The sequence below is a fragment of the Chiloscyllium punctatum genome, chromosome 42 (assembly GCF_047496795.1).
Source record: "Chiloscyllium punctatum isolate Juve2018m chromosome 42, sChiPun1.3, whole genome shotgun sequence".
Lineage (NCBI taxonomy): Eukaryota > Metazoa > Chordata > Chondrichthyes > Orectolobiformes > Hemiscylliidae > Chiloscyllium > Chiloscyllium punctatum.
In genome coordinates this window covers 54823199-54895287 of record NC_092780.1, presented here as the reverse complement: position 1 = coordinate 54895287, position 72089 = coordinate 54823199, and positions in this window count along the sequence as shown.

Genomic DNA, 72089 nt, shown 5'->3' with positions numbered 1-72089 from the left:
GATAGGAAAGAGACGAGAATTGCATGCAATATTCCAACAGTGGCCTAACCAATGTCCTGAACAGCCGCAACATGATCTCCCAACTCCTGTACTCAATGCTTTGACCAATAAAGGAAAGCATAAAGCATACCAAACGTATACTTCACTATCCTATCTACCTGCGACTCCACTTTCAAGGAGCTATGAATCTGCACTCCAAGGTCTCTTTGTTCAGCAACACCCCCTTGGACCTTACCATTAAGTGTATAAGTGCTGCTAAGATTTGCTTTCCCAAAATGCAGCACCTCGCATTTATCTGAATTAAACTCCATCTGCCACTTCTCAGCCCATTGGCCCATCTGGTCCAGATCCTGTTGTAATCTGAGGTAACCCTCTTTGCTGTCCACTATACCTCCAAATTTGGTGTCATCTGCAAACTTACTAACTGTACCTCTTATGCTCACATCCAAATCATTTATGTAAATGACAAAAATTGAGGGCCCAGCACTGATCCTTTGTGGCGCTCCACTGGTCACAGGCCTCCAGTCTGAAAAACAACCCTCCACCACCACCCTCTGTCTTCTACCTTTGAGTCAGTTCTGTATCCAAATGATTAGTTCTCCCTGTATTCCATGAGATCTAACCTTGCTAATCAGTCTCCCATGTGGAACCTTGTCAAACGCCTTACTGAAGTCCATATAGATCACATCTACTGCTCTGCCCTCATCAATCTTCTTTGTTACTTCAAAAACCTCAATCAAGTTTGTGAGACATGATTTCCCACGCACAAAGCCATGTTGACTTTCCCGAATCAGTCCTTGCCTTTCCAAATACATGTACATCCTGTCCCTCAGGATTCCCTCCAACAACATGCCCACCACCGAGGTCAGGCTCACTGGTCTATAGTTCCCTGGCTTGTCTTTATCACCCTTCTTAAACAGTGGCACCACGTTAGCAAACCTCCAGTCTTCCGGCACCTCACCTGTAACTATCGATGATACAAATATCTCAGCCAGAGGCCCAGCAATCACTTCTCTAGCTTACCACAGAGTTCTTGGGTACACCTGATCAGGTCCTGGGGATTTATCCACCTTTAACCATTTCAAGACATCCAGTACTTCCTCCTCTGTAATCTGGACATTTTGCAAGGTGTCACCATCTATTTCCCTACAGTCAATATATTCCACATCATTTTCCACAGTAAATACTGATGCAAAGTATTCATTTAGTGTCTACTCCATTTTCTGTGGCTCCACACAAAGGCCGCCTTGCTGATCTTTGAGGGGCCCTATTCTCTCCCTCGTTACCTTTTTGTCCTTAATATATTTGTGAAAACTCTTTGGATTCTCCTTAATTCTATTTGCCAAAGCTATCTCATGCCCCCATTTTGCCTTCCTGATTTCCCTCTTAAGGATACTCCTACTGCCTTTATACTCTTCTAAGTTTTCACTCGATCTATCCTGTCGATACCTGATATATGCTTCCTTATTTTTCTTAACCAAACTCTCAATTTCTTTAGTCATCCAGCATTCCCTATACCTACCAGCCTGACAGGAATATACTTTCTCTGGATTCTTGCTATCTCATTTCTGAAGGCTTCCCATTTTCCAGCCGTCCCTTTACCTGTGCACATCTGCCCCCAATCAGCTTTCAAATGTTCTTGCCTAATATCGTCAAAATTGGCCTTTCTCCCATTTAGAACTTCAACTTTTAGATCTAGTCTATCCTTTTTCATCACTATTTTAAAACAAATAGAATTATGGTCGCTGGCCCCAAAGTGCTCCCCACTGACACCTCAGTCATCTGCCCTGCCTTATTTCCCAAGAGTAGGTCAAGTTTTGCACCTTTTGTAGTAGGTATATCCACAGACTGAATCAGAAAATTATCTAATACACACTTCAGAAATCCCTCTCCATCTAAACCTTTAACACTATGGCAGTCCCAGCCAATGTTTGGAAAGTTAAAATCCCCCACCATAACCACCCTATTATTCTTACAGATAGCTGAGATCTCCTTACAAGTTTGCTTCTCAATTTCCCTCTGACTATTGGGGGGTCTATAATACAATCCCAATAAGGTGATCATCCTTTTCTTATTTCTCAGTTCCACCCAAATAATGTCTCTGGACGTATTTCCGGGAATATCTTCCCTCAGCACAGCTGTAATGCTATCCCTTATCAAAAATGCCACTCCCCCTCCTCTCTTGCCTCCCTTTCTATCCTTCCTGCAGCATTTGTATCCTGGAACATTAAGCTGCCAGTCCTGCCCATCCCTGAGCCATGTTTCTGTAATTGTTATGATATCCCAGTCCCATGTTCCTAACCATGCCCTGAGTTCATCTGCCTTCTCTGTTCAGCTCCTTGCATTGAAATAAATGCAGTTTAATTTATTAGTCCTATGTTATAGAAACATAGAAACATAGAAAAATACAGCGCAGTACAGGCCCTTTGGTCCTCGATGTTGCGCCGATCCAAGCCCACCTAACCTACACTAGACCACTATCCTCCATATGCCTATCCAATGCCCGTTTAAATGCCCATAAAGAGGGAGAGTCCACCACTGCTACTGGCAGGGCATTCCATGAACTCACAACTCGCTGAGTAAAGAATCTACCCCTAACATCTGTCCTATACCTACCACCCCTTAATTTAACGCTATGCCCCCTCATAATAGCTGACTCCATACGTGGAAAAAGGTTCACATGGTCAACCCTATCTAAACCCCTAATCATCTTATACACCTCTATCAAGTCACCCCTAAACCTTCTTTTCTCCAATGAAAACAGCCCCAAGTGCCTCAGCCTTTCCTCATACGATCTTCCTACCATACCAGGCAACATCCTGGTAAACCTCCTCTGCACCCGTTCCAGTGCCTCCACATCCTTCCTATAGTATGGCGACCAAAACTGCACACAATACTCCAGATGCGGAACTACGAAAGCAACCACCCCAACACACACAAAAGAAGTTGCATCAAGACACTGTTCAAAAGGGCCACAACACACTGCAGTACACTAGAACTGCAAAAAGAGGAAGAAGAACATCTATACAATGTTTTCACCAAAAACGGGTACCCCCACAATTTCATCAACAGATGCCTAAGGGAAAGACAACGGAATGAGGACATGCTACAACCCAAAGGACTAGCCACACCACCATACATCAAGAGCATTTCCGAAATGACAGCCAGACTACTGCGACCACGAGGACTCATAACAGCACACAAACCAACAGCCACTCTCAGACAACAACTCACCAGGACGAAGGACCTGATACCCAGCATGAGCAAAACCAATGTAGTGTACAAAATCCCATGCAATGACTGCACAAAACACTACACAGGACAAACAGGAAGACAGCTAACGATCCGCATCCATGAACACCAACTAGCCACGAACCGACACGACCAGCTATCCTTAATAGCCACACGCTCAGATGACAAGTAACATGAGTTCGACTGGGACAACACTATTATTATAGGACAAGCCAAACAGAGAACAGGCAGGGAATTCCTAGAGGCATGGCACTCATCCACAGATTCAATCAATAAGCACATCGACCTGGACCCAATATACCGGCCACTGCAGCAGACAGCTGGAACTGACAACCGGAAGCGGCAGATACAAACCACTATAAATGACGGAGGAAAGATCACAGAAGTGTTTCACAGGAGGCTCCCAAGCACTGAGGATGTCACCTAGACAGGGGACGAAACGTCTGCAACACCAATTCCCAGCTCGGCGAACAAACCACAATAGTGAGAACAGGTTATGAATTTTCACAGAGAAAGAGAAGAGAAATTCCCACAAGGTGCAGGTTGTCAACTGAATTCTAAGACTTTGATTGGTTCATTTTTGTTAGTTAAGATTGTTAAGATATATGGTTCAAACACAAGGAAAGATAACTAAGATACACATTAACCACAAAGTAACTGAAAGGAGATGAAAGACAGCCTTCTGTAGCCACATGCTTCAATGAAAACCAGAGTCGAGACTATGGTGCTGGAAAAGCCCAACAAGTCAGGCAGCATCCGAGGAGCAGGAGAATTGACGTTTCAGGCATAAGCCCTTTATCAGGAATGAGGCTTGTGGGCCGGGAGGGATGAGAGATAAATGGGAATGGAGAGGAGGCTGGGAGGAAGGTAGCTGGGAATGTGATTGGAAGATGAAGGTGGGGGTGAAAGATATTAGGTCGGAGAGGAGGGTGGAGCGGATAGGTGGGAAGGAAGATGGACAGGTCTAGAGGGCGGTGCCGAGTTGGAAGCTTGAGACTGGGATAAGGTGGGGGAGGGGAAATGAAGAAACTAGTGAAATCCACATTAATCCCATGTGGTTGCAGGGTCCCAAGGTGGAAGGTGAGGAGTTCTTCCTCCAGGTGTTGTGTGGTTAGGGTTTGGCAATGGAGGAGGCCCAGGACCTACATGTCCTTGGTGGAGTGGTAGGGGGCGTTAAAGTGTTGGGTCACAGGGCAATGGGGGTGGTTTGGGTGTCCCAGAGATGTTCTCTGAAACGTTCCACAATTTGGCGGCTTGTTTTCCCGATGTAGAGGAGACCACATCAGATGCAATGGATACAGTAGATGGCGTATGTGGAAGTTCCAGGTAAATTTCTGTTAGATGTGGAAGGCTTCTTTGGGGCCTTGAATGGAGGTGAGGGGAGAGGTGTGGACGCAGGTTTTGTACTTCTTGCATTGGCAGGGAAAGGTGCTGGGAGTGGGTACATTCTTTTATGTCTGATATGGTGGAGAATGAGCATTTGTTGAGTGTGTGAATTCTCCTGAGGATGTAAAAGAGCAGAGGTCCTTTGCAGGTCTGGGAGAGTCTATAATATCCAAGGCTGCCCCTACTCCCCTTATTGAACAAGGGAACGACATTTGCTGTAATCCAGTCTTCTGGCACTATTCCTGTAGACAATGATGACATAAAGATCAGTGCCAATCTCCACCCTGGCTTCCCAGAGAATCCTAGGATTAATCCCATCCAGCTCAGGGGCCTTACCTATTTTTACACTTTCCAGAACTGCTGACACCTCCTCCTTGTTAACCTCAATCCCATCCAATCTAGTAGTTAGGTCAATGGTGTGCTCCCCCTGCCAGACGTGGGAGATCAGGAAGCAGTCCAGTGGCCCTGACGACTATGTTTGCAGGAAGTGTGACCGGCTGCAGCTCCTCACAGACCACATTGTTCAGTTGGAGCAGCAGTTGGACACACTGAGGAGCATACAGTGGGCAGAGTGTGTGGTAGACCCTACTAACAGGTACACCATTTTGGATATTGTTGAGGAGGCTGGCCTCAGAGGGGAGTATAACAGCAGCAGCCGGGTTTGTGGCACCACAACTGGCTCTGTTGTATATCAGGGTCAGTCAACATCCAGACAAGTGACAGTGATGGGAGACTCGCTAGTTGGGGCACACACACGGGCATTTCTGTGGTCCCATTTGAGATTCCAGGATGGTATGTTCCCTCCTTGGTTCCAGGATCAAGGACATCTCTGAATTGTTGCACAAAATTCTTACGGAGGAGGGTATGAAGCCAGAGGTCATTGTGCACATTGGTACCAATGACATAGGTAAAAAGAGGGATGAGGTCCTGCAGAGTGAGTGCAGGAAGTTAGGAAAGAGCTGAAAAGCGTTATGTAATCAGGGATAGGAGAGTGTAGTTGTGCGTGAGACAGGTTGAGGGATCCAGAAGGTAGAGTTGCAGGAGCCTCAGCCCCTGTCCTTGTCAACCAGGTTCAAGATGTTTGCTCCCTGTGTGTGGACGGGAATAGGGACTGCAGGGAGAATGAGCTGACTGCAGCACCACAGTGCAGGGAGCCATTCAAGTGGAGGAAGAGAAGAGAAATATTGTTGTAATTGGGGATAGTGTAGTTAAAGGCATAGACACTGTTCTCTGTGACCAGGATTGAGAGTCCCGATGGTTGTGTTCCCTGCCCAGAGCTTGGGTCCAGGATATCTCATCTGGGCTGCACAGTAAAGATCCAGTGGTTGTGGTCCATGTAGTATCAATGACATAGATAACACTAGGGCAGACAGTCTGCTAAGGGAGTATTAACAGCGAGGAGCGAAACTAAATAATAAGACCAAAAAGGTAGCAGTCTCTGGATTACTACCTGAGCCATGAGTTAATTAGCACAGGGTTGATAAGATTAAGCAGGTAGATGCATGGCTCAAAAATTGGTGTAGGAGAAATCTGGTTGAATTGAGACATTGACATCGGTATCGGGAAAGAAAGGACCTCGTCTGGAGGGATCAGAGACCAAGTGAATCACATAACTAGGGCTGTAGACAGGGTTTTAAACTCAACCATGAGGGCTGAAATGCTCTTTTCTTTAATCCTCAGCTGTTGTTTTCACCTTGTAGAATCTTGTCACAAGGTTATTCTGTCTGGTTCTCTAAAGTTCAGCTCTTTCAGTTGTGGTCTGTCTGCACCAGCAGCCTCCTTAAAGCTGAGCCTGAAGAAACCTTCAGCTCTCCACTACTGCCAGTGTGTAGGATTCCGCTAAATGGACTCCACACTGTTTGTCACCATGCTGTAAGTTAGTGGGGTGAGGTGGGGTGGGGGGTGGGAACTCAGTTATAGGGCAAATTAGAGAACCCGAATCAAAGGAAGAGAGAAGAGTGCAGAACTCAGGATAGGTTATTAAAATCTCCAGCACAGACACAAACAGGACATGGTCTGGAGGTCCCTGTGTTGGACTGGGGTGTACAAAGTTAAAAATCACACAACACCAGGTTCTCGTCCAACAGGTTTAATTGGAAGCACTAGCTTTCGGAGCGTCGCTCCTTCATCAGGTGATTGTTGAGGACACATTTGTAAGGCACAGAATTTATAGCAAATATTTACAGTGTGATGTATCTGAAATACATTGAAACACACCTGGATTGTCTGTTGAGTCTTTCATCTGTTCGAATACAGTGATAGTTTCACTCCTTTCATGTGTAAATCACAAAACCTTTTTTTACAAGTTGCATTCTCAGGTTAGCTGTTAGCAATGGTGATAGCTAGACAATATGTTGAAGGTGTTGGCCCCTTGTGTTCTCGGTCTATAACAGGATGTTTAGATTGCTTCTAATCTAAAAGGTGAGATAACAGAGTTTTACATAAATTCATGCAGTTTTTGAGCTCAGAGTTCTACATGAATTCATGCAGTTTTGAGCAAAGTACAATGTAACTCTGCAAGTACAAATTCACCCCACAAAATATATGTGTGCATGTGGGTCTTTGTGTCTGTCTGTGTGTGTGTCTGGGGTGGGGGTTGTGAGTGTGAGAGAGAGTGTATACGTGTGTGTAGTGAGTGTAGAGTGTCTTACGTCTGTGAGGGGGTGCATGTGTGGGTGTGGGAGTGTGTGTGTGCGTATCTGGGGTGGGAAGTTGTGAGTGTCTGTGAGGGAGTGTATATATGTGTGTGCATGAGTGTAGAGTGGTCTAAGTCTCTGACAGGATGCCTGTGGGAGTGTGTGTGTCTGTAAGAGTGTGTGTGAGTATCTGTGTGCATGTCTGTGTATATGTGTGTCCGTGTGTATGTGTGTGTATCGGAGTGCCTGTGTTTGTGTGTAGTGCAATGGTGGTCACCTGTAATGTGCCATGAACCCAAGTTCCCGGTTGATGCTCTCCCTATGGGTACCGAACTTAGCTATCAGTGTCTGCTCGGCCACTTTTCACTGCTGGCTGACCTGAAGTCCGCCTTGAAGGATTGTCATCCAAAGGTCTGAGGTCGAATGTCCTGGACCACTGAAGTGTTCCCCAACTGGGAGGGAACCCTCCTGTCTGTTGATTGTTGTGCGGTGCCCATTCATCCGTTGTCGTAGCCTTTGCTCGGTTTCCCCAATGTACCATGTCTCTGGGCATCCTTGCCCACAACGTATAAGATAGACAACGTTGGCTGAGTCACATGAATACCTGCCACATACAAGGTGGGAGGTGTCCCCACATGTTATGGTAGTATCTATGTCCACAATCTGACACGTCTTGCAGCGCCTACCGTGACAGGGTTGTATGGAGTTGTCCTGAGAGCCGGGCAGCTTGCTACGAACAACGATCTGTTTGAGGTGTGATGGTTGTTTAAAGGTGAGCATTGGAGGTGTGGGGAAGGTCTTGGTGAGGTGCTCATCCTCATTGATAATGTGTTGCAGGTCACGAAGAACATGGCGTAGTTTTTCAGCTCCTGGGAAGTACTGAACAACGAAGGGTACCCTGTCAGTTGCAGCACGTGTCTGTCTCCTGAGGAGGTCATTACGGTTCCTTGCTGTGGCACGTCGGAACTGGTGGTCAATGAGTTGGGCATCGTACCCCGTTCTTGTGAGGGCATCCTTGAGTACTTCCAGGTGTCCGTCATGTTCTTTCTCATCTGAGCAAATCCGATGTATGCGTAGGGCTTGTCCATAGGGGATAGCTTATTTTTAATATGTTTTGGGTGGAAGCTGGAGAAGTGTAGCATTGTGAGGTGGTCTATGGGTTTGCGGTAGAGTGTGGTGCTGAGGTGTCCATCCTTGATGGAGATGCATGTGTCCAAGAATGAGACAGATAGTCGAGAGTAGTCCATGATGAGTTTGATGGTGGGATGAAACTTGTTGATGTCACTGTGTAGTTTTATCAGTGACTCCTCACCATGGGTCCAGAGGAAGGAAATGTCATCAATGTACCTGGTGTACAATGTTGGTTGGAGATTCTGCGTAGAGAAGAAGTCTTGTTCGAAACTGTGCATGAAGATGTTGGCATATTGGGGTGCAAATATGGTCCCCATGGCTGTTCCGTGTGTCTGGATGAAGAATTGGTTGTCAAAGGTGAAGATGTTGCGATTGAGGATAAAGCAGATAAGTTAGTGGATGGTGCTCGGAGATGAGCAGTTGTTGGTGTTGAGTACTGAGGCTGTTGCCGCGATGCCATCATTGTGAGGGATGCTGGTGTAGAGTGCGGAAATGTCCATTGTGACGAGGAATGTTCCCGGTTCGACTGGTCCGTGGATGCTGAGTTTCCACAAAAATTCTGTGGTGTCGCGACAGGAGCTAGGGATCTCCTGTACAATAGGTTTCAAGATGCCTTCAACATAGCCGGAGAGATTCTCACACAGGGTTCCATTACCCGATACAATGGGACATCCTGGTGTGTTGGTTTTGTGCACCTTTGGAAGGCAGTATATTTTGAACCATTATAATGAAAAGATTGTTTCATTTTCCCCTGATTATTAACACAATTACAATGAAATACATATAATATATGTACAAAACATCAGTATTTGTTCAATCTTATCTATATCCATTAAATTCTCGATAATGTATCTGCTGTCACATTGTTACAACCTGCGACATGTACAATGTGGAAATTAAAAGTCTGCAACACAAGACCCCAATGAAATGGTCTCATTTGCTTGTCTTTAAATCATTCCAAGAATGTAAGAGGATTGTGATCTGTGTACCCAACCGTCTCCGACACATTGTCATGACATTAACATTAAAACGTTGTAAGGCCAGTACCAAACTCAATAGTTCCTTTTCAATCATAGAGTATTTTCTCTGGTGGGTGTTGTGTTTCTTTGAAAAGTAACTGACTGACAGTTCAATTCGATCATCACCTTCCTGTTGACATAGCCCATGTGGGGTAACAAACACAGAAATTTATTTCACTCTCACTGATAAAGATACCTCCAATACCACGCAGCAAGTCTAACTTTGTGATGTCACTGGTTTGCCCAACTTTCTCTATACTGTCCTCCAATCTTGGTTCTGGGTTTGAGTCTGATTTTGTTACGGCGTTGACCTTCCAATAATCCACATAGAATTGTTGAGTCCCGTCGGGTTTGGGAAGTTCGGCGATTGGTGAACTCCACTCACTCTGACTCAGTTCGATGATATCCTCATTGAGGATCACATGCACCTCCTTCTGGACCTGTGTGTCTTTGAAAGGATTAAGTCTGTAGGGGTGTTGTTTTATTGGAACAGCATTCCCTACATCTACCTCATGTACAATAGCATTAGTCCTCCCCATCTTATGCCTGCATGTGTCCTCATCCTGCAGCAACAAGCCTTTCAACTGGGTTCTTTGCTCCTGAGACACAGCTCACTAACCGATCCCACTCCTCAAGGACTCCCTCATTCTTTAATGTAATTTGAGACACATCAAACTCCACGACATCTGGATTGGATTCCGCACTCTGTGGGACAGTAACTAACACCTGTTCCTCCATTTCCTTCTCTCTATTATCATAAGGTTTCAACATCTTCACATGACAGACCCGATACAGATTTTTTTTTCCCGATCCGGCATCTTTCCCAGATAGTTTACCTGGCTCAGCTTTTGCTCAATTTGATCAGGATCGCGAAACCTTGCTTCGGAAGGATCTCTGATCACTCGTGACAATATTAATATGTCATCCCAATGGGAAAACATTCAAATTCCAGAATGTTCACTGACACCTGCTTCATTCTACACTGTGCCCTCTTCAGGTGATGTTTAGCTAACTCACCAACCTGATTTCCGCTCTCCCTCACCTCTGATATATAATCCAAGTGTGAGATCTCGACTTTGCTCCTGTCAGTTTCTCTTTAATTAATTTCAAAGACCCTGTCACATCACATCCAAATATAAACTCAAAGGGTTTAAACTGAGTAGATTCATTTGGGGCATCTCGAATGGAGAACAATCCAAATGGGATACCTTTATCGTAATCATTCAGGTCATCCTGACAGGATGGTCTTCCCATGATCTTCAGGGTGTGATGCCACCTTTCTACAGCTCCCTGGGATTCAGGAGGATACACACTTGATTTAAAGTGCTATCTGCTGAAGCTATCCATGACTTCCTTAAGCAGCCTGAGAGACAAAGAAACTCTGCAGTTGCTGGAATCCAAAACAGACAGGCAGGAGGCTGGAAGGACACAGCAAGCCAGGCAGCATCAGCAGGAGGAGAGTCAGTGTTCCAGATATAACTCTTCTTCAGGACTGGGGGTGGGTGTGGGAGGAGCTGCAGATAAAGGGTGTGGCAGGTGGGGACAGGTGAAGACAGGTAGAGGGTCGGACCTGGTTTGGTCAATGGGCGGAATGAATCCAGTTGGGGGCAGGGACCATTGGAAGGGAAGGGAGAGGCTGGGAAGGGAGTTGGGGATGGGAAGGGAGGTTAATTGAAATTAGGAGAATGGGATGGAGGACACTGGGTGGGAGGGGGGAGTACTCCAGGTAGTTATGGGAGTCTGTGGGTTTGTCACCGGAGTCTGTCACGGAAGATGGAAATGGTGAGGTGAAGAAAGGGGAGGGAGGTGTCTGAGATGGACCGAGTGAGTTTGAGGGTGGGGTGGAAGGTGTGGGTGAAGTCGATGAGCTGCTCCGGTTCAGCCTGGGTACAGGACACTGCACCGATGCAGTCACCGATGTAACGGTGGAAGAGTTGGGGCACAGTGCCTGTGTAGGTCCTGAAGAGGAACTGTTCGATATCACCAACAAAGAGGCAGGTGTAGGCGGGGCCCATTCAGGTGCCCATGGCCACTCCCTTGATTTGAAGGCAATGGGAGGAGGTGAAGGAAAGGGTTTTGAGGGTGGGGACCAGTTCAGCGAGGTGGAGGAGGGTCATGGTGGAGGGGGACTGGATGGGTTTGTTGGAGAGGAAAAAGCAGAGGAAGTGGAGGTCTTCCGTGTGGGGTCTGGATGCATGTACGGACTGTACGTCCATAATGAAGATAAAGCGCTGGGGGCCGGGCAACAGGAAGCTGCTGGAGAGAATAAGGACATGGTTGGAATCACGGATGTCAGTGGGAAGTGCCTGAACTAAGGGGGAGAGGATGGAGTCGAGGTCGGTGCCAAGACGACAGGTCAGGCAGGATCGTTGGGCTTGTGGATCAGCCCCTTGGTCTGACTGAATCTCTCTGGGTCATCCATACTGCACAAAGAAAGCTCCTAACTCCTCTCCCACCCTTTTTATGTTCATACTCCGTAATGGAATTGCCTCCGGAAATCTGGTGCACACATCCATTACGGTGAGCAAGTGCTGGTTCCCTCATCTCGTTCTCAGGAGGGGACCTACACAATCCACCATAACCCGGGTGAAAGGGTCTTCGGGATGGGGGAAATGGCAACAAAGTTGCTGGGTTTATTCCCGCCTGTGGCTTCCCTCCCATTTGCCGTGTATGACACGTACAGCAAAAGTTACCCACATCCTTGTGCATTCCAGGCCAATAGAAATGGTTTTGTACCTGAGCCTGAGTCTCCCATACACCTGGGTGACCTCCTCCTGGTCATTCATGTGCTACCCCTCCCCCCCTCCCCCCCACCCGTGTCACTTCCTGTCTGTATGCTCCTGGAAACACAATCTGGTGCACGCCGGCCCATTTCTCCTCGACACTAACCTGCCGTGGTCTCCATTTTCATCTTTAAGATAATTACCCTCAGGAATAGTCTCTGCCTCCTTTTCGGAGTGTGCATCATCTTTTATTGCCTTGTCTTTCTGCTGTAGGTCCATTATCCTTTCAGGACCAAACACTTCTGCCTGACCTTCTGTCTGTTCAGGTTTATCCTGCACCATTACATCAAACAGGGGGTCTGCGAACTGAACCTCAACTCCTTCATCTTGCTCTTTAGTTTCTGCTTCGTGCTGTGACTTATGACAGTGGGATATTGTTACTCCACAGTCTGGGAAAATTCCAGGATGTTTTTTCTTGTAATTCCTCAGTTCCCTGGTCTTCCTTGGGTTTCTCTACAACAAGGAATCTCACTCCCACCCTGGATCCTACTACATTGTTCCCAAAAACAAACTGGATTCCTGGAACTGACGCTCTGTCAATCACTCCCACTGTAACTTGCCCAGTCTAGAGTTGGCACTCCAACCTGATCTTACATCGGGGAAGGTATGGACATTATTCTGGCAGTTATGTAGTTACTTAGTGTTACAATGTATGCCCGGGACCATGTTCCAGGGCTCCAGTAACAGATAATGGTAGTGCATTGTGATCGGTTAGTTAAATCCCTGGGAGATGAGCTAACGCTGAAGGTGATGGTGTTAGAATGTGATCGGTTCAATGTGATGGAGGGAACTAGTGTGGCAGACCATGATCAGGTTAGAAAGGTGAAGCAAGGCAGTGTGATTGGGGATGGTAATGCTCTCAGATAGGCATGGGAAGGATAACTGTATGAATTGCAGGAGATCAAACAGATTGGGGGAAGTCAGGAAAACATTTTGCTGGCTCCCACAGCTTTGATTTTACAAGATTAAAGTTTAATTTTGTGAAGAACTTTCTGCATTTCCCAGAAATTTTTTTAATATAACATTGAGTGATTCTTCCACAACAAACGCTAAATTTCTGTCCATCTGTACCACAACTTAGCATTCTGTTGGGTAACAGGTCAGACAGAGTGCAAATAAGTTCATCTCTTAATATTAGGGACTGGTTAAATCCTGTATCTCTCAAAATTATAACTTCTTTCCTTTCTCCCCCGATCTTCCTGAGTAATCTTTACCCACTGAGGCGAATCCTTTATAGAGATCAGGTACAACCGCCATACCCAGCCCCTGCGTAGGCTGTGCACTCTCCTGCACTCCTCAATTGTTTTGAGTTTCCTTTACTCCTTTCACTAATGCCACTGCCTTAGCCTCTTTTCCCACAATGCCTTTCTTTACCGACCAGCACTGTGACTGGCTATGTCCCACGTTACCACAGTGGAAACACATGAGGCCTTTCACCTCCTTTCCACCCTCTTGGGCTTCTTTTTTAACCGGTGGTAAACGATTCCCAGTGTTCTCTCCTCTGTGTGTTGTAGTGTCGGACCTCCCCTTCTCCCAATTTCTCACTCTCACAGATGGAATTCCTGCTGGAAGCTAAACATTGCCTTATGCACCAATGTATATTCATCCGCCATCTCTGCTGCTCTCCTCAATTCTTGAACTTTCTGTTCATCCACGTGAATTATTATTAACTCAGGAGGGAGCTTTTAAACTCCTCATGCTGAATAATCTCTCTTACAGCCTCATAAGTCTTATCTATTTTCAAAAATTACCATGTTTAATGCTTTCAAAGTCAACATTGGTCAGACCTGGTTCTTTCTTTGTGTTCCTGAATCACTGTGTATTTGCTTCTGGTACCAATTCATAAGCATTCAAAACAGCTTGTTTGACATCTGTATAATCTCTTGACCCCTCAGCTGACCGTGCTGCAAGTACCTCACTCGCTCTGCCGACCAGCTCAGTCTGAACCAGCATTACCCACAAGTCCGCTGACCACTCCATCTGCCGAGCCAACTTTTCAAACGAAATGAAGGAAACATCGAGACCGTTCTCATCAAAATGTGACAGAGTTTTAACATATTTATATATATCACGACCTCCTCATTTCACCTCCATCCTGTTCACTTGACTTTCCCGACAAAGTCACAACTTCTGAAGTTCAAATTCTCTTTCCTTTTCTCTTCCTTTTCTTTCTGTTTTGTTTCTCACTTTCTTCTCTCTCTTTGCTCAGCTAAGAACTTCTTTCCCTTTTTTCCTGTCTCTCTTCCTTAACTCTCTCTTTTTACTCTGTCCCTCTTTCTTCTCTCTCTCTCTCTCTCTCCCTTTGTTTATTGTCGATCTACATTTTCTTCAATTGTGCGTTAGGTTTTTCTAACTGTACTGCACTTGTCTATTTCTCTGACACACCTACGTGCTTGAGTAACAAACTCTCAATTCCAGCTTTACTTTTGTCTTTTTAATTTGGAAACAAACCCAGAACCTCTTTAGTAATTTTAAGAGTCACTTCTCTCACTTTTAATTTAACCAGCCACAAGTAACTGACATTAAACTATTGTTTCACCTACATTTTATTTAAAGACCTCGGACACTGATCCGCATATGTTTAAATCTGATGGGATCTTTTACTCCAAATCTGTTCAAATCCATCCAATTCTCAGCCTGGATCTGGCTAAACCTCTCCAAATCATGGACCAGACCCCCAAAACCGATATGACATGGTGGGAAACCCTCCTGCCAATTCAACTCGATGCTCAGAAAAGCTCACCTCACACTGCTGCCTCACAGCGCCCGAGGCCCAGGTTCAATTCCCGCCTCAGGCGACTCTCTGTGTGGAGTTTGCACATTCTCCCCGTGTTGTGTGGGTTTCCTCGGGTGCTCCGGTTTCCTCCCACAATCCAAAAATGTGCAGGTTACGTGAATTAGCCATGCTAAATTGCCCGTAGTATTAGGTGTAGGGGTAAATGTAGGGGAATGGGTCTGGGTGGGTTACGCTTCAGTGGGTCAGTGCGGAACTGTTGGGCCGAAGGGCCTGATTCCACACTGTAAGTAATCTAAGAATCCTAATCCGGTAAAGGGGGAGTGTCAGAGAACTCCCCAAACTCCACAATTTAAAGAAAAATCTTTTCCATTCTATTCTTTGACTCCAAAAAAGAACATTAACCAACAACTATTTCCAACTCTGCTCCTCCTTCCTATTAAGCGCTTGTTATTTACCTCCCATCCTATAATAAAATACTGATCCACCTGTTAAAATCACAAGAAATTAATTTTCAAATCCAGACAGCAGCTGTGGTCTCCAGTGTCGGTCTTCCTCTGTTTGTAGATCACCCCTGGGTCGTCTTCAGTTTTCTGCTGCAAAGGTATTTCTTATGAAAGAAGTATCTTTGATATAATGTGTTTTTCAGGCAGTCTCTCAATAGCCATTGGTGCTCTCTCTCTCTCTCTGACTAACTTTCAAAATGCTACTTATTTATGTCACAAACATCATTGATTGGTGTCAAAACAGTAACATGGAAATTGGATTGAGTTTTAGTTTCCTGGAGCATAATTTAAACTGATTTGTTAAGTTGAAATGGTGGTCAAAACAACTGAATTATCCATTTCACAGCCAAATGTTACATATTTTCAAGTTTCTAATACACTGAGACTGCTCGTCAGTTACATGACAGTTCACTGTGCATTCTGACTGCCAAGCAAACGTCACTCTCTCTTAAAGGTACAGTACATACCTTCAACTCCACAACACTGAACTGCACGCAACATACGAATATTGTCCCAACATGATGAGTTTAGGGCCTAGAAATCTGCCAATGACACACAAATGATACCAATAATGATAGGAATGATGACAGTCATAACTGTGTTAATTATTACCATAATAATGGTAGTAAGAATGATACTAACAATGGTGAAAAAAGGATTGTCCCAAGAGGCTATCTGATAGCGAACAGAATTTGCTTTTGAAAGAATATGTTGTTCTTTCTGAATACAGATGAGGAGCTGACAAGTCAAACATTGCAGTTGGAGGATGGACTGTACACATGAATTCCCTCCCAGTGCTGCAGGGTCTGTCATTCCCACCTGCTGGACTCTTTCTGATCACTTCTTCAAAACTTAGCTTTTTTAAGACACTCACCATGTTTTGCGTGACTAATTTCTGCCATTCTCGTACCTGTAGGTCACAAGATTAAATGTATTTGATTGTCCTATTGATCTTTCTCCTCCTCACTGACTTGAGGTGCCCCGGGTGTCAGATTTCATAACGGGCTCTCTCCAACATCCAGCTAATGCTGTGAGTTTATTTCCAACTGTCCATTCCAACGTAACTGCTCACACAGTCAATAACTATACTTTTCTCGTTCCTCCTCCAGGCATTTTCTTTCCGTTTATAGCAATCAGCATTAGCCCCCCATTGCTCCCAATGGATTTTGCTGCAGGTCCCATTGAACAACTTAGGAGAAAAGAACTTTCACCGTGTTCCTAATTTTCTCCCAAAACTTGGACAGTGTCACTACGTAAATAATAGTATTTGTGCAGGAACCTAAATCCCGAAGCATGTATGCAATTTTTTCAAACCTATATTCAGCATCATCATCTAACAAATGCTCTAAAACTCCAAAATAATCTAAGAGGTACCACAGCCACAGAATGATGAAGCTGCCAGATATGGTGAACAGTAAAATCATACCCTTCCTCCTGCTCTCCATCTCAGTGTCAGAGTGATCCTGCCTCTGTTTCTGACCCATCAGTACTTTACGAACACGGCTGGCCATTACAATGTGTCTGATAGTTAGAGTGTTCAACAGCAAAATTAAAATGAATGGGAGCATTGGGGTAAGAACGATTTCAAATAGTTTAAATCCCCTCCATACAGGATCATGATAATAAGCTTGTGTGTTCACACATTCCCAGCGTAAATTGTTGAAAATCTTAGAATGCCGAAATCTAAAGTAGATTGGAATATTTTTCAGCGAGAGCAGAATGCCACTAGTTGAGAGAACCACAACTGCGGTTTTCTCATTGCAATATTTTGATGTCAGCTTCGAGCAACAAATGGCGATAAAACGGTCGAAAGTAAAGGCAACAGTAAACCAGACGGAGCAATCAGTAACCGCACGGCGGAGGGCAGAGTGAACAGCGCAAACAGGGGTAATGTCCAGGAAATTCAAAGGGAAATAGTACTTATTGTATCGGTACATTATAATCTCGAGTATAATGAACAGTAGATCTGTCGTTGCCATTGCCACCAAATAGCGTGTGGTACAAGTGGAAACACCGCATTTTCCCTTGGACAAGATCAGAATAGCCACTAAATTCACTATAAGAGAGAGAAAAGGGAAAAGAGATTAGAGATTATTGATCAAAGTTAATTCCATTTCTTAGTAATTGATGAATGTTTAGAAGGCGACACAAACTTTGAACAGAGCAGTATTTATTCAATCTGAAACGTGAACTCAACATTGCTACAAAGTGTGCAACTCTCAGTCTGACACATCTGACATGGGATATCCAATCAGCTGCTCCCAGGAGGCAGAGCTGCAGTGTGATGACGAAACCAAAGGCAGGTCACTGAGAGACACCTGCTGAGGTTGAACAAATTCCCTGGGTTGGGATGGTATCACCATCATCCTCTTGGATCATTTCTGGGATTAGGGAACCTTTCTTCCAATTTTGTACAACACAGTCAGGCTTCAGGCCCTCGGCTTTCTCAGACATTGCACGATGATTGGTGCATAACAGATAGAAGGGTGTAGACAATTAATGTTTAAGATTAAACTTCCAATACCTGTGAAGGTATGCTCCAAGAACTGGTTTTCAATGCGAGAGGACGATCAATAAACAGAATGAAATTTCACAATAACACAGAGTTTGGGGAGCCCAAACCTTGATTATATTATGCAATACTTGTCTTCACCTCATTACACTATCGACATTTGGAGCATGTATTCGGTATCATGATCACACCGTGCCTGAGACATTTAAAAAAATTGCTGGGAATCTTGAACTGGTTTGTGTCCATTGAATAGCTCCTCAAGCCAATGAAAGGTATGTCTGAAATCGCAATAGAGTAGATCACAGGAACTGGATCTATGGGCAACCACGGTGGAATTCTGAACAAATCCCAACTGTCTGCACATGCTCCATAACCCTCTGCCATCTGCCTGTCTCTGTGTCTGTGTAAATGCATCTTAAACATTGTTATCTTATCTATTTCTATCACCTCCCCAGCAGCACATTCCAGGCACCGAGCACCCTCTCTGTAAAAACAAGTGATTTAGTTCACTCAGATCCTTTCGAGATTCACCATTTCAGCGTAAAACTATGTGCTCGAGCATTTGACATTTCCACCCTGGAGACGATATTGTGACTATCCACCTCACATAAAATCACAAAATAATTTGTAATGGTGTCTCTCATAATATATACTTCCATCAGGTCACACCTCAGCCTTCAACAAACACAGTCCATTCATGAAGGAGGTTTCAAGATAGACAGAGCAGAGTTTTGCCGAATGAACAGTTTGTGTGCTGCAATTCCTTGGCTTGAATATTTAATCAGTATTTTCCCAATGTTTTTGTATCTGCTATCACATCAAATCCGATGATTATTGATGTGCTTCCACATAAGGATACTTGGTAAACCTGTGTCTACCCACGAATGAAAGGACTTCATGGCCTTGTTCAGGAAGGATTAGTATTCAATCCCAAATAGGTCTAAATCAAACTGAGTTTGCAGAGAAGGTACGATGATCGAGGAGGATGCCTATAATTATTCAATACCAATTACTGGAGTTAATACATCATCTCTAGGGCACAGAGGTGCGTTCTAATCCAGGGACTCTACTTCACTCCCGATATTGTTAGTGGGCAGTTAATGCCATGAACCCATGGACATTTGTTGACATGCCCTTACAATGATGATGACACACGATCAGTGATATTCTACACTGAAAGATGATTCCAGTCTTACTCTCCCTCACAGTGTCCTTTCACATTCAACAGGACAAAACCCTTCACTGTGATGACTCCCATAATCTTCCCAAGCTGCTGTGAAATAAGGAGGGTTGGAGCAAGAGTAAAACCACAGGCAATGTCTGACCCTCTCCAGCTAATAGAGGGGTGGATGGTCTCCTCGTGTGCAGTACCAGTTCTGCAATCCTGTGACAGCCTCCTATTGAAGTGCTGTGTCTGCACAGCCCACTCAAACGGGCAACCTCCCCTGATACCAATCCCCTGCTTCTTCTACAGAATGTGGCACACTATTTCAATCCAAATAGTGATCCCCTGCCCCTTTGAACGCTTTGATTTGTAAGACAAGCTTTTTCACACGGCCAGTAGTTAGGGTAAAGTGTCTGGAAATATAATGGAAACATGTTCAATCGATCATAATCCACATTACACATTAAATTGTCCCCCTCTCATTTTTCTTTTGGTGTCACTAACAACAGATTCTTCATATCTGTTCTTTACAGCTGGCTCATGATTTTGGAAATCACAATCAAATCTCACCTCCGCCTCCTTCCCTTCACGGAGAACAGTTCTAACATCCTTAACCTTTCGTCATTACTGAACTTTGCCTTTTCTGATATATGCTTAGACAGGATATTTAGAGCAGAAAATATTTGAATTAACGAAAATATTTTGTTGACGAGCTGTCCTTCCAACAGTTCCATCAGATTAGCAAGTGACATTCTCAATCACAGTTTAATGGCAGAAACCAGCTCACTCAGAATTATGCAGAACCCCCAACGGTTATAGTCACTTACCAGGGAGGCCAATTATACCAAGGATCAGATAGAATATGTTCCGGACTGTCTGAATGGGACAATGCATTTTCTACCAGAAATGATACATTCCTTCAAGTGTCAGGGTGTCAATGTAAATCATATTCTGAAATGATACAATCTCTTTTTATATCACCTGCATGGTCTCTCTCAGGATCGGAGGTTACAGCACTCTTTCTGATGTCATGTTTGAATAAACAGAATGCAGCAGCTGGGTTAATTCCCTGATGTTGAAATATATTTAGAACAGGGAACTAATTTGACTGTCAACCAGGCATTACAACAGGACAAGTCTGTTCTAAGAATGAGTAATTATTCATACCCGTAACTGTGATGGAAAGTAATGGAGTTACTGTTTCTAACATTGCTCACACCATCCCTCACCATTTTAGAGCTGGCCGCTGCAGACGAGGAAGTGCTCTGCAGAGTGTACCATCAAACTGTGCAGTGTCCTGTTGTTAACCAAGACATTGGACTGGGAGAGCACCAATGAGTGTGATCATGGTTGGTAATACTATAATTAGGAGGACAGATATCATCCTTTGAGTGACACATAAGGGGGGTAGTGGCCCAGTGATATTATCAAAGGAGGATTACTCACACGACCCAGGTAATGTTCCAAGTTTCTGGGTCTGAGTCTCCTCGTGACAGATGGTGAACAAAATCCAGTTTAAAAACCTTGGAATTAAGGGTCTAATGCTGCCCATTGCTGATTGTCAGGAAATAATATCCTGAGAGTTCAATAACTTCCTTCAGGGAAGGAAACTGCCATCCTTTCCGTTTCTGACCTACATGTGAGTCCAGACACACAGCAATGTGGTTTACTCCTAACAGCCCTCTCAGCAATAAGGGATGGACAATACATTCTTTCCAAGCCACTGAATCATTAAAAAAATCAGATGGGAGACTGCGTGTCTGATGCCACTGTGAAGCACAACACGAGTGGAATAGAGAGGATACTGGTGAGGGAACAGGAGGGTTTCATTGTTGTACAGAATCATTGAATGTGCAGAGTGTGTAAGCAGGCCCTTCAACCCATTGAGTCCACACTGACCTTCGGAAGAGCATCACTCACAGACTCACCCCATTCCTGTAACCACACAATCCCCATAGGCTAATCCAACCATCTTACATATTCAGGGATAAAGTGAGCAAATTAGCATTGCCAATCTACCTTACGTTCGCATCTTTGGACTGTGGGAGGAAACCAGAACACCCAGAGGGACCCATGCAGACACACGGAGAATGTACAAACTCCACATCCCTAAGGTTGGAATCGAATGCAGGATCCTAGCGCTGTGAGGCACGACGGAGTCACCGTGCTGTATCATGGTGCCTGTTAACACTAAATACATCGGCAGGAACAGGCAAGAGGTACTGTTTGGGGAATCTCAGTAATTAGGAACAAAATCTGTTTAAAAATGACTTCAAGGAATGTAATCACTGAATTATTACCAGAAAATGTATAAAATGCTAAAGACGTGAGAAGATGAGGGAAGTGAACACATGGGTGAAGGAGTGATGTGGGAAAGAGGGATTCACATTCGTGGGGCATTGATGTCTTCATTGGGACAGTATGGGACTGCACCATTTGGACGGGCTCCACCTGAACTGATCTGGGACATAAAGGATGGAAGCACTAGGAGCAGGAGTAGGCCGTCCGGCCCTTCGAGCCTGCTCCAACATTTAATAAGGTCATGGCTGATCTATTCGTGGATTCAGAACCACTTACCCACACTCTCACCGTATCCCGTAATTCCTTCAGGATTTCAAAACATGATCTACCTTCACTTTAAAAACGTTTACTCAACCAGCATCAACTGCGTCCCTGGGCAAGGAATTCCGTAGATTAACACTCTCTGGGTGAAGAGGTTCCTTCTCAATTCAGTCCAAACTCTGCTCCCTCTAATGTTAAGGCAATACCTTGTTGTCCTGGTTTCACCGGCCAGTGGAAACATCCTCTCTACTTCTATCTTAACCATTCCCTAAGATACCCCGCATTCTTCTGAATTCCAATAAATATAATCCCAATTTACTCAGTCTCTCCTCATAAACCAACTCCCCCCCCCACTCCAGAATCAACCTAGTGACCCCCCTCTGCACCAACCCCAGTGCCAGTACATCCTTTCTCAACTAAGGAGACCCAAAGTGCACACAGTAATCCAGGGGTGGCCTCACCAGCACCTTGTACAGCTGCAACATAACCTCCCTGCTTTTAAACTCAATCCCTTTCACAATGATGGACAAAATTCCATTTGCTTCCTAATTCCCTATTGGACCTGCAGACCAACCCTCTGTGATTCACACACAAGACACCCAGGTCCCTCTGCACAGCAGCATGCTGCAATTTATTACCATTCAATTAATAATCCTTGTTCCTGTTCCTCCTCCCAAAATGGATGACTTCACATTTATCAATATTGTATTCCATCTGCCAGATCTTTGCCCACTTACTGTATCTATGTTAGAAGATAAAACATTACCAGCGCAGTACAGGCCCTTTGGCCCTCGATGTTTTCCCAACCTGTGGAACCAATCTGATGCCCATCTATCCTACACGATTCCATTGTCGTCCACATGCCGATCGAATGACCATTTAAATGCCCTTAAAGTTGGCGAGTTTGGCTACTGTTGCAGGCAGTGCATTCCATACCCCAACTAATCTGAGTAAAGAACTTACCTTGGACATCTCACCGATATCTATCACCCCTCAATTTAAAGCTATGTCCCTCCATTCTAGCCAGCGTCATCTGAGGAAAGAGACTCTCACTGTCCAAACTACCTAACGCTCTGATTATCTTATATGTCTCAATGAAGTCACCTCTTAACCTTCTTCTCTCTAACAAAAACAGACTCAAACTCCCTCAGGCAAAAGTGAAGACTGCAGATGCTGGAAATCAGAGTCTAGATTAGAGTGGTGCTGGAAAAACACAGCAGGTCAGGCAGCATCCGAGGAGCAAGAAAATCGATGTTTTGGGCAAAAGACCTTCATCAGGAATGAAGGCAGGGATCCTTCTGGGTGGAGAGATAAACGGGAGGGGGGTGGGGAGGAGGTAGCAAAGAGCACAATAGATGGATGGGGGTGGGGATGAAGGTGATAGGTCAGAGAGGAGGGTGGAGCGGATAGATGGGAAGGAAAATTGGCAGGTTGGACAGGTCATGAGGACGGTGCTGAGTTGGGTGCTATTGCTACTCCATCCACCTATTGTACTCTGTGCTACCTTCTCCCCACCCCCACCTCCCCCCCCCCCCCTCCCGTTTATCTCTCCACCCTGGAGGTTCTCTGCCTTCATTCCTGATCAAGGGCTTTTGCCCAAAATGTCAAGTTTCCTGCTCCTCAGATGCTGCCTGGTCACAAGTCCCTCAGCCTTTTCTCGTAAGACCTTTCCTCCAGACCAGGCAGCATCTTAGTAAATCTCCTCTGAACCTTTTCCGAAGCTTCCACATCCTTCCTATAATGCGGTGACCAGAACTGTGCGCAAAACTCCAAATGTGGCTGTACCAGAGTTTTACACAGTTGCAGCATGGTCTCATGGTTCCAAACCTCAATCCCTCTGCCAATAAAAGATCACACACCGTATGCCTTCTTCATGATCCTCTCAACCTGGGTGTCAACATTCAGGGATCTGTCTGCCTGGACACTGACATCTTGCTGCTCATCTACACGACCAAGAATCTTACTATTAGGCCAGTCCTCTGCATTCCTCTTACTCCTTCCAAAGCGAATTACCTTACACTTTTTCGCATTACGCTCCATTTGCCATCTCTCAGCCTATCTCTGCAACTTAACTATGCCCCTCAGTAACCTGCAACATCCTTCAGTACTATCCACAACTCGACGGACCTTTGTGTCATCTGCAAATTTACTAACCCATCCTTCTATGCCATGGCTCCAGGTCATTTATAAAAATGACAAATGGCAGTGGCCCCAAAACAGATCCTTGCAGTACCCCACTACTAACTGAACTCCAGGATGAACATTTCCCATCGGTCCCAAATGCTAAATCACCCTCACTCCCATGCCTCCATATTCTGTGCAATAGCCTACCGTGGGGAACCTTATCAAACACCTCACTGAAATCCATATACAACACATCAACTGCTTTACCCTCATCAACCTGTTTGGTCACCTTCTCAAATAACGCAATAAGGTTTGTGAGGCAGGACCTACCCTTCACAAAATCATGTTGACTATCCCTCATCAACTTGTTCAATTCTAGCTGTTTATAAATCCTCTCCCTTATCAACTTTTCCAACACTTTACCCACAACCAAAGTAAGGCTCACTGGTCTATAAATACCAGGGTTGTCTCTGTTTCCCTGCTTAAACAATGGAACAACATTTCTATTTTTGATGAAGTAGCAAAGAAGATTGATGAGGACAGAGCAGTAGATGTGATCTATGTGGACGTCGGTAAGGCATTCGGCAAGGTTTCCCATGGGAGACTGATTAGCAAGGTTAGATCTCATGGAATAAAGGGGGAACTAGACATTTGGATACAGAACTGGCTCAAAGGTAGAAGACAGAGGGTGGTGGTGGAGGGTTGTTTTTCAGACTGGAGGCCTGTGACCAGTGGATTGCCACAAGGATCGGTGCTTGGCCCTCTACATTTAGTCAATTCCATAAATAATTTGGATGCGAGCATAAGAGGCACAGTTAGCAAGTTTGCAGATGACACCAAAATTGGAGGTGTAGTGGACAATGAAGAGGGTTACCTCAGATTACAACAGGATCTGGACCAGATGGGCCAATAGACTGAGAAGTGGCAGGTTGAGTTTAATTCAGATAAATGCGAGGTGCTGCATTTTGGGAAAGCAAATCTCAGCAGGACTTATACACTTAATGGTAAGGTCCTAGGGAGTGTTGCTGAACAAAGAGACCTTGGAGTGCAGATTCATAGCTCCTTGAAAGTAGAGTTGCAGGTAGATAGGATAGTGAAGGCGGCGATTGGTATACTTTCCTTTATTGGTCAAAGTATTGAGTACAAGAGTTGAGGGGTCATGTTGCGGCTGTACAGGACATTGGTTAGGCCACTGTTGGAATATTGCATGAAACTCTGGTCTCCTTCCTACTGGAACGACGTTGTGAAACTTGAAAGGGTTCAGAAAAGATTTACAAGGATGTTGCCAGGTTTGTAGGATTTGAGCGATAAGGAGGGGCTGAACAGGCTGGGGCTGTTTTCCCTGGAGCGTCGGAGGCTGAGGGATGACCTTATAGAGGTTTATAAAATTATGAGGGGCATGGAGAGGATTAATAGACAAAGTCTTTTCCCAGGACGTGTGAGTCCAGAACCAGAGGGCATAGGTTTAGGGTGAGAGGGGAAAGAGACCTAAAAGAGACCCAAGGGGCAACTTTTTCACACAGAGGGTGGTGCATATATGGAATGAGGTGCCAGAGGATGTGGTGGAGGCTAGTACAATTGCAACATCTAAGAGGCATTTAGATGGGTATATGAATAGGAAGGGTTTGGAGGGATATGGGCCGGGTGCTGGCAGGTGGGACTAGATTGGGTTGGGATATCTGTTTGGGGTGGACAGGTTCGACTGAAGGGTCTGTTTCCATGCTGTACATCTCTATGTCTCTATGACTCTATCCTCCAGTCTTCTGGCACTATTCCTGTAGACAATGACGATGTAAAGATCAAAGCCAGAGGCTCTCCAATATCTTCCCTGGCTTCCTAGAGAATCCTCGGATAAATCCCATCTGGCCCAAGGGACTTAGCTACTTTTACACTTTCCAGAATTGCTAACACCTCTTCCTTATGCACCTTAATCCCATCTAGTTTAGTGGTCAGTATCTCAGAATTCTCTTCGACAACATTGTCTTTTTCTGGTGTGAATACTGATGAAAAGTATTCATTTACTGCTTCCCCTCTCTCCTCTGACTCCATGCACAACTTCCCACTGTTATGTTTGACTGGCTCTAATCTTTCTCTGGTCATTCTTTTATTCTTGATAAACCTATAGTAAACGATGGGGTTTTCCTTGATCCTATCCACCAATGACTTCTCCTGCCCCCTCCTGGCTCTTCTTAGATCTCTCTTTAGGTCCTTCCTCACTCACTTGTAACTCTCAAGCGCCCTAACTGAGCCTTCACGTCTCATCTGAACATTAGCCTTCTTCTTCCTCTTGACAAGAGATTCAACTTCCCGAGTAAACTCTGGCTCCCGCGCTCAACAACTTCCTCCCTGCCTGACAGGTGCATACCTATCAAGGACACGTGGTAGCTGTTCCTTGAATAAGCTCCACATTTCAATTGTATCCATCCTCTGCCATTTCTTTCCCATCCAAAGCATCCTAAATCTTGCCTAATTGTATCATAATTGTTTTTCCCACAGCTATAACTTTTACCCTGTGGTATATACTTATCCCTTTCCATCACTAAAGTAAACATAACCGAATTGTGGTCACTATCACCAGAGTGCTCATCTCTCTCCAAATCTAGCATCTGGCTGGGTTCATTACTCAATACCAGATCTATTGTGGCCTTGCCCCTTTTTGGCCTGTTGACATATTCTGTCAGGAAACCCTCCTGCACACATTGAACAAAAACGGACCCATCTAAAGTACTTGAACGATAGTATTCCCAGTCAATATTTGGAAAGCTAAAGACCCCCCTAACAACTACCCAGTCCTTCTCACTCCGATTGAGAGCGAGAGCTGCCCATGTTGTTAGTCCCAACATGTACCACAACAACTGGATCCTCCCATCCCCGCTCCAATATCCTTTCAAGCCGGTCAGTGATGTGCAGTACCCTGGCACCAGGCAGGGAACACACCATGTGGGACTCCCGATCCGGCTCACAAGGGATACTATCTATCCCCTAATAATAGAAGCCCCAATAACAAATACTTGTCTTTTTGCTGCCCCCTCTAGAATGGCCTTCTGCACCTTGGTGTCATGGTCAGCTGCCTCATCCTCCTCACTGTCCTTTTGCTCATCCACACAGGGAGCAAGCACCTCATATCTGTTGGATAAGGTCAAAAGCTGAGACTCCTCCACTCCCGAGCTCAGGATCCCCCTACCTGCCTCACTTACAGTCACACCCTGCTGTCCCTGATCACTGACTGAATGTGAATTACTGAATCTCCCAGGTGTGACTGCCTCCTGAAACAAAGTGTGCAGGTAACTCTGCCCCTCCCGGATGTGCCGCATGGTTTGAAGCTCAGATTCCAGATCATCAACTCTGATACGGAGAACTTCCAGCATCCAGCATTTGCTGCAGATGTGGTCACTGCCATTCACAATGGGATCAGTCAGCTCCCACATCATACAGCTACAGCACATCACCTGCCCAGACACCTCGACTCAATTCATGTATTAATTTATACAAATTTATGAGTTAAATCATTTCTAGTACTTCTCTGCTCTGGTCTTATTCAAATGAACAATTAATAGATAAATTAAAAAGTAATTGTTTTAACTAAACACAAGATACAGCAGAAATGTAAATAGAAAAGCCTTATGTTACCAACCCACCAGAGAGCCCTTTGTTTTGGTTCGAGGAGGAGGGCGGGTGGGAGACACGGCACGTTTAGTGTCTCAGGTTCAGCCGCTGCCCAAATATATTCCCAGCAGCCCCTTGGTGCTTGCAGCCACCTCTCGCTCTGCTGCTGTCTATAAAATAAAGGCTGCTCACGCTCAAGGTCAGTCCTTGAAGAGGGAAATTGACCTTCCCAGCAGCCCCCACCTCACCCTCTGCTTTCAAACTGACCAATCTCCCCTGGCAACAGCAGAATTGGGGAGTGGGGGAGGGGGAGTGGAGCCAGGAACGTAAGTGACTGATTTAAAAACTTACCTTGAGTGTAGGGGCCCTGCACCTTTGTTTAGCAGCAGGAAGAGCAGGAGTGACGATTCAGGGCTGACGGGAAGGTGAATCATTGATTTAAAAACTTACCTCGTGAATAGGTGGAGCGCACGGTGAGCAGGAGCAGACTCGGGACTGCTGGGTAAGTGAAGGAACATATTTGGGTGGTTACTTTAACCAAAACACTACTCAGGTATTGTCTCCCACTCATCCTCATCCTCCAGAAAGGGAACCGGCAGGAAGTGCAGGGATCCCCTGTCGCTGTTCCCCTCAATAACAAGGAACCCATTTCGGATACTGTTGGGGGGGGCAGGGAAATGACTTACCAGGGGTAAGCAATGGGGCACAGGTCTCAGGCAGAGTCTGTCCGTGTTGCTCAGAATGAAACAGGGGAAGGAGCAGAGCATTAGTCATTGGGAACACCTTAGTTAGGGAAACAGATAAAGGTTCTGGGGGAACAAGAGAGACTCACGGTTGGTGTGTACCCTCCCAGGTGCCAATGTCTCAGATCGGGTTTTCAGGATCCTTGAGGGGTAGGGGGAGGGGGAGGGGGAGCAGCCCCAATTCGTGGTCCACATTGGCATCAACAACGTAAGTAGGAAAAGGGATAGGGATGTAATGCGGAAATTCAGGAGCTAAGCTGGAAGATTAAAGCTGGTTTGTTGTCTGTGCCACATGCTTGAGGGGGGTGAGGAATAGGGAGAGAGAGGAGTTGCACACGTGGCAACAGGGATGATGCAGGAGGGAGGGATTCAGATTCCTGGATAGTTGGGGCTCATTCTGGGGTAGGAGGGACCTCTACAAACAGGATGGTCCACACCTGAAACAAAGGGGTGACAATATCCTGGGGGGAAATTTGTCAATGTTGTCGAGGAGAATACTGAGATACAGGCAACTAAACGAGACAAGATTGAGGTTCACAGGAGGAGGTGTTAGCAATTCTGGAAATGATGAAAATAAATAAGTCCCTTGGTTTGGATGGGATATATCCTCGGATTCTCTGGGAAGCCAGCAAACAGATTATACATACTTTGGCTTTGATTTTTATGTCAAACTTGTTTACTGGAATAGTTCCAGAAGACTGGAAGGTAGCAAATGTGGTTCCCCCTGTTCAAGGAGGGGCGTAGAGACAACCCTGGGAATTATAGACCAGTGAGCATTACTTCCGTTGTGGGTAAAGTGGTGGAAAAGGTTATAAGAGATAGGATTTTTAATCATCTAGAAAGCAATAAGTTGATTAGGGACAGTCGACATGGCCTTGTGAAGGGTAGGTTGTCCCTCACAAACGTATGAAGTTATTTGAGAATGTGACCTTACAGGTGGATGAGAGTAAAGCGGTTGAGTTGGTGTACATGGATTTCAGTAAAGTGTTTGATAACATTCCCCATGGTAGGCTACTGCACAAAATACAGAGGCATAGGATTGAGGGTGATCCAGTGGTTTCAATCAGAAATTGGTCAGTTGAAAGAAGATAGAGGACAGTGATTGATGGAAAATGTTCATGTTGGGGTTCAGTTACTATTAGTGTACCGCAAGGATCTGTTTTGGAGCCACTGCTGTTTGTCAGTTTTATAAATGACCTAGATGAGGGTTTAGAAGGATGGGTTAGTAAATGTGTGGATGACACTAAGGTCGGTAGAGTTGTGGATAGTGCGGAAGGATGTTGTCCATTACAGAGAGACATAGATAAGCTGCAGAGCTGGGCTGAGAGGGGGCAAATTATGTTTAATGCAGAAAAGTGTGAGCTGTTTCACTTTGGAAGGAGCAACAGGAATAAAGAGCACTGGGCTAATGGTAAGATTCTTGGTCATGCAGATGAGCAGAGAGACCTCAGTGTCCCATGTATATAGATTCCTGAAAGTTGCCACCCACATTGACAGGATTGTTTAGAAAGTATAGAGTGGTTTTATTGACAGAGAGATTGGGTTTTGGAGCCTGGAGGTCATGGTGCAGCTGGTAAAAACTCTGGTGTGGCTGCAATTGGAGCATTGCATAGAGCTCGGGTCACCGTGTTATCAGAACGATGAGGAAACTTTGGGAAGGGTGCAGAGGACATTTACCAGGATGTTGCCTGGTCTGGAGGGAAGATCTTATGAGGAAATGCTGAGGGACTTGAGGCTGTTTTTGTGAATGATAAGGTTAAGAGGTGACTTAATAGCAGCGTGCAAGATGATCAGAAGGTTCGATAAGGTGGATAGTGAGAGCCTTTTTCCTCGGATGGTGATGGCTAGTGGGAGGGGAGATAGCTTTAAACTGAGGGGTGATAGAGAAAGGACAGATGTCAGAGGGAGGTTCTTTACTCGGAGAGCAGTCAGGGCATGAAATGCCTGGCCTACAACAGGAAAAGACTTGAGGACTTTAAGGGCGTTTACATGGTCATTGGATAAACATATGGATGAAAATGGAATAGTGTCGGTTAGATAGGCCTCAGATCAGTTCCACAGGTCGGTGCAACATCGAGGGCTGAAGGGCCTGTACTGTGCTGTAATGTTCCATATTCTCCGTTCCATGTTTAAAGTCCCTGAAGATATTACCCAGCTCATTTAGATGGGGAGGCAGGGAGTGTATTGGTCCAAGGATAGTGTCGGTGTGCTCGGACGGCTATTGGGCTAGAGACTGTCGGCTGCAGTTGGCTCCTCCTCCTGCATCCACAGGACTCCAGCCCTCTGTACATCCCCCAGCGTTTACACTCATGGGCCCCTTCCAGACGACACACTCAGGGTGCCATGAGGGGTTTCCGGTCCAGCTGCCTTGATCCAGCTATCTTCTTCTCCCCTCAAAGACCCAATAACAGAAATTGATGCTCAGGGGAGGCGTGGTAAGGTTTCAGTTGACTCAGGCATGACTATTTTATCTGTCCACCCCGTGTGTCTCCACTGTCAGTATACCCGGAATTCACATTGTGGAATCGTTCTCCCAACCTGCTCCCATTCAGATAGGTCAGCTCCAGGTCCAGGAGACATTTGTCATTGCCAAGAATCCAGCTGTTTCCCTGGTGGGTCACCAAGTCCTGTCTAAACTTGGTGCTTCGATCCACTGGTCTGATCAGGGCCTGTTCTTGGAGCTCCCTGATCACTCTGTGGTGTAGGCCCTGAGTTTGCTGTTGCAGTGCTCTCACCCTGTCACACAGGCACTGTTGTACTGCTGGCAACTACAGAACAACCCCATGAACCTCTCCTGTACCCCCTGATAGTGGATTTAGAAGGAAGCACCAATCCCTGCTTCAGCTTTATCCATCATCTTCTCCTGACATCCCACACTCTTGTAATTACCCATCGCACGGCCCTTTTTACCCACTCTCTGGTCCCTGATTGATGTGCAAGCCTTATGACCCCCTTGGTTAGGCCTGTCAGGTCACGAGAGTTGAATGGGTGAGTTTATTTCAGTCCCGTGGGCCGAGCTGCTTCCATCCAGCTTGATACTGTCCAATCAGCTTTGTTCACATTGGGTCCCACCTTGGTGCCCCATGTCACTGTCTCGATTAAGTCCATGCATCAACCTGAGGAAATTGGTGCTATGATCCAATCCTTGTCTTGCAGTGAATCTCTTCGGGAGACCCATTGTGGGAACTCTCAGATTACTGTATTTCCTGATGAGGCCAGTATTAGCCTCACTCGCCCCATGATTATGTGTCCCACCGGTCCTCGCATCCACCTCCCCTCCCCCCCCCCACTCCCCCCCCACTCCCCCCCCCACTCCCCCCCCCTCCCCCCCCACCCTCTTTTCCCCACCCTCCCCCCCACCCCCTTTTCCCCCCCCTCTCCCCACCCCCACCCCCCCTTTATTGATGCTCTGCTCTCTCAGGGGGTGGTGTCTCCTACTCACAGTCCTGTCATAATCCCATTTCACCGATTCCCATACCGGGCAGGAACAATGAGTGATTTGTTCAGGATTTGTGCAAAGTAAATCAGATTATTATCCCCATGGCACCGGTCGTCCCTGATACCAATGTGATCTTTTCCTCCCTCCCCCCTCCCCCGGATTCGGCTTGTCCCACTGTCATTGAGCACTGCTCAGTGTTTTGCCCCATTCCACTGCATGAGGATAGCCTTCACCTATGGGAAGCCGGGCAGTGTGTGCTGTGACAGGGTCAAATGCACACCCTTCTAGACCAAGCCACTTAGTGGACTTTAAGTCTCTTAAAAAAGTGCTCTCTCCTTGTTGGGAGGGACCGTTAAAGGTTTTACTGACCATGTGAAACTGCCGTTAAATTGTCAGGACAGAAGGAGTGGGTGCACACAACCAGCTGTAACATCCAGAACCCACCAACTCAGCAACTACTAAAGTGAATGATGGGAAATCTGTGGATGTAAATCCTGGCCCTCCGCAGCCTGCAAACGACTGAACCTAGAGATGTACGGCCTTGTGGAGGGGGTACCAAAAGTACCCGTCAGTTCTGTAATGAAGACAGAATACAATGTGCATCACCCTCTAATGCTGTTTTGAGTCGGAATATACAAGGGATGGGTCGGGGTCTGGGCAGCGTGAACCATCTTTCCTCCACTGCAGTGAGGGGTCAAAAAGGGGACCTGATACTTTGCAAAGTTGGTTCTCGAAGTGAAGTCTCCGCTTTCTGGTGGATTTCCCAGGATTCCCTTGTAGTGCTTCCGGGGGGTTGTGAAGGGAGGTCTTGACCCACAAGGAATCTGCCCAGAATGCTTGCAGACAGCTTTAGGGACTTCCTTGATCCTATCTGCCAACAACTTCTCATCTCCCCTTCTCGCTCTTCTTCGCTCTCTCTTTAGGTCCTTCCTGGCTAACTCGGAACTCTCAAGTTCCCAAACTGAACCTTCACATCTCATCCCTACATAAGTCTCCTTCTCCTGACAAGAGATTCAACTTCTTTAGTAAATCACGGCTCCCTCGCTCGACAACTCCCTCCCTGCCAGGTATATAATTATCAAGGACACACAGTCGCTTCTCCTTGAATAAGCTCCACATTTCAATCGTACCCATCTCCTGCAGTTTCCTTCCCCACCCTATGCATCTTACATCTTGGCTAGCCACATCATAATTGCCTTTTCCCCATTCTAACTCTTGCCCTGCGGTATATACTTATCCCTCTCTATCGTTCAAGTAAGCATAATCGAATTGTGGTCACCATCACCAAAGTGCTAACCTACCTTCAAATCTAACACCTGACTGGGTTCATTACCCAATATCAAATCCAGTGTGGCCTCGCCCCTTGTTGGTCTGTTTACAAACTGGGTCAAGAAACCTTCCTGAACAAATTGGACAAAAACTGACCCATCTAAAGTACTCAAACTATAGTATTTCCAGAGGTGAAAATGTGATGCTGGAAAAGCACAGCAGGTCAGCCAGCATCCAAGAAGCAGGAGAATCAACATTTTGGGCATGAGCCCTTCTTCAGGAGGGTCCACGGCTATCGGGAACAACACCGTTTCTGCCGTCGCCGCAGCAACTTCCACCCCCAGTGACATCACTCACCTGCACAACGACCACACCTAACCCCATCACCACACCTAACCCCGCCCCCACACCGATCTCCGTCACCACACCTAACCCCGCCCCCACACCGATCTCCGTCACCACACCTAACCCCGCCCCCACGCCGATCTCCGTCACCACACCTAACCCCACCCCCGCGCCGATCTCCGTCACCACACCTAACCCCGCCCCCACGCCGATCTCCATCACATCACCTAACCCCGCCCCACGCCGATCTCCGTCACCACACCTAACCACGCCCCCACGCTGATCTCCATCACCACACCTAACCCCGCCCCCACGCCGATCTCCATCATTCTCCTGCTCCTTGGAAGCTGCCTGACCTGCTGCGCTTTTCCAGTGACACATTTTCAGCTCCGATCTCCAGCATCTGCAGTCCTCACTTTCTCCTATAGTATTTCCAGTCAATATTTGGAAAGTTAAAATCTCCCATAACAACTACTATGTTACCCTCAGTCCTATCCAGAACCAGTTTTATAATCCTTGCCTCTACATCTCTGGAACTATTCAGAGACCCATAGAAAACTCCCACTAGGGTGGCCTCTCCTGTTTCTAACCTCAGCCTGTACTACCTCAATAGTGGAGTCCTCATCAAACATCCTCTCTGCAACAGTAATACTGGTCTTGACTAACAATGTCACAACACCCCCTCTTTTACCATCTTCTCTACTCTTACCCAAACATCTAAGTGCCAGAACCTGTAACAATCATTCTTGTCCCTGCTCTATCCATGTCTGTGAAATGGCCACAACATTGAAGTACCAAGTACCAAGTACCAATCCTTGCTGCAAGTTCACCCACCTTATTCCAGATGCTCCTGGTGTTGAAGTAGACACACGTCAAACCACCTTCCTGCCTGTTGGTGCACTCTTGTGACCTTGAAACCTTATTTCTCACCTCACTACTCTCAACCTCTTGGACACCGGAACTACAATTTCGATTCCCATCCCCCTGCTGAATTAGTTTAAACTATCCGGTTCACAAAGCAGACTAGTTTAAAACTAATCGGAAAAGTCCTGCATGATACCATCCCCATGAATTGGTATCTAAGGCGGTGAATTTAGCAAGAACCCAACTGCCCGAATGGTGCTCCCCCTCCCCCCAACTTCAAACACTATGCTTCCCAGAGTCCCATCGATATTGTGGTTCTGTTCACCGAGCTGTGAATTTGTGTTACAGACGTTTCGTCCCCTGTCTAGGTGACATGCTCAGTGCTTGGGAGCCTCCTGTGAAGCGCTTCTGTGATCTTTCCTCCGGCATTTATAGTGGTTTGAATCTGCCGCTTCCGGTTGTCAGTTCCAGCTGTCCGCTGCAGTGGCCGGTATATTGGGTCCAGGTCGATGTGCTTATTGATTGAATCTGTGGATGAGTGCCATGGAATTCTCTTGGAAGTTCAGGACTTGGTCTGTGTGTGTGGCTTTCCTATACAAATCTTTTCACAAACTTTGTCCCATCGATAACTGGGACAAGAGATAGGAACAGATGACAGAAAGACCAAACCTGGGACAGAGTTACAACATAAAAGGGAAATATTGAATGACTTAGCGACAGCACATGGGGCAGGAGCATCAACCGGTCATGCCCTTGATTTGGCTGACCAGGACAATAAGCTCAGAGTCCTGAGCCAACAAGGGAAACAGACTTTGGACACTATTAATGAGCAGGATGCCAACGCGGAAATAGTTGGGAATAAAACTGGCAGCCTTGTTGGGGGATGTGACTACAGATTGATTTGTTTGGTTGGTCTCCCAACTGTGCCTGTGTAGTCACCTTCATAATCATTTTTACGTTTTTTTACCGGGTGAAAATGTTGGTCGAACCTCCACGTGGTTCTCCGATAAAAGATTACTCAAAACAAAATCGGACTAGCGATAAGGAAGTGGGCACTAAGTCAAGAAATAGTCCCCATGAATGAGAATAGAAATGAGGAGAATAGGGACATGGATTTCGATACTCCAATGGAAGGTGTAGTAATAGAAGGGAATAGTCATCAAGGAAATATTAATACTAAAGGGGAGGTCAGAATCTATAACTCGGCCACTAACAGAATTATTAGAGATGATGGAGGACAAGATAAGTAAAAGCAAACGTACAACAATAACTGACTATGATAGCATTATGGATATGGTAATTGGGAGATTAATGAGAGTAATAAATCATATAAAAAGGATTTAATTATTAAACATCAGGATATTAGACAAAGAGATAATACAAGATTAAACAATGCTAAGAGAAGATATAGTAGGAAAGAAGGAAAATTAAAGAGATTCAGGTTTTACACAAAAATTAAAGACAGTACCGAGCTAGAACTATGATGGGAGCTCCATCCAAATGTCAATGTCCGCTCAGCAAGGAGGAGCTAGAAGATCATTTTTAAAATAGATTGTCTATTCCTAATGATAAAAGTAATTTAAGAGGCTTTGCCAAGTATAAAGGTCAATTTGTGGGGCCTGTGAGATATTCTGACCAGCCCAGTCACGTTGGGAGACGTCAATCAGGCCTTAAAGGTGATGGATGTTAAAACCACGGCCGGGCAGGATCAATGACACTCAGATGGGATTAAAATATTTAACAAAGAAAATACGGTAATCCCCAGAATTTATACAATCTGTCTTAAAATAGGCAGTATCCCAGATGTATTAAAGATAAGCAGAACTGTATTAATCCCTAAAGTCAGTGATGAGGTCGGTTTAAAAGATATTAATAATTGGAGACCCATCACAATAGGCCCAATTTTGTTGAGAATTTTTACTAAAATTATAGCAAATAGGTTAAGTAATAAATTTAAATAAATGGCAAGAAAGGTTTTTTTGGCAGAGGTCACAGGTTGTGAAGAAAACATCAAAATACTTGAGAACATTATCAATGGAACTAAGGAAAAGAAAATTGACTTAGCTGTGGTATTTGTCGACCTGGCTAAAGCCTTGATACTTTTGGGCACAAATTGATAATTAATGCCCTTAAAAGAATTCAACTTCCTCCAGTTTCTATTAAAGTAATAAGTTTATACAATAATTTTACTAGAATTGAAGGTTTTAATTGCAAAAAAACTTTGATCAAAGTTTTAAAAGGAGTTAAACAGGATGACTCCTTGTCACTGATTCTTTTTAATAAAGTTACGGACCACCTCATAAACACTATTGAAAATGGTTAAAAAGGAATATCTTTAGGTCAAGATTGGGTGGGTCACCATTGTGCAACCCGAGCGTTTGGAATGATACTGCATTTATCAGGCAATCCTACGAAGGAATGGCTTACAATTTAAAACTGACATAGATTTTGCAATAATACTGGCATGGAGGTTAACGTAAGAAAAACTAAAGGATTTTACTTTGCTTTTAAAAATAAAACATTTATTTATAATAATAGGGCTAACTGGAAATTTAATGAGGGAGAGATACAGTTTATAGATCCTGGAAGTGCCGATAAATACCTAGGTGCAAAAATTGACCCTTGGATTGGGATAAGGCAATCGCATTGGGAAGACCTACTAGGAGACTGCATAGATAATCTTAAAAGATCTCTTAAAACCCGTACAGAAATTGGAACTCTTGAAAGTATATTTTATCCCTAGACTTTATTATTATTAATTTTATCAGAAGCATCACTAATTTATCTTAATAGACTTGATAATATAATTGAAAAGTGTGGTTAAAGAATTATTACATCTCCCACAATCTATCACAGATGGGTTTTTATATACTAGGACACGCGAGGGAGGCCTTGCACTGAATAAACTATCTACATTTATTCCAATTGCCATTTTAAGGAAATACGAAAAGTTATACAGATCAGAGGATGACATTTTACATGCCTCATTTTCATTCGAGGGTTCTAGTATAAAATGACAAAAATGAAAAAATTTAGTGAATTGAAACATTAAAGGAAACCTGGAATCCAAATATAAATGGGCAATTGGAAGAAATGGTTCTTACTGATGAGGAGAACAATGGTATCGAAGAGTTTAGTAACAAGAACTATACCAACTGGAGGAATATAGAACATCAGAAATGGATGGCCTTGCCCTGTCAAGGGGCGGACACCCTTCACTTCAAGAACAATACCAGCTCCAATAATGGGTTGACAAAAATTCAGCATAGAAAGACATCCAAAGTAATAAAGTCTTTTATTGCAAACAAATTTATATCCTACAAGGGCGTCGTTAACCTATGGAGGGCCATTTAACATCAAGAATTGTTGGCGTTGGAATGAGACCTCAAACGATCGCACACATTTCAGGATAGTGTCCCTACGTTAAAAAAAAGGAGGATTAAGAGACACAATAGAATAGCGGAATTTACAAAGTTTGTGAAGATGAGAGGATGGATAACAAATGTGGAACCACGCACTAAAGACAAAACTGGGAAATTATGGATCCCAGACAATCTTTAAAAAGGAAAATCACATTTTGGTGGTAGACGTAACAATTCAGAATGAACATGTAACCTAACTCACTTGAACAGGCTTGGGAGGAAAAGAAAGAAAAATATAAACATCTAGAGAGTGAAATTATTGCCCTCACAAAAGGAACAAGAGTATCCTTTTATGGATTCATGGCGGGATCCCGAGGAAAATAGTTTGAGAAAAACAATGAACTAATGAATGAACTTGGGGATTGAGAAATTTAAAACCTTTGCCCAAAACATCACGAATCTAGTTTTATCTTTAACTCTTGAGCTTTTAAGGATTTTTATGGACTCATAGGATTCTCTATTTGACATAATTTAATAACATTAGAATATTTAAAATGTTTAATTTTAGATTAATTAGGGTCATAGGTTAAATTTTATTTAGTATTTTAACATTTTAATGTTTTAATAATAAAAGTAAATTATTTTAATTCACTAATTAAGGGTGGTGGGTAATACAGGTGTAATTTAATTAAAGTGCACTAAACACACAACAAATGATGAGCGGGAATATAACCGCACGGTTGAAAAGCCCAGCTCATTCCTCGCTTTAATCAGTGATTCTGGTTTACAATATTTTATCCCGTTCCCTTTAAGATCATCTGGCTGTGGTTAGCTCGATAGGGGTACACCTACGTCAACAAGCGACGATAAAACTCGGAAAGGACACGATCCATTCACATGGTGAGTGCATGAAATTAGCCGGGCTGGAAGGAGATTCCCAAACGAGAAACCAGATGATGAGGGATATTGGAAGGTGACAGCATGGAACAGAACTGGACCCTGTGCAGCATACATGGACAGTGGGTGATAGACAGGGACAGGGTCCATCCTGGAGCAGCAATGAACAGATTGAATCATTATTTAAGGGAAAGAAACACTCCAAATGATCAGACTGCCAACTGAGGCAACTGACCAGAGTCTGGCTCAACGGAGACTGTAAAGGGACTCCTGGGAAAGCATTAGGGATGGTGTTAGGATTCCCAATAATGACACACGACAGAATTAGACTAAAGGTGCCTGAGGCAGTAAACACAGGCATGATTCATGAGGATCTATGAATAGGAGATGACAACATCCTACACAGTACGCAGTAGAGAAGAACAGGAGGTTCATAGGCACCACTCTGGACAAATATCACCAAACTAATCCTGTCATAACAGGCCTGTACCCAATTTATTCAAACTCACACACGCTGCGTGGCTTCAAGACAAACATCAGCCTGAATTGCCCCAGAAAGGTTCACAATCTGCACACAACATAACCCGGTGTTTGGTGGGGGGGGGGGACTGGGGAAAGAGCCCACAGGGGAGGGGGGTGGATACTGCCCCAACCTCCCCTCGCCCTTATCAGTATGGGACAGCCCAATGCAGTGTCAGCACCATCACCACCCTCTGTATTAGGCCCCACATCCCTGCCAGAATAGGCCAAACCCAGCTGATAAATAGACACAAAAGGGACAGGGTGGAATTCCATGGGAGTGAGAAACTCCAGCAAATGGTTGAGGAATACCCATTGAAGTATAATCCCGGTCTCCTGCCTCTGCCGGAGGAGTCACAGCAGATTCAAGCCCGGTTGGACACAGCCCATAGAACCATCACCAAGGCGATACAGCAGGCCCATGATACCAACGAACAGGTAAAGGAGACTCGAGTAATGACTTGGTGGAAGGATTTCTGGGACTGGGGCTCCAACATACAAATCCATCCCTGTGTCTGCCTTCCTGACAGTGATAACCGTGTGTGTTACTGACTCTGGTGAGCCCAGTGTACATCACCAGTCCTCACTGTTACATTTACCCAGTGGAAGAACCAACTGTCCAACTGAATTTGGAGACCTCCGTCCACTTCCGGTCTCCCCCAGCCTATTGAAACCTTGTCGATATTTGATTAAACCCAATTAAATCAGTCTTCGTTACCATTGTGCATACAATGTTCTGTAATATTTGTTTTCTTAGCGAATTTTGAGATTTAAAACATTTGCTCGATATTCCCATTTTCCATTCTCCAATGTATAAAGTATTCCCCGGTTTTATAACGTTTCTTCACTTTCAAGTTCCCAGTTCTGAAACTTTTTGTTACAAATTGGTTTGATTTTAGAACTTGTTTGGCTTTGCCATTTCATTTGTTGTTTGATCAGGCGAGTGAATCTTAGCCACCCTTGTGCATGAATATGGTTTGATTTTCTTTTATTATTAATGACTTTATGACTTTATAACGTGTGGCCATTGTAGTTTCCTCTTGTTTTGTATTTGCTCATGTTTCCGATACCTTATTTATTCCAGATTCTGATATGAGTTCCATGTACCTTTCTCATGCCATCTGTAACACTCCAGTTGGTTATGTATATATTGTGCTTTATTAGAGTCTGAATGGTTGTAGACCCACCGGACAGAGATTGGTCTTCTATTTTGTGATCCATCATACCTTCGTTCAGGATCAAGAGGAGGGACTGTGGTGGGAGAGTCTGTCCAAAATCATTGATTTCTGATGAACTTCAACATGTTTTTTTTCCCCATTTGAAGCATCAATCAGAATTATTTTATTGCCTTCGGGCAGCAGGCTTGGTGATAAACCCGGTGAAGAGTGAATTCGCAAAAGCACAAGTCACATTCCTGGGCCATCTGATCGATCACACACATCCCCCATGGGATGTGAAAACAAAGGTTTTTGGGGAGCTTTCCATTCCAAAGAGAGAAGTACCATGATTCCTGCAACTGTCTGATTGTTAAAATACCGTACGACCTTCCGATGACAATGTGGCTGCTTCATTGACGGACTTGAAGTGCATAAACTTTCAGTGGATGAAGACAGACAGGCAGAAGGTATTTGACATCCTGAAAGCTGTGCTTACCACTGCCTCAGTGTCAGGCACAAAGTCATTCAAGGTGGCTATCAATGAGAGTGATGTGGGTGTCGGTGCTGTCTTCTTGCAAGATGACAATAAGATAGACTGATTGCATTTTTTCCATAAAATTGAATAATTAAAATAAATATTCCACGATTGAGGAGACCTTGAGCTTAGAGTTGGTGTTGTAACATTTCAATCTTTTCATTGTCAGTAAGGTGTTCGAGATAAATTATGATCAGTGTGTATACAATTATCTCAAAAACTTTCAAGGGTTAAGGGCAAAAATTCCAGATTGTTTAAATGGAGCTTATTATTGCAGCCAGTTTGAAGATTATACACATGGCAGGACAAGAGAACATAAATACTGATGTATTGCTGCAGCTTTGAGGGAGATGAAGGTGTTCAGTACCAGGAGAAAACTGACAAAATGGTCTGTAATGGTGAATGTCCGCACAGTTACAGTCAGGGTGTATTTATTGTGGTCTACTAACAGCCTAAAGCTGAAGGCTTTCAACAAATGAAGCCATCTTTGTGAATGGATGAGTGTCTTTTTTGTTTAAAAAGAGGGGAGATGTGATAACACTAGGTCTTAAAATCAGTCCCGAAAAAAATAACAAAATGCACCTCTTAAAACCAGAGGGAACAAGGTGTCTACTTGAATCCAATTAAATAAACAACTTGAGGTCTTGGTTGGCTTTACAAAGTTTGGAACAACAGAAGCAGCCTGAATGGGTGGGGTCAAGCTCCCCCACAGCCAGGATTGTTAAGTTCAGTTCCTCAGTAGCAGTTGTTGCTGGGGTCTTGAAGCTGGGCTTGGAAGCTGCAGTTCACCTTTCCATCGCCCAAATTTGTTTTCCTCCAGGACTGGAGAATTGCATATGAGATAATCTCTTACTGAATTTGCTTGACCAAGGGTGTGTTTGTGTTACTATATTGGAACAGTTACTGTTTATTAATTAAATTATAGCAGTAATATTTCCAATGGAATTATATATTCCACTTTCGGGTTTCTTTTGTGACATTTGAACAATGGAGAATGAATAAAGTTTGTTTTGCTTCACGTCTGGCAGGTTGGCCAGTTGAATTGCATCCAGAATGCAGTGCCTGGCACTTTCTTTCAAAAGTGAGAAGAAGTTGGGGTCTCGTGCCTTCATAATGTACATTGTAGGGGTGGGGGAGAGGTTTGGTCTGGTTCCTAACAGCGGTGTAAGAACTGTATGACTCAACTGCATTTGTGAAAAGGATGTGTTTATGGGATACTGCCATTGTAACAGTCTTTAACTGCTCAAGTGAAAGAAAACAGACAGGCAGGAGGCTGGAAGAACACAGCAAGTCAGGGGGGGGGGTGTGGAGGGGAAAGTGGATAGTGGAGAGAGGAAGAGGAGTCAACATTTCAGGGGTAACCCTTCTTGGGAGAGAACTTCTTCAAAGTCGGCATTCTTTGAAGAGACCTCACATTGGAACAAACTTGGTTAGACACTAAAAAGACTGCGGATACTGGAAATAAAACCCATCAGGAAGGGAGGCTGGAAATACAGGCAGAGCAACTGGAATAAACAGGGCATCAAAACTGGCCAAAATACAAAGCATGCTGGGAATACGTGAACCAAGACAAAAGACAACTCAGCCTCAGGGACAAGTCATTGCAAGATCCTAAAACCCAGACAATTGCCAACTAGAGAGGCATCAGAACACATGAGGATGTGTGAAAGGGCAATTCAGCCCTTCCTGATGAACAAACACTCGACAGACCAGCTCCCAGTATCTGGGAAGGAGCTTCAGTTTCTAAAGAATCAGATCATTCAAAATAAATAGTCTGAAGGTGAACTCTAAACCTTTGTTGAAATAATGTTGTGACCTGGTTCCCTGCCTGTAGACTGGTGCAGTGTAGCCCCTTCCGAGCACACCCCATGGTGCCTGGGGAAGTTAATACTGTGTACATTGGTTAAGGTGTCCACAGGGTCTTTGAGACCCCCCCCCAGATAACATTTTGGCTTCAGTACAAAGTGACACTTTACGTCCTTTTAACCTGAACTGCCTTCCTTGCCGGTATCTTGCACGTTCAGCCTGAGCTGGTCTTGAAGGGAGCAGCTGCCCCACGTGAAGGCCAGGGTATTAACTGAACATGAGAAACACTGGCACTGACCACCCATGGAGCCTTAAACTGGGACAGGCAAAGCACGGGCCGGGGGACTACACCGGATCCTCATTTTCCTTTTAACCGGATTGATTAAAGGACGACATAAACCTGTTGAAATGACAAAGGATCCCAATGGCACAAACAGCAGGACACCCTGAAGCAATATCTGTGTGAAATGGCCCAAAGGGGCAGCATGTGCCAGGGAGCCAGCCTGGCGTTGGGGTGAAGGTTCCCTGTTCCAGGAGCTGTGGGGAGAAGCCCATTGGGAAGTGGGGAAAAAAGCTATAAAGCTTATCCCAGTGATTGCTGCTGCCTGCAGCTGGGACAGACTCCCCAGGGGAAGGCAGCATGGGATCCAGGCATTCCCGAAATCAACTCCACTCGAGAACAGAGCAGAATGCAAGGCTCAAGCTCTTCAACAAAGCAACAAGACTGAAAGTGACAGGAAAGCTTGATCCATGTGGAACAGTTCCAGCCACCATTTGGAAATGCTTATTCTAGTGAGGGGAGGGTCACTGGGGACCAGGAGACAGCCTTACTCTACATTGACAGATTGAAACAACATTACAGTCAGCTCCAAGGGACTGTACCGGTCTCCTCCAAGTCTGTAACATGGAGCGATACACATCTGACCCGAACACGGAACAAAGTCCCAGGAACAAATCCAGGCCCCAGGAGAAACCAGTCTCAGCCCAGAACGGGCTAAACGGGCACCTTTGGGGTTCTACCTCCCCATGGAGATAAGTGAGAGGTTCAACACTGACCCAGCCTCACCTGATCCACCTCTGCCTCACAGACAGGGAGCCCCACCATCTTTCCCCAGGGTGACTATGCCCCCAGCACCCACCCCCTGACCCATGTACCCAGAAGGAAAGACCCATGTCTGTTATTTGATGAAAACAGGTCTCCAGGCTGTCACACACTGATTGGACACTGAGGGTCACCTGCCTCAGGCCAGCAGGCCATTCAGACCCACCCTGAGAACCAGTAACTCAGGAGGGAGACCCTTGACACCAGGAACAGGGGTCCTCCCTGACATTGGGCAAGATAAGGCAGACCCCATCGAGGCTGCATTTGTCTAGCGCCAATCAGGTGAACTCTCCAGCAACTTTGCCTGGAGACTGTGTCCAATATGTCTGTGATTTCAGGGATATGACCCACACCACACTAACCCACCAAGGCAGAAGCTGGGTTCACAGCTTTGTCTCCCATTACCTCAGAAAGGGTGAGGGAGGGAGGGAGGGGTCTGTGGAATTGTGGGTCATCCACAAATGGATCGCTGTAGGAGAGAGGGACTTGACAACAGCCATCCAGGAACGTAAGTGTAAGTGTGGCCCAGACTTCCTACCGCTCACCCCTCCAACTGGCAGGAATGGGAGAAGGGGCAGGAATATACCACAAAGCCCCTGATAGACCTCACTCACCCCCAGAAAGAGACAGCACCCGCTCCCTTCCTCTGGACCTACCCCATGCGGCTGAATTGGAGACTTTGCCCACGACTGTAGGGCACCCAAAACTTGGTCATGGTCACAAGGAAGTTGGCAGCACCCCTCTGTACCCAGGGCTCCTCCCTGGAAGGAGCTGTGTGGGTGACAGTCACAGTGACTGCCCCCCACCCCGTGTAGTGATTGTGATCAGGTGGATCTGGTGGACTATGAGCTCCTTGATGAGAGATGTTAATCTGGGCCAAATCAGGAAGCCCTGGCTGACCAGGATTACCAGGGGATTGAGAATCTCCTCAGTTCAGGAACCTGACTCGGAGCTGGCTGGTCACAGCCAGTGTACTCTGTCCAAGTAAATCAAGGGGGACATGGTGACAGGGTCTGGGGGCTCAGGTCCCAGGTCAGGATGGATTTGGATCGATTTAACCAGACTTGGGGATTACTGTCCAAGACCTTAAAATAAATCTTCGGTGGAAATATACGGTTAGTTTTGGTGACTTGTGGTTGGTCAAATCAAAAGTGGTGAAATGGCTTTTAACATTGCGAAAAACGTTCTGGGTTTGAACAAACTTCCCAAATTTGCCGAGGAAGTTTAGAAAGATGGAAATAAAGAGAAACTTTCAGGATTAGCAGACAGGCTATTATTTCCAAATTACCAAAATTCAACAATAAAGACGTCGAAGCCTTTTTGAATTATTTTGAATAACCGGTGAGGCAGATGACTGGGCCAGAGACTGTGGGGGTAATGGTCGCTCTCCCCCAATGGGAGTTGGTAGGTGGGGCGAGTGAGGTGTTTGCAGCGCTGTCAGGTGGGGGTGTGAAGAGATTGTGAAGATGGTAAACAGGCTCTCGAGTGGCTACAAATGGATTTCAGAAACATAGAGGCAGCAGGTCAGCAACAAAGGAACCAGGTCAGACATGTATCCGGTTTGAAAGAATTAAACATAACAATGTCCAGAGGTAGGGGAGGGCATTAAATATAGAAAAGACACACAGGGATCGGAGAGAAATTATTCTGGAATTTAAAAACTCACTTCCAGAGATGATAAGAACTCTGAGGAACAGAAAATTCAAACATCGGCGCAGTCATTTCTGTGGCCATGGGAGATCCTGCTGTCGAAGACTGGGCCCAGCATGCACAAAGAATGCAATATTTTTTCTGGGCAACTGACACTGGGGCAGGTGAAAAGCAATGAACAATCCTTCGGAATGCTTGCAGACCCACAGCATTTTCAGTCACGAGGGATTTAACTGTTCCCAGAGGCACCAGATACCAGAACCTTCTTAGAATTAACAGTTGTTTAAGGAATATTACGACCACAAACTATTTCTACTGCTAAGATGCTATTGGTTTTCTTCAGCTGTTAGAGGACCGGGGAATCCGTTGAGATTTTTGATGAGGTTGAGACGACTGGCAGAGGCATGTGGTTTTGGGTTAATACTGAAGGAGATGCTGAGAGACCATTCTGAGGCATGGGAGACAAGGGGGTGTAGCCAGCTTTCCCATTGTTAGTCAGTATTTGGGGATGTGGGATTAATGACATAACCACACAGAAGGATCTACCGGCTGAAGCCCAACTGGACTTCAAACAGCTACGACACCTGGCTTTGTCATTAGAAACTGCAGCAAGTGCATCATGGGAGCTGTCGGGCCATCCCAATGGAAGGGGACACTCACCTATCTGACTGAGCTTGGGCAGCACCATTTGAGTGTAGACAATCACCCTCAAGCTGGGCATGTCCTGAACAGAGAGCCCTAAGGCCAGACCTCAGCAGGACCTCAGAAAAGCCCAGCCTCGGCCATTGACTGAGTGTGGACTCAAGATAGCAAAGGATCCCACAAGGTCTGACCTGAGTAACAAACTTGTAGGCTGGTAACCAGGAGAGTGCCCACCTCGTAAAGCCCCCCTCCACGTGGGTTGGGACAATCCAATGGCTTAGCAACATTCAAATCAGATGGTATTAAAAACACTGTTTGGGTAAATGGTCTCCCAGTTCCGATGGAATGGTCCGTTCTGGTATAAAACATCCTGGACACCCTTGCGGTCTCTCCTGACAATATACAACTGTGGGCACAACAATCCTGTCCTGGTGAAACAAACAGCTGGTGGGAATGGGGGAAGGAGAAGGGCCATCACAACCAGGATTGAAACCTTTCCGATCCCAGCAAGACCAGATCACCGTCGAGGACGGCAGATTACTATGTGGAGCAAGCGGGATTGTCCGAGTAAAGGTCATCACCAGATACTGACTGAACCCCACCAGGGTCATCCAGGGGTTTCCAAGATGAAGATACAAACAAGGAATTATGTCTGGTGGCTGGGATTGGATGCTAACACAGCTGTATTGGTGGGCAGTGCCCAGAGGGCCAACAAGGACAAAAATTACCACCAGCTGAGCTCCCACATTTGTGGGAATGGCTCGGTTACACATTGACTATGCAGGTCCTTCCATGGGCACAATGGGCATTGACAATGACCAGGAATTAAGTGGTTAGACGCACAGAAGGTTAGTTCAACAAACTCAGGGATGATAATGGATTTGCTGTGAGCATCCTTCACAATACACAGAGTCCAGGAAGCATCAGTCGTAGACAGTGGAGCATCACTGACTTCAGAAAATACTCACATTCTGTGGGAAAATGGCATAAGGACAGCTCCATGCCAACCATCGTCCAATGTTCTGGTGGAGAGACTGTTCCAAATGGTGAAGGCAGGCTTAAGGCAGCAGCCTACAGCGTCATGTGATACCAAACAGTCCCGGTTCCTGATTGATTCTGGGCCCAGCCCAGACACAACAACAGGATAGTTCCAGCAGAGTTGGTGATGGGGAGCAGACACTGCACCAGGTTAAACCTGATATTTCCCCAAACTGGGGGAGGGTTGTTGGGGTGAAACAGCAGCAGGATCACCAATGCCAGCCACATGCCTCCTCGAAGCGAGGGAGACCATTTCATTGAGGGGATGAAGTTTGGTGTCAGAACCATGGAAACAGCTCTGTATGGGTACGAGGTGAGGTTGACGTGAGGTCAGGTCCCGTGACTTACAAAGTTTGGGGAAAGTGAGACAGTCCTGAACCAACACGTGGATCACCTGAAAGCTGTTCCCTCACAAACAGGGCAGGAGCAAAACATACTAGGCCCCTGTCAACAACCAGAAGGCCTGTCAGAAACCATGGGCTCTCCCCTCTGGCTGGTGTTGAGGAAACCTCAGGGTCCAAGATGGATGCAGCCTCGATACCATTACCGCTGGAAGGAGGAGGAAACTCTCGAGATGCTCCAGATACAGGGAGAGGAACTACAGTCCGGTACAGGCTGTGTCAGAGTCTGCATCAGAGGGACCGGAGCTGGGGTGGACACGTCACAGGAAAAAGGTACAAGAGGAGCAGACCCACACCCCCTGGCCAGTGGGGGTGGGGGGGGGGGGGGGGGGGGGGGGGGGATGCGTTTGCTACAAGATCCTTGATTGGCCTGGGCTTGGAAACCCCAATCAGGAGGCTCTGGTTAACAATTATAACCAGGAGATTTTGAAGACCTCCTCGTGGGTCTGCTCCTGGGCCTGGCCAAACTGGCCATCAACAGGTCCAGGCAGCGGGCCGTGGAGGGGGTCGTTAGGGCCGACTGCCTGCCCCTCTTCCGGGGTTACGTTAGAGCCCGGGTGTCCTTGGAGAAGGAGCACGCGGGTGTCCACTGACACTCCTGGAGTTGTGACTGGCCACTTGAGTGTTTCCTTCCCTTCTGGAGAGATTGGACCATCTTGTGACTGTGCGAGGACTGTTCCTGTTGCTGCTTGGGGCCTGCCTCCCTGCTGCTGCCTGGGGCTTGCCTTGGGGCCCCTCCCCAGGACTTCCACCACCACTACCACTGCTGCTGTGGCCTGAGGAGTGGCCTGCCTCTACTGCTGCTGCTGCCCGGGGCCTGCCTCCGCCTTTGCTGCCTGGGACTCGCCTTGGGGCCCCTCCCCAGGACCTCCACCACCACCACTGCTGCTGCTGTGGCCTGAGGAGAGGCCTGCCTCTACTGCTGCTGCTGCCCGGGGCCTGCCTCCGCCTTTGCTGCCTGGGACTCGCCTTGGGGCCCCTCCCCAGGACCTCCACCACCACCACTGCTGCTGCTGTGGCCTGAGGAGAGGCCTGCCTCTACTGCTGCTGCCCGGGGCCTGCCTCCGCCTTTTCTGCCTGGGGCTTGCCTTGGGGCCCCTCCCCAGGACCTCCACCACCACCGCTGCTGCTGTTGCCTGAGGCCTACCTCCACCACTGCTGCCTTGGGCTCGGTTTTGGGGCTGCCTGGGACTTCCCTTGGGGACCCTCCCCAACAGGCCTGCCCCCCCCACTGCTGTGACTGGAGGAACTGCCTGGGACTTGCCGGAGGCCTGCCTCCACTGCTGCTGCCTGGGACTTGCCTTGGGGGCCTTCCCCAACAGGCCTGCCCCCCACCACAGCTGCAACCGAGGAACTGCCCAGGACTTGCCGGAGGCCTGCCTTCCACCACTGCTGTTGCCTGAGGCCTGCCTCTACATCTGCTGCCTGGGACTTGATTTTGGGGCTGCCTGGGACTTGCCTTGGGGACCCTCCCTAACAGGTCTGCCCCACACCGCTGCGACCGAGGGCCTACCTGGGACTCGCCTGAGGCCTGCCTCCACCGCTGTTGTCACCTGAGGCAGGTCTCCACCGTCGCTGCCTGGGACCCTCCCTGCGACCTCCACCACTGCCGCTGCCAGAGGACCGACTCCACCACCGGCAGCAGAGGATGGCGAGCCCGAAGGTCGCGGGGCCCAGCCGCACCTACGCCGGGGTAGCCGCTGCCTTAGGCTCGGCTGGCCCAGCCCCGGCTGCGAACCACACCCCCTTCAGGCACCTGACCAAACGCCTGGGGGTCAAGGCCTATCCCCACCCCAATATGAGCATCGAGGCCTGCAGCAAGGCTATGGCTAGTGTGGTCGGCCCACTGGCCATAGTCGCTGCGGCCCGGATGTACGGGAAGGCCGTATTTTTCCTAAAGACCGAGCAGGCGGTCCACCTGGCCGTGGAGAGGGGGCTCGCTGTGGGCGGGACGCATTTGCCCGTCGACCCTCTGGAGGTCACGGCCCAGAGGGTCGTGATCTCCAACGTCCCGCCCTTTATTGCCAGCGAGCTCCTTCTCCCCCACCTCACCACCTTGGGGGAGATCCGGTCAGGGATCCAGCCGCTCCTGCTCGGTCTGAGGGACCCCGCCCTCCGGCACATCTACTCCTTCCGTCGCCAGGTGTTTATTTGCCTGGCCCGGGAGGAGGTCACGGAGGGCTCCTTTACCCTCCTCCACGAGGGCGCGGCCTACCGCGCCTTCTGGACGGCGGACGGCGTGCGGTGCCACCTGTGCCGCGAGGTGGGGCACATTAGAAGAAACTGCCCCACCCAGAAGGCCGCCCAGCCCTCGCCAACGGCTGACGGTGGTGCCGCCGCGCCCACTCCCCCTCCCCCAAAGTCAACACCACAGGCCCCGGCACCGGAGCCTGAGCCGGAGGCTTCCGATCCTCCAGCCTCCGGCAGGGAGGGGGGTGAGCGTCCAGCCGGCCGGAAGGCGCTCAGGAAGGCGCGACGCGTCAGGCCCGCCCACGGGGAGACCACCCTATCCCCATCCCCGACACCCAGCCCACGACCTGCCCCGCCCCGGCACGACGATGCCCCTGCGGCCGTGCCAGCGTCGCCCCGGCGCGGGAACCCTGACCCCCAAACCCCCGGACCCGTACCCGACCCTGACCCCACGTCTACCCCCTGCCCCGATGGAGAAACCCCTGGGGCTGCGACGCCTGCCCCAGGCCCTGCAACACCAGGCCCCGGGGACCCCGAGCCCGAGCCCTGCCCCGCCCAGCCACACCCTGGCACTAACCTGGGGGGGACCACTGCTGCCCAATCTCCTGCAGCCACCGTGTCTCCGGGCCCCGGAGAGGGAACTGGGCCCCTGCCCCGCCCGCCGTCACCTGATAAACCAGGGGCGGGGCAGGAAGTGACACGGCTGACCCTCCCCACCCTGGCCACGCCCCCTGCCTTCCCCCAGCCAATCGTATTCCGGGAAAGGCTGGGGGGAGGGGCCTCAGGCCCCATGACCACCAAGGCGGGCGGGGAGGGAGAGGCCCATAAATCCCCCCCTGTCTCTCTGGGGAAGAGGGGCTGGCCCTTGGAGGGGAGAGACAGTCCTGCAGCGCGCCGGCGGCGCTGCCCCTCTCCAGGGGACGGGCCCACGGGACCCCCCAACGATCCCGCACCGCGGCCTGACCTGCCCAACAACAACGACGACGAGGGCCGCGGTGCGGGCGTCGACAAAGGACCCTTTACTGGGTCGCCGAGCGGCGGAGGGGAGGTAGGTGTTATCCCTGCTCCTCCCTCCCAGACTGTTTTTCCGGGAGCCTTGGCCCTGGGGGACGACCTTTTCCTGGGGGATGACCTTTTCCCCGAGGAGCCAGGCGTCCCGGTGTCGGGAGGAGAGCGGGGCCCCGAGCCTCCGCCGCCCGACGACCCGAACTCGGGGCGTTCCGGGACGGGGTGCGCCGAGGAAGGTACCGCCGGTGACCCTGGGGGTGGGGTCGCCGGGGGTTCGAGGCCTGTTGGCGGCGCCGGACCAGCCCCCATCCTCTCGGTGGGGGAGGGGTCGGCGACCGAGGGCGACCTCCCGGAGGAGGGTTCGGGATCGGTGGCGGACACCGGGGACGACGCGGACTCCGTCTGCAGTGACGTTTTTGAGTCCCAGGTGCCCCCCGCCGATCTCCCCCTCATCCCCCTCGAGGAACTCCGGGAATTTGTCGAGGAAACTCGAGGTCGCCGGGATAGAGCCCAACTGGCGCTCGACCGCTGGAGCTCTTATGAAAAAGTTTATTGGTCGGCCCACGCTGCTCGCCAGGCGCCTGGGCTCGACGTCAACGAGCGAAAGCGAGTCAGGAACTTCCTGGGGGCACTCCTGGTGAGGGCGAGGGACTCCTGTGCCCCTCCCTCGTCCTCCCAGTAATTGTATTTGTTTTTAACTGTACTGGTGGTGGTAGCACAATGCTTCCGACATGGAGACTACTATAGCCAGCCTCAACATCAACGGCAGCAGGGAGTCACAGCGCAGATTCCAGACCCTCTCGGTCCTCCGGGACGGGAGGTATGCGGTGTGCTTCCTGCAAGAAACCCACACTACCCCGGGAGACGAAGCCACCTGGCTCCTGGAGTGGCGAGGGGGGGTCTACATGAGTCACCTCACCCGCAGATCTGGCGGGGTGGCTATCCTGTTGGCCCCGCATTTTCAGCCCGAGATCTTGGGGGTCAGGGAGCCGGTGCCAGGCCGTTTGCTTCACCTGACGGTTCGGCTGGGGGGCGCGGTGCTTCACTTGGTGAACGTATACGCTCCCCTGGCCGGGCCGAGGCAAGCGAGCTTCTTCGAAGAACTGTCCGCTCATCTGGCTTCCATCGACGAGAACCAGTGCGTCGTCCTCGGGGGAGATTTTAACTGCGTCCTCGAGGGCAGGGACCACGGCGGTACCCGCACTGGCTGCGCGTCGGGGAAGAGGTTGGGGGACTTGGTCAAGTCCTTCGACCTGGTGGACGTCTGGCGGACTCTCCATCCCGACTCCATCGCCTTCACCTTCGTGAGGCCTGGGGTCGGAGCGTCCAGAATCGATCGCCTGTACGTTTCGCGGGCGTACGCCTCCTGTTTTCCGAAGGCCTCCACGCGGCAGGTGTCGTGCACGGACCATCACCTGGTGTGGGCGGAACTCCTTCCGTTCGGCGCCAGGCTCGGCTCCGCGTACTGGCACTTTAACAACCTGCTGCTGGAGGACGAGCGGTTCCGGGACTCGTTTCGTCGTTTCTGGGCCGGCTGGAGAAGGAAGCGGGGAAGCTTCCCCTCCCTGAGGCTATGGTGGGACGTGGGCAAGGCTCACGTCCGCGTCTTCTGTCAGGAGTACGCGAGGGGGTCGACCAAGAGGCGGAAATCCAGGATCGTGGAGTTGGAGAGGGAGATGCTCGACCTGGAGTCACGCCTCGGTCAGCCCGACGCGGACCCGGCCCTGCGCGGGGTGTACGAAGAGAAGAAGGCCGCGCTCCGGGACCTGCAGCTCGTCGGGGCTCGGGGCGCGTACGTGAGGTCGCGGATCCAGCTCCTGCAGGACCTGGACCGCGGCTCCCCCTTCTTCTACTCGCTGGAAAAAAGGCGCGGCACCCGTCAGCAGCTCCTTGTGCTGCTGGCCGACGACGGGTCCCTCGTCTCGGATCCGGAGGGCGTCAGGGCCCACGTCCGAAACTATTACACGGCTCTGTTCTCTCCGGATCCGTCCAGCGAGGACGCTCGCAGAGTTCTGTGGGAGGACCTGCCGCAGCTCAGCCCGGAGGACGCCGGAAGGCTCGACGCTCCCGTCACCTTAGAGGAGCTGACCGGCGCCCTCGACCGGCTCTCGAGGGGCAAAACCCCGGGGCTGGACGGGCTGACTGTGGAGTTCTTCAGGGCGTTCTGGGACGTCCTGGGGAACGACTACGCACAGGTCCTGGGGGAGTGTCTCAATGCCGGACAGCTGCCCCTTTCTTGGCGCAGGGCGGTCATCGTCCTGCTGCCGAAGAAGGGGGACCTTCGTTCTTTGAAGAACTGGCGTCCGGTCTCCCTCCTCAGCACGGATTACAAAATTTTCGCCAGGGTGTTGTCTTCTCGCCTGGCTTCCGTGCTGGCCCACATGATTCACCCGGACCAGTCCTACACGGTCCCGGGCCGGAGGATACACGACAACGTCCACCTGGTCCGGGACCTGATCCATTTCTGTCGACGGGCTGGTCTGCCGAGCGCCTTCCTGTCCCTCGACCAGGAGAAGGCGTTCGACAGGGTCGATCACGAGTACCTGCTCGGGACTCTGCGGGCGTTCGGGTTCGGGACGCGGTTCGTCGCCCGGATCCGACTTTTGTACGCCGCCGCAGAGTGTCTGGTTAAAGTTAACGGGTCCCTGACGGCGCCCCTTCGCTTCGGGAGAGGAGTGCGTCAAGGCTGCCCCCTGTCCGGCCAGCTGTATTCCCTGTGCGTGGAGCCTTTCCTGCGCCTCTTGCGGAGGAGGTTGTCGGGGCTGGTTCTGCGCGGCGCGGGCACGGGGGTGGTCCTCTCGGCCTACGCCGACGACGTGCTCCTCACTTTCACCGACCCGGCTGACCTGGGGAGGATGCGCGAGTGCCAGGCCGTGTACTCGGCGGCGTCTTCCGCCAGGATCAACTGGGCCAAGTGTTCCGGACTACTGGTCGGCCCGTGGCGGGTGGACTCTCTGCCGGAGGAGTTACGGGGGTTCAGCTGGAGTACCACCCATCTCCTCTACCTGGGGGTCTACCTCGGCCCGGCTGAGGAATCCTGGCCGGCCAACTGGCAGGAGCTGGAGGCCAAAGTCTCGGCTCGCCTAGGCCGCTGGACAGGACTGCTCCGAGTGCTATCTTACAGGAGTCGAGTGCTGGTCATAAACCAGCTGGTGGCCGCCATGCTGTGGTACCGGCTGGTCACTTTGGTCCCTCCTCCTGGCTTTGTCGCTGACATCCAGAGAACGTTGGTCGACTTCTTCTGGGACAAAAAGATGCACTGGGTCGCCGCGCAGGTTCTGAGTCTCCCTATCGAGGAGGGCGGTCAGTCGCTGGTGTGCGTCCGCACCCAGGTCGCGACGTTCCGCCTTCAGACCTTGCGGCGATACCTTTACGTCGAGCCTCCTCCTAGGTGGTGCGCCCTGGCGACGTATTTTTTCCGCCAGGTGCGTAACCTCAACTACGACACGCAGCTCCTGTTCGTCGACCGTGACGGTTTGGAGGTCGCCCTCAAGGTGCTGCCTGTCTTTTACCAGGACCTGATCACTGTCTGGAACATGGTCGAATCGCGTCGCGCCTACCCTCCGGCTGGAGTAGCGGCTGTCGTCAGGGAGCCGTTGCTCAGGAATCCGCACCTCCGTACTCGCGGGTTCGAGTGGCTGTCGGAGGGGAGGGCCGTGGCGGCGAGGGCGACCAGGGTCGGGGACGTGCTGGGTGCCGGGGGTCTCGGCTGGACGCTGCCGCAGGACATAGCGAGCAGGGCAGCGGTAGACGTCCGGTACGTGGCCACCGCCATCCGACGCCTTAAAACGGCGGTGCTCGGACCCGACGTAGTGCACCAGTTGGAGGACGCTCAGGTGTGCGGTGGGATCCCGTCCGCGCTCACCCCGGCCCGGACGGAATTTCACATTGGCCCCAAGGTCCCGTACTTCCCGCGGGAGCCTGTGCCCCACAACCTGAGCCGCCTCCGGAATTTTAATTTTGTTTCTTTTAGGGACATAAAAAGGAGGGCCCTGTATCGACTGCTGCTGCACACCGTCCACCTCTTCTCCCTCATCCACCGTCCGGACACGCCTTGGCGTGCCCATTTGCCACCGGGCGGTGGAGATCCCCAGTGGAGGGCTCTCTACGCGGGAGTCCTCCCCCTTTCTCTCGGGGATCTGGGGTGGAGGGTGCTGCACGCAGCAGTCCCCTGCAACCGCAGATTGCGGTGGTTCACGGACTCCCAGCCCAACTGCTTGTTCTGTGGCGCTGTGGAGTCCGTGGACCATGTATATATTGGGTGTGGGCGTTTGCACTCCCTTTTTGATTTTCTCCAAAACCTTCTCCTCTGTTTCTGGCTGCACTTCAGTCCCACGCTCCTGATCTTCGGGCACCCGGTACGGAGGAGGGAGGGCAGGTCCGAGGACCTCCTCGTGGGTCTGCTCCTGGGCCTGGCCAAACTGGCCATCAACAGGTCCAGGCAGCGGGCCGTGGAGGGGGTCGTTAGGGCCGACTGCCTGCCCCTCTTCCGGGGTTACGTTAGAGCCCGGGTGTCCTTGGAGAAGGAGCACGCGGGTGTCCACTGACACTCCTGGAGTTGTGACTGGCCACTTGAGTGTTTCCTTCCCTTCTGGAGAGATTGGACCATCTTGTGACTGTGCGAGGACTGTTCCTGTTGCTGCTTGGGGCCTGCCTCCCTGCTGCTGCCTGGGGCTTGCCTTGGGGCCCCTCCCCAGGACTTCCACCACCACTACCACTGCTGCTGTGGCCTGAGGAGAGGCCTGCCTCTACTGCTGCTGCTGCCCGGGGCCTGCCTCCGCCTTTGCTGCCTGGGACTCGCCTTGGGGCCCCTCCCCAGGACCTCCACCACCACCACTGCTGCTGCTGTGGCCTGAGGAGAGGCCTGCCTCTACTGCTGCTGCTGCCCGGGGCCTGCCTCCGCCTTTGCTGCCTGGGACTCGCCTTGGGGCCCCTCCCCAGGACCTCCACCACCACCACTGCTGCTGCTGTGGCCTGAGGAGAGGCCTGCCTCTACTGCTGCTGCCCGGGGCCTGCCTCCGCCTTTTCTGCCTGGGGCTTGCCTTGGGGCCCCTCCCCAGGACCTCCACCACCACCGCTGCTGCTGTTGCCTGAGGCCTACCTCCACCACTGCTGCCTTGGGCTCGGTTTTGGGGCTGCCTGGGACTTCCCTTGGGGACCCTCCCCAACAGGCCTGCCCCCCCCACTGCTGTGACTGGAGGAACTGCCTGGGACTTGCCGGAGGCCTGCCTCCACTGCTGCTGCCTGGGACTTGCCTTGGGGGCCTTCCCCAACAGGCCTGCCCCCCACCACAGCTGCAACCGAGGAACTGCCCAGGACTTGCCGGAGGCCTGCCTTCCACCACTGCTGTTGCCTGAGGCCTGCCTCTACATCTGCTGCCTGGGACTTGATTTTGGGGCTGCCTGGGACTTGCCTTGGGGACCCTCCCTAACAGGTCTGCCCCACACCGCTGCGACCGAGGGCCTACCTGGGACTCGCCTGAGGCCTGCCTCCACCGCTGTTGTCACCTGAGGCAGGTCTCCACCGTCGCTGCCTGGGACCCTCCCTGCGACCTCCACCACTGCCGCTGCCAGAGGACCGACTCCACCACCGGCAGCAGAGGATGGCGAGCCCGAAGGTCGCGGGGCCCAGCCGCACCTACGCCGGGGTAGCCGCTGCCTTAGGCTCGGCTGGCCCAGCCCCGGCTGCGAACCACACCCCCTTCAGGCACCTGACCAAACGCCTGGGGGTCAAGGCCTATCCCCACCCCAATATGAGCATCGAGGCCTGCAGCAAGGCTATGGCTAGTGTGGTCGGCCCACTGGCCATAGTCGCTGCGGCCCGGATGTACGGGAAGGCCGTATTTTTCCTAAAGACCGAGCAGGCGGTCCACCTGGCCGTGGAGAGGGGGCTCGCTGTGGGCGGGACGCATTTGCCCGTCGACCCTCTGGAGGTCACGGCCCAGAGGGTCGTGATCTCCAACGTCCCGCCCTTTATTGCCAGCGAGCTCCTTCTCCCCCACCTCACCACCTTGGGGGAGATCCGGTCAGGGATCCAGCCGCTCCTGCTCGGTCTGAGGGACCCCGCCCTCCGGCACATCTACTCCTTCCGTCGCCAGGTGTTTATTTGCCTGGCCCGGGAGGAGGTCACGGAGGGCTCCTTTACCCTCCTCCACGAGGGCGCGGCCTACCGCGCCTTCTGGACGGCGGACGGCGTGCGGTGCCACCTGTGCCGCGAGGTGGGGCACATTAGAAGAAACTGCCCCACCCAGAAGGCCGCCCAGCCCTCGCCAACGGCTGACGGTGGTGCCGCCGCGCCCACTCCCCCTCCCCCAAAGTCAACACCACAGGCCCCGGCACCGGAGCCTGAGCCGGAGGCTTCCGATCCTCCAGCCTCCGGCAGGGAGGGGGGTGAGCGTCCAGCCGGCCGGAAGGCGCTCAGGAAGGCGCGACGCGTCAGGCCCGCCCACGGGGAGACCACCCTATCCCCATCCCCGACACCCAGCCCACGACCTGCCCCGCCCCGGCACGACGATGCCCCTGCGGCCGTGCCAGCGTCGCCCCGGCGCGGGAACCCTGACCCCCAAACCCCCGGACCCGTACCCGACCCTGACCCCACGTCTACCCCCTGCCCCGATGGAGAAACCCCTGGGGCTGCGACGCCTGCCCCAGGCCCTGCAACACCAGGCCCCGGGGACCCCGAGCCCGAGCCCTGCCCCGCCCAGCCACACCCTGGCACTAACCTGGGGGGGACCACTGCTGCCCAATCTCCTGCAGCCACCGTGTCTCCGGGCCCCGGAGAGGGAACTGGGCCCCTGCCCCGCCCGCCGTCACCTGATAAACCAGGGGCGGGGCAGGAAGTGACACGGCTGACCCTCCCCACCCTGGCCACGCCCCCTGCCTTCCCCCAGCCAATCGTATTCCGGGAAAGGCTGGGGGGAGGGGCCTCAGGCCCCATGACCACCAAGGCGGGCGGGGAGGGAGAGGCCCATAAATCCCCCCCTGTCTCTCTGGGGAAGAGGGGCTGGCCCTTGGAGGGGAGAGACAGTCCTGCAGCGCGCCGGCGGCGCTGCCCCTCTCCAGGGGACGGGCCCACGGGACCCCCCAACGATCCCGCACCGCGGCCTGACCTGCCCAACAACAACGACGACGAGGGCCGCGGTGCGGGCGTCGACAAAGGACCCTTTACTGGGTCGCCGAGCGGCGGAGGGGAGGTAGGTGTTATCCCTGCTCCTCCCTCCCAGACTGTTTTTCCGGGAGCCTTGGCCCTGGGGGACGACCTTTTCCTGGGGGATGACCTTTTCCCCGAGGAGCCAGGCGTCCCGGTGTCGGGAGGAGAGCGGGGCCCCGAGCCTCCGCCGCCCGACGACCCGAACTCGGGGCGTTCCGGGACGGGGTGCGCCGAGGAAGGTACCGCCGGTGACCCTGGGGGTGGGGTCGCCGGGGGTTCGAGGCCTGTTGGCGGCGCCGGACCAGCCCCCATCCTCTCGGTGGGGGAGGGGTCGGCGACCGAGGGCGACCTCCCGGAGGAGGGTTCGGGATCGGTGGCGGACACCGGGGACGACGCGGACTCCGTCTGCAGTGACGTTTTTGAGTCCCAGGTGCCCCCCGCCGATCTCCCCCTCATCCCCCTCGAGGAACTCCGGGAATTTGTCGAGGAAACTCGAGGTCGCCGGGATAGAGCCCAACTGGCGCTCGACCGCTGGAGCTCTTATGAAAAAGTTTATTGGTCGGCCCACGCTGCTCGCCAGGCGCCTGGGCTCGACGTCAACGAGCGAAAGCGAGTCAGGAACTTCCTGGGGGCACTCCTGGTGAGGGCGAGGGACTCCTGTGCCCCTCCCTCGTCCTCCCAGTAATTGTATTTGTTTTTAACTGTACTGGTGGTGGTAGCACAATGCTTCCGACATGGAGACTACTATAGCCAGCCTCAACATCAACGGCAGCAGGGAGTCACAGCGCAGATTCCAGACCCTCTCGGTCCTCCGGGACGGGAGGTATGCGGTGTGCTTCCTGCAAGAAACCCACACTACCCCGGGAGACGAAGCCACCTGGCTCCTGGAGTGGCGAGGGGGGGTCTACATGAGTCACCTCACCCGCAGATCTGGCGGGGTGGCTATCCTGTTGGCCCCGCATTTTCAGCCCGAGATCTTGGGGGTCAGGGAGCCGGTGCCAGGCCGTTTGCTTCACCTGACGGTTCGGCTGGGGGGCGCGGTGCTTCACTTGGTGAACGTATACGCTCCCCTGGCCGGGCCGAGGCAAGCGAGCTTCTTCGAAGAACTGTCCGCTCATCTGGCTTCCATCGACGAGAACCAGTGCGTCGTCCTCGGGGGAGATTTTAACTGCGTCCTCGAGGGCAGGGACCACGGCGGTACCCGCACTGGCTGCGCGTCGGGGAAGAGGTTGGGGGACTTGGTCAAGTCCTTCGACCTGGTGGACGTCTGGCGGACTCTCCATCCCGACTCCATCGCCTTCACCTTCGTGAGGCCTGGGGTCGGAGCGTCCAGAATCGACCGCCTGTACGTTTCGCGGGCGTACGCCTCCTGTTTTCCGAAGGCCTCCACGCGGCAGGTGTCGTGCACGGACCATCACCTGGTGTGGGCGGAACTCCTTCCGTTCGGCGCCAGGCTCGGCTCCGCGTACTGGCACTTTAACAACCTGCTGCTGGAGGACGAGCGGTTCCGGGACTCGTTTCGTCGTTTCTGGGCCGGCTGGAGAAGGAAGCGGGGAAGCTTCCCCTCCCTGAGGCTATGGTGGGACGTGGGCAAGGCTCACGTCCGCGTCTTCTGTCAGGAGTACGCGAGGGGGTCGACCAAGAGGCGGAAATCCAGGATCGCGGAGTTGGAGAGGGAGATGCTCGACCTGGAGTCACGCCTCGGTCAGCCCGGCGCGGACCCGGCCCTGCGCGGGGTGTACGAAGAGAAGAAGGCCGCGCTCCGGGACCTGCAGCTCGTCGGGGCTCGGGGCGCGTACGTGAGGTCGCGGATCCAGCTCCTGCAGGACCTGGACCGCGGCTCCCCCTTCTTCTACTCGCTGGAAAAAAGGCGCGGCACCCGTCAGCAGCTCCTTGTGCTGCTGGCCGACGACGGGTCCCTCGTCTCGGATCCGGAGGGCGTCAGGGCCCACGTCCGAAACTATTACACGGCTCTGTTCTCTCCGGATCCGTCCAGCGAGGACGCTCGCAGAGTTCTGTGGGAGGACCTGCCGCAGCTCAGCCCGGAGGACGCCGGAAGGCTCGACGCTCCCGTCACCTTAGAGGAGCTGACCGGCGCCCTCGACCGGCTCTCGAGGGGCAAAGCCCCGGGGCTGGACGGGCTGACTGTGGAGTTCTTCAGGGCGTTCTGGGACGTCCTGGGGAACGACTACGCACAGGTCCTGGGGGAGTGTCTAAATGCCGGACAGCTGCCCCTTTCTTGGCGCAGGGCGGTCATCGTCCTGCTGCCGAAGAAGGGGGACCTTCGTTCTTTGAAGAACTGGCGTCCGGTCTCCCTCCTCAGCACGGATTACAAAATTTTCGCCAGGGTGTTGTCTTCTCGCCTGGCTTCCGTGCTGGCCCACATGATTCACCCGGACCAGTCCGACACGGTCCCGGGCCGGAGGATACACGACAACGTCCACCTGGTCCGGGACCTGATCCATTTCTGTCGACGGGCTGGTCTGCCGAGCGCCTTCCTGTCCCTCGACCAGGAGAAGGCGTTCGACAGGGTCGATCACGAGTACCTGCTCGGGACTCTGCGGGCGTTCGGGTTCGGGACGCGGTTCGTCGCCCGGATCCGACTTTTGTACGCCGCCGCAGAGTGTCTGGTTAAAGTTAACGGGTCCCTGACGGCGACCCTTCGCTTCGGGAGAGGAGTGCGTCAAGGCTGCCCCCTGTCCGGCCAGCTGTATTCCCTGTGCGTGGAGCCTTTCCTGCGCCTCTTGCGGAGGAGGTTGTCGGGGCTGGTTCTGCGCGGCGCGGGCACGGGGGTGGTCCTCTCGGCCTACGCCGACGACGTGCTCCTCACTTTCACCGACCCGGCTGACCTGGGGAGGATGCGCGAGTGCCAGGCCGTGTACTCGGCGGCGTCTTCCGCCAGGATCAACTGGGCCAAGTGTTCCGGACTACTGGTCGGCCCGTGGCGGGTGGACTCTCTGCCGGAGGAGTTACGGGGGTTCAGCTGGAGTACCACCCATCTCCTCTACCTGGGGGTCTACCTCGGCCCGGCTGAGGAATCCTGGCCGGCCAACTGGCAGGAGCTGGAGGCCAAAGTCTCGGCTCGCCTAGGCCGCTGGACAGGACTGCTCCGAGTGCTATCTTACAGGAGTCGAGTGCTGGTCATAAACCAGCTGGTGGCCGCCATGCTGTGGTACCGGCTGGTCACTTTGGTCCCTCCTCCTGGCTTTGTCGCTGACATCCAGAGAACGTTGGTCGACTTCTTCTGGGACAAAAAGATGCACTGGGTCGCCGCGCAGGTTCTGAGTCTCCCTATCGAGGAGGGCGGTCAGTCGCTGGTGTGCGTCCGCACCCAGGTCGCGACGTTCCGCCTTCAGACCTTGCGGCGATACCTTTACGTCGAGCCTCCTCCTAGGTGGTGCGCCCTGGCGACGTATTTTTTCCGCCAGGTGCGTAACCTCAACTACGACACGCAGCTCCTGTTCGTCGACCGTGACGGTTTGGAGGTCGCCCTCAAGGTGCTGCCTGTCTTTTACCAGGACCTGATCACTGTCTGGAACATGGTCGAATCGCGTCGCGCCTACCCTCCGGCTGGAGTAGCGGCTGTCGTCAGGGAGCCGTTGCTCAGGAATCCGCACCTCCGTACTCGCGGGTTCGAGTGGCTGTCGGAGGGGAGGGCCGTGGCGGCGAGGGCGACCAGGGTCGGGGACGTGCTGGGTGCCGGGGGCCTGGGCTGGACGCTGCCGCAGGACATAGCTAGCAGGGCAGCGGTAGACGTCCGGTACGTGGCCACCGCCATCCGACGCCTTAAAACGGCGGTGCTCGGACCCGACGTAGTGCACCGGTTGGAGGACGCTCAGGTGTGCGGTGGGATCCCGTCCGCGCTCACCCCGGCCCGGACGGAATTTCACATTGGCCCCAAGGTCCCGTACTTCCCGCGGGAGCCTGTGCCCCACAACCTGAGCCGCCTCCGGAATTTTAATTTTGTTTCTTTTAAGGATATTAAAAGGAAGGCCCTGTATAGACTGCTGCTGCACACCGTCCACCTCTTCTCCCTCATCCACCGTCCGGACACGCCTTGGCGTGCCCATTTGCCACCGGGCGGTGGGGATCCCCAGTGGAGGGCTCTCTACGCGGGAGTCCTCCCCCTTTCTCTCGGGGATCTGGGGTGGAGGGTGCTGCACGCAGCAGTCCCCTGCAACCGCAGGTTGCGGTGGTTCACGGACTCCCAGCCCAACTGCTTGTTCTGTGGCGCTGTGGAGTCCGTGGACCATGTATATATTGGTTGTGGGCGTTTGCACTCCCTTTTTGATTTTCTTAAGAACCTTCTCCTCTGTTTCTGGCTGCACTTCAGTCCCACGCTCCTGATCTTCGGGCACCCGGTACGGAGGAGGGAGGGCAGGTCCGAGGACCTCCTCGTGGGTCTGCTCCTGGGCCTGGCCAAACTGGCCATCAACAGGTCCAGGCAGCGGGCCGTGGAGGGGGTCGTTAGGGCCGACTGCCTGCCCCTCTTCCGGGGTTACGTTAGAGCCCGGGTGTCCTTGGAGAAGGAGCACGCGGTGTCCACCGACACCCTGGAGTCGTTCAGGGAGAGGTGGGCGCCGCAGGGAGTGGAGTGCATCATTTCTCCCTCCAACTCTATTTTGATTTAGTCCCTACCCTCCCCTTCACTGTTTTGCTCACACAGCATTGCCCTGTGGTTTGAAGGGCAGTGCTTGTCACTGGCCACGCGGGTGTTTTTCATATCTTCCTGGTGGTGGAAATTGAATAAAGATTCGTACACTTTGTGTCTTTCACTGTGTCTCACACCTGCACACACACACCATGGGTGCTGGGGAAAAAATAAGCACTACCGCACTTAGGCGGTAGTGTGGGGGTTAAAAAAAAAAAAAAAAAAAAAAAAAAAAAAAAAAAAAAAGAAAATAAAAAGAAAAAAAAAAAAAAAAATTAACCAGGAGATTTTGAAGACCTCCTCGTGGGTCTGCTCCTGGGCCTGGCCAAACTGGCCATCAACAGGTCCAGGCAGCGGGCCGTGGAGGGGGTCGTTAGGGCCGACTGCCTGCCCCTCTTCCGGGGTTACGTTAGAGCCCGGGTGTCCTTGGAGAAGGAGCACGCGGGTGTCCACTGACACCCTGGAGTTGTGACTGGCCACTTGAGTGTTTCCTTCCCTTCTGGAGAGACTGGATCATTCTGTGACTGTGACCGTGCGAGGACTGTTCCTGTTGCTGCTTGGGGCCTGCCTCCCTGCTGCTGCCTGGGACTTGCCTTGGGGCCCCTCCCCAGGACTTCCACCACCACTACCACTGCTGCTGTGGCCTGAGGAGAGGCCTGCCTCTACTGCTGCTGCTGCCCGGGGCCTGCCTCCGCCTTTGCTGCCTGGGACTCTCCTTGGGGCCCCTCCCCAGGACCTCCACCACCACCACTGCTGCTGCTGTGGCCTGAGGAGAGGCCTGCCTCTACTGCTGCTGCTGCCCGGGGCCTGCCTCCGCCTTTGCTGCCTGGGACTCGCCTTGGGGCCCCTCCCCAGGACCTCCACCACCACCACTGCTGCTGCTGTTGCCTGAGGCCTGCCTCCACCACTGCTGCCTTGGGCTCGGGTTTGGGGCTGCCTGGGACTTTCCTTGGGGACCCTCCCCAACAGGCCTGCCCCCCACCACAGCTGCAACCGAGGAACTGCCCAGGACTTGCCGCAGGCCTACTTTCCACCACTGCTGTTGCCTGAGGCCTGCCTCTACATCTGCTGCCTGGGACTCAATTTTGGGGCTGCCTGGGACTTGCCTTTGGGACCCTCCCCAACAGGTCTGCCCCACACCGCTGCGACCGAGGGCCTACCTGGGACTCGCCTGAGGCCTGCCTCCACCGCTGTTGTCGCCTGAGGCAGGTCTCCACCGTCGCTGCCTGGGACCCTCCCTGCGACCTCCACCACTGCCGCTGCCAGAGTCCCGACTCCACCACCGGCAGCAGAGGATGGCGAGCCCGAAGGTCGCGGGGCCCAGCCGCACCTACGCCGGGGTAGCCGCTGCCTTAGGCTCGGCTGGCCCAGCCCCGGCTGCAAACCACACCCCCTTCAGGCACCTGACCAAACGCCTGGGGGTCAAGGCCTATCCCCACCCCAATATGACCATCGAGGCCTGCAGCAAGGCTATGGCTAGTGTGGTCGGCCCACTGGCCATAGTCGCTGCGGCCCGGATGTACGGGAAGGCTGTATTTTTCCTGAAGACCGAGCAGGCGGTCCACCTGGCCGTGGAGAGGGGGCTCGCTGTGGGCGGGACACATTTGCCCGTCGACCCTCTGGAGGTCACGGCCCAGAGGGTCGTGATCTCCAACGTCCCGCCCTTTATTGCCAGCGAGCTCCTTCTCCCCCACCTCACCACCTTGGGGGAGATCCGGTCAGGGATCCAGCCGCTCCTGCTCGGTCTGAAGGACCCCGCCCTCCGTCACGTCTACTCCTTCCGTCGCCAGGTGTTTATTTGCCTGGCCCGGGAGGAGGTCACGGAGGGCTCCTTTACCCTCCTCCACGAGGGCGCGGCCTACCGCGCCTTCTGGACGGCGGACGGCGTGCGGTGCCACCTGTGCCGCGAGGTGGGGCACATTAGAAGAAACTGCCCCACCCAGAAGGCCGCCCAGCCCTCGCCAACGGCTGACGGTGGTGCCGCCGCGCCCACTCCCCCTCCCCCAAAGTCAACACCACAGGCCCCGGCACCGGAGCCTGAGCCGGAGGCTTCCGATCCTCCAGCCTCCGGCAGGGAGGGGGGTGATCCTCCAGCCTTCGGTAGGGAGAGGGGTGAGCGTCCAGCCGGCCGGAAGGCGCTCAGGAAGGCGCGACGCGTCAGGCCCGCCCACGGGGAGACCACCGTATCCCCATCCCCGACACCCAGCCCACGACCTGCCCCGCCCCGGCACGACGATGCCCCTGCGGCCGTGCCAGCGTCGCCCCCGCGCGGGAACCCTGACCCCCAAACCCCCGGACCCGTACCCGACCCGACCCTGACCCCACGGACCCCACGTCTACTCCCCGCCCCGATGGAGAAACCCCTGGGGCTGCGACGCCTGCCCCAGGCCCTGCAACACCCGGCCCCGGGGAGCCCGAGCCCGAGCCCGAGCCCCGCCCTGGCACTAACCTGGAGGAGACCACCGTTGCCCGACCTCCCGCAGCCACCGTGTCTCCGGGCCCCGGAGAGGAAACTGGGCCCCTGCCCCGCCCGCCGTCACCTGATAAAGCAGGGGCGGGGCAGGAAGTGACACGGCTGACCCTCCCCACCCTGGCCACGCCCCCTGCCTTCCCCCAGCCAATCGTATTCCGGGAAAGGCTGGGGGGAGGGGCTTCAGGCCCCATGACCACCAAGGCGGGCGGGGAGGAAAAGGCCCATAAATCCCCCCCTGTCTCTCTGGGGAAGAGGGGTTGGCCCTTGGAGGGGAGAGACAGTCCTGCAGCACGCCGGCGGCGCTGCCCCTCTCCAGGGGATGGGCCCACAGGACCCTCCGACGATCCTGCACCGTGGCCTGACCTGCCCAACAACGACGACGAGGGCCGCGGTGCGGGCGTCGACAAAGGACCCTTTACTGGGTCGCCGAGCGGCGGAGGGGAGGTAGGTGTTATCCCCGCTCCTCCCTCCCAGACTGTTTTTCCGGGTGCCTTGGCCCTGGGGGATGACCTTTTCCTGGGGGATGACCTTTTCCCCGAGGAGCCAGGCGTCCCGGTGTCGGGAGGAGAGCGGGGCCCCGAGCCTCCGCCGCCCGACGACCCGAACTCGGGGCGTTCCGGGACGGGGTGCGCCGAGGAAGGTACCGCCGGTGACCCTGGGGGTGGGGTCGCCGGGGGTTCGAGGCCGGTTGGCGGCGCCGGACCAGCCCCCATCCTCTCGGTGGGGGAGGGGTCGGCGACCGAGGGCGACCTCCCGGAGGAGGGTTCGGGATCGGTGGCGGACACCGGGGACGACGCGGACTCTGTCTGCAGTGATGTTTTTGAGTCCCAGGTGCCCCCCGCCGATCTCCCCCTCATCCCCCTCGAGGAACTCCGGGAATTTGTCGAGGAAACTCGAGGTCGCCGGGATAGAGCCCAACTGGCGCTCGACCGCTGGAGCTCTTTTGAGAAAGTTTATTGGTCGGCCCACGCTGCTCGCCAGGCGCCTGGGCTCGACGTCAACGAGCGAAAGCGAGTCAGGAACTTCCTGGGGGCACTCCTGGTGAGGGTGAGGGACTCCTGTGCCCCTCCCTCGTCCTCCCAGTAATTGTACTTGTTTTTTAACTGTACTGGTGGTGGTAGCACAATGCTTCCGACATGGAGACTACTATAGCCAGCCTCAACATCAACGGCAGCAGGGAGTCACAGCGCAGATTCCAGACCCTCTCGGTCCTTCGGGACGGGAGGTATGCGGTGTGCTTCCTGCAAGAAACCCACACTACCCCGGGAGACGAAGCCACCTGGCTCCTGGAGTGGCGAGGGGGGGTCTACATGAGTCACCTCACCCGCAGATCTGGCGGGGTGGCTATCCTGTTGGCCCCGCATTTTCAGCCGGAGATCTTGGGGGTCAGGGAGCCGGTGCCAGGCCGTTTGCTTCACCTGACGGTTCGGCTGGGGGGCGCGGTGCTTCACTTGGTGAACGTATACGCTCCCCTGGCCGGGCCGAGGCAAGCGAGCTTCTTTCAAGAACTGTCCGCTCATCTGGCTTCCATCGACGAGAACCAGTGCGTCGTCCTCGGGGGAGATTTTAACTGCGTCCTCGAGGGCAGGGACCACGGCGGTACCCGCACTGGCTGCGCGTCGGGGAAGAGGTTGGGGGACTTGGTCAAGTCCTTCGACCTGGTGGACGTCTGGCGGACTCTCCATCCCGACTCCATCGCCTTCACCTTCGTGAGGCCTGGGGTCGGAGCGTCCAGAATCGACCGCCTGTACGTTTCGCGGGCGTACGCCTCCTGTTTTCCGAAGGCCTCCACGCGGCAGGTGTCGTGCACGGACCATCACCTGGTGTGGGCGGAACTCCTTCCGTTCGGCGCCAGGCTCGGCTCCGCGTACTGGCACTTTAACAACCTGCTGCTGGAGGACGAGCGGTTCCGGGACTCGTTTCGTCGTTTCTGGGCCGGCTGGAGACGGAAGCGGGGAAGCTTCCCCTCCCTGAGGCTATGGTGGGACGTGGGCAAGGCTCACGTCCGCGTCTTCTGTCAGGAGTACGCGAGGGGGTCGACCAAGAGGCGGAAATCCAGGATCGTGGAGTTGGAGAGGGAGATGCTCGACCTGGAGTCACGCCTCGGTCAGCCCGACGCGGACCCGGCCCTGCGCGGGGTGTACGAAGAGAAGAAGGCCGCGCTCCGGGACCTGCAGCTCGTCGGGGCTCGGGGCGCGTACGTGAGGTCGCGGATCCAGCTCCTGCAGGACCTGGACCGCGGCTCCCCCTTCTTCTACTCGCTGGAAAAAAGGCGCGGCACCCGTCAGCAGCTCCTTGTGCTGCTGGCCGACGACGGGTCCCTCGTCTCGGATCCGGAGGGAGTCAGGGCCCACGTCCGGAACTATTACACGGCTCTGTTCTCTCCGGATCCGTCCAGCGAGGACGCTCGCAGAGTTCTGTGGGAGGACCTGCCGCAGCTCGGCCCGGAGGACGCCGGAAGGCTCGACGCTCCCGTCACTTTAGAGGAGCTGACCGGCGCCCTCGACCGGCTCTCGAGGGGCAAAACCCCGGGGCTGGACGGGCTGACTGTGGAGTTCTTCAGGGCGTTCTGGGACGTCCTGGGGAACGACTACGCACAGGTCCTGGGGGAGTGTCTAAATGCCGGACAGCTGCCCCTTTCTTGGCGCAGGGCGGTCATCGTCCTGCTGCCGAAGAAGGGGGACCTTCGTTCTTTGAAGAACTGGCGTCCGGTCTCCCTCCTCAGCACGGATTACAAAATTTTCGCCAGGGTGTTGTCTTCGCCTGGCTTCCGTGCTGGCCCACATGATTCACCCGGACCAGTCCTACACGGTCCCGGGCCGGAGGATACACGACAACGTCCACCTGGTCCGGGACCTGATCCATTTCTGTCGACGGGCTGGTCTGCCGAGCGCCTTCCTGTCTCTCGACCAGGAGAAGGCGTTCGACAGGGTCGATCACGAGTACCTGCTCGGGACTCTGCGGGCGTTCGGGTTCGGGACGCGGTTCGTCGCCCGGATCCGACTTTTGTACGCCGCCGCAGAGTGTCTGGTTAAAGTTAACGGGTCCCTGACGGCGCCCCTTCGCTTCGGGAGAGGAGTGCGTCAAGGCTGCCCCCTGTCCGGCCAGCTGTATTCCCTGTGCGTGGAGCCTTTCCTGCGCCTCTTGCGGAGGAGGTTGTCGGGGCTGGTTCTGCGCGGCGCGGGCACGGGGGTGGTCCTCTCGGCCTACGCCGACGACGTGCTCCTCACTTTCACCGACCCGGCTGACCTGGGGAGGATGCGCGAGTGCCAGGCCGTGTACTCTGCGGCGTCTTCCGCCAGGATCAACTGGGCCAAGTGTTCCGGACTACTGGTCGGCCCGTGGCGGGTGGACTCTCTGCCGGAGGAGTTACGGGGGTTCAGCTGGAGTACCACCCATCTCCTCTACCTGGGGGTCTACCTCAGCCCGGCTGAGGAATCCTGGCTGGCCAACTGGCAGGAGCTGGAGGCCAAAGTCTCGGCTCGCCTAGGCCGCTGGACAGGACTGCTCCGAGTGCTATCTTACAGGAGTCGAGTGCTGGTCATAAACCAGCTGGTGGCCGCCATGCTGTGGTACCGGCTGGTCACTTTGGTCCCTCCTCCTGGCTTTGTCGCTGACATCCAGAGAACGTTGGTCGACTTCTTCTGGGACAAAAAGATGCACTGGGTCGCCGCGCAGGTTCTGAGTCTCCCTATCGAGGAGGGCGGTCAGTCGCTGGTGTGCGTCCGCACCCAGGTCGCGACGTTCCGCCTTCAGACCTTGCGGCGATACCTTTACGTCGAGCCTCCTCCTAGGTGGTGCGCCCTGGCGACGTATTTTTTCCGCCAGGTGCGTAACCTCAACTACGACACGCAGCTCCTGTTCGTTGACCGTGACGGTTTGGAGGTCGCCCTCAAGGTGCTGCCTGTCTTTTACCAGGACCTGATCACTGTCTGGAACATGGTCGAATCGCGTCGCGCCTACCCTCCGGCTGGAGTAGCAGCTGTCGTCAGGGAGCCGTTGCTCAGGAATCCGCACCTCCGTACTCGCGGGTTCGAGTGGCTGTCGGAGGGGAGGGCCGTGGCGGCGAGGGCGACCAGGGTCGGGGACGTGCTGGGTGCCGGGGGCCTGGGCTGGACGCTGCCGCAGGACATAGCGAGCAGGGCAGCGGTAGACGTCCGGTACGTGGCCACCGCCATCCGACGCCTTAAAACGGCGGTGCTCGGACCCGACGTAGTGCACCAGTTGGAGGACGCTCAGGTGTGCGGTGGGATCCCGTCCGCGCTCACCCCGGCCCGGACGGAATTTCACATTGGCCCCAAGGTCCCGTACTTCCCGCGGGAGCCTGTGCCCCACAACCTGAGCCGCCTCCGGAATTTTAATTTTGTCCCCTTAAGGGATATAAAAAGGAAGGCCCTGTATCGACTGCTGCTGCACACCATCCACCTCTTCTCCCTCATCCACCGTCCGGACACGCCTTGGCGTGCCCATTTGCCACCGGGCGGTGGAGATCCCCAGTGGAGGGCTCTCTACGCGGGAGTCCTCCCCCTTTCTCTCGGGGATCTGGGGTGGAGGGTGCTGCACGCAGCAGTCCCCTGCAACCGCAGATTGCGGTGGTTCACGGACTCCCAGCCCAACTGCTTGTTCTGTGGCGCTGTGGAGTCCGTGGACCATGTATATATTGGGTGTGGGCGTTTGCACTCCCTTTTTGATTTTCTCCAAAACCTTCTCCTCTGTTTCTGGCTGCACTTCAGTCCCACGCTCCTGATCTTCGGGCACCCGGTACGGAGGAGGGAGGGCAGGTCCGAGGACCTCCTCGTGGGTCTGCTCCTGGGCCTGGCCAAACTGGCCATCAACAGGTCCAGGCAGCGGGCCGTGGAGGGGGTCGTTAGGGCCGACTGCCTGCCCCTCTTCCGGGGTTACGTTAGAGCCCGGGTGTCCTTGGAGAAGGAGCACGCGGTGTCCACCGACACCCTGGAGTCGTTCAGGGAGAGGTGGGCGCCGCAGGGAGTGGAGTGCATCATTTCTCCCTCCAACTCTATTTTGATTTAGTCCCTACCCTCCCCTTCACTGTTTTGCTCACATAGCTTTGCCCTGTGGTTTGAAGGGCAGTGCTTGTCACTGGCCACTCGGGTGTTTTTCCTATCTTCCTGGTGGTGGAAATTGAATAAAGATTTGAAAAAAAAAAAAAAAAAAAAAAAAAAAAAATAATAAAGATTCGTGCCCCTTATGGTCTCTCACTGTCTCACACCTACACACACACCATAGGGACTGGGAAATAAACAGGAGTGTCAGATATCCTGTTCATTCGGAGAACTGTCTCGGGGGGAACTGGATCAGTGTCCAGGACTATCCCTTTGTATCAGGGAGGGGACGGACTCAGATGGCTGCCCACATCCAGGGTGGACTGATGCTGTTGTTTACTGTGATTTTTGGGGTAAGCCAGATTCATGAACTGGCTGGTTTACAAAGACAGTTTTGTAAACTCATTCTTTTTTAAAATAGAGGACTGATTTCTAAACTGCCTGATCCACACAGCCAGTGTTTCAGGTGTAACTCAGGCTTCATTAGGGGATTGTTGTGGCACTGGCTGGTTACAGCCTGTCTTACTCTTTTCTCTTTGACTTTGAGAAAAGGACAATGTTGATTTTGTGGCAGGGTTTAGCCCTTGCACTCTAGTTTTCTTGGTTTTATGTTTTGTTTTTCACTTCTTTTTGGTGTTTGGACTGAGCCCTTGTGAGAAAATACATCTGAGCAGAGGAGCTGCTCCTGTGGGGAGGCCTAGCCCTGGGACTGGGCCTCAAGACTGAACACGTGTGTGTTGGGAGGTGAGTACTTGCTGTATCCTGGAGTTTGGGGGAAGACCTTACCTTCAGGAGTGGACCAAACCCCTGAGTTAACTGCACCTTTACAATATACTATGTTCCTGTGAGTGGGCCCAGTTCTCCAAGGCTGGGTCAGGACTCCATGGAGACTGAACACCTGTGTGCTGTGGGGCGTGCATTTGCTGCCTTCAGGAGTGGACCCCATTTCTGACCAGGTACTCCATACTGGAACAGTCTCTGATCCTAGGAATGGACTCTGTACCAGGAAGGACTCCTGTTTGGTGGTTGATAATTGACTCATGTTGCCTGTTGTGTTTAGCACCTGCACTGTCTTGTGTCCATGGGTCTAGTCGGCCTCATTGAGAACCAGAAGGTTCATAGGTCACCCCGAGAGCTGGAGGGTGGGTAGGCTGTTGTGTGAACCTGAAGGCTCACAGAAAAATAACCCGGGGGAAAAAAATAACCAAGGGACTGGCCTGCACAGAATGTGCACTCGGGGAAATAAACACAACCGCAGTTAAACAGGAGGGTCAGAGGTTATGTTCTGAGCTGGCTCTGAGGGAGATGGACCAGTGTGTGAAAGAGAAGGGAAGCACTCTGCTCTTTCAAGAGAAGAGGAGACTGATTTTTGTTGTTGGCTCCTTTTGCAGTGAGGAGTAGTTTATTTTGTGGGTGGGTGGTTGTTTTCTGGCTTTTTCTCTTTTTTGCTTATTTGAAGCAGTACTCAACTGCACAAGCAGCTATTACTATCATTGCCGCTACTACAGTTTAGGCCTGCTCCCACTAATCGAGCCTGGACCTTGCCTGGCCTACCGATACCTGGGGCCTGCTCTGACCACTACTGCCTGGGCCTCACCCACACCCAGGCCTGCATCCACTGCTTTTCATTGGGGCCCCTTTCTGCTGCTGCTGGCTGGGTCCCACCTGCACCCAGGCCTACTTCCGCTGCTGGCTGGGACCTGGCTGTACCTGAGACTGCTGCTGATACCTGGGCCACAGGCACACCCAGGCCTACCTGTATTGTTGCTGCCTGACCCCAAATCCTCTGCTGTCACTAGGAACACTGGGACTCTGGACTGCCTGTACGACTGCCTCAGCCTCCTAGTCTCAAGATTACCATTGCCTGAGGCTCACGCAGAGGAAGAAAACCTGGGGTCACACAGCAAAACTCATGGAGAGACCAAGCACAGCAGGCCCCAGCCGTACCTACACCAGGATAGGCGCTGCCTTAGACTCAGCCGTTTCAGCCCCAGCTACAACCCCGACCACCTTCAGAAAGAGGAGAAAGAGAGGGAATGTGTGGGGCCAGGCAGCATGGAGAGACACGGTAATGGGTGTAAGATGCTGCTGGGGAAAAGATGTTGATTGTTCAGCGAGACCGACAGATCAATGGTGTGTCTTCTGCCAGCCTGGAAAGGACAGTAAGTGGGATGTGGGAGGGGAGATGATAAGCTAGAGGCAAGGGAAGGTTCACATTTTTTTAAAAAAGGTGTTGAACTTCATATGAAGACCAGAAGATGAATGAGATAACCCCAGGAACTGGCCAATGGGCTGAACAGTCTCCTGTTCCAGTGGATTCCTCTACACATCAGTCTTATTCCAGGTAAAATATCGATGCGTTCCAACTCT